Source organism: Pipistrellus kuhlii, unplaced genomic scaffold, assembly GCF_014108245.1.
Source record: "Pipistrellus kuhlii isolate mPipKuh1 unplaced genomic scaffold, mPipKuh1.p scaffold_m20_p_3, whole genome shotgun sequence".
Lineage (NCBI taxonomy): Eukaryota > Metazoa > Chordata > Mammalia > Chiroptera > Vespertilionidae > Pipistrellus > Pipistrellus kuhlii.
Genome location: NW_023425529.1, coordinates 46,415,970 through 46,488,058, shown reverse-complemented (window position 1 = coordinate 46,488,058; position 72,089 = coordinate 46,415,970). Strand labels below are relative to the sequence as shown.

General features: G+C 44.3%; 2 long non-coding RNA genes and 1 pseudogene across 2 annotated transcripts; 2 read left to right on the top strand and 1 right to left on the bottom strand.

The window, feature by feature from the left end:
• Window positions 1–948: 948 nt before the first annotated feature.
• LOC118729385 lies at window positions 949–5,709 on the top strand. The gene is made up of 3 exons (XR_004991213.2): window positions 949–1,064; window positions 1,343–1,406; window positions 5,564–5,709. It is a non-coding gene; the product is annotated as an uncharacterized LOC118729385 (long non-coding RNA).
• A 26,084-nt stretch (window positions 5,710–31,793) lies between these two features.
• On the top strand, window positions 31,794–47,833 carry LOC123653190. Its single transcript, XR_006742849.1, has 3 exons — window positions 31,794–32,433; window positions 46,275–46,285; window positions 47,823–47,833. It is a non-coding gene; the product is annotated as an uncharacterized LOC123653190 (long non-coding RNA).
• Window positions 47,834–54,869: 7,036 nt separating this feature from the next.
• LOC118729481 lies at window positions 54,870–55,502 on the bottom strand (annotated as a pseudogene).
• Between the last annotated feature and the right edge of the window lie 16,587 nt (window positions 55,503–72,089).

Genomic DNA, 72,089 nt, shown 5'->3' with positions numbered 1-72,089 from the left:
CTAGCAGATATTTAGCCATATGTGACCTACAAAAGTGGCGATGTCATATGGCCCATTGATTTTTATAGCTCCTACTATGTGGCAGGAGCAAATAAGTAGTAAATTTCCAAATAACAAATATGCACATAGGTTTCCAAATCATTATCCTGTGAGGGACGGTGGGTGCAGGATAGAAGGGCAGGTCTGAGAAGTCAGAGAGATCCTCACTCCTGGAGGGGAAAAGTGGTGGCTGGATTAGCAGGAGGATTTCCTCTGCTCTGGGAAGTGGAGCAACACTAGGAAGGGGAGGGAGACCACCTGGTTCCTAAGCCCTCAGGAATTGGGGTGGTCAACGGAGGGCTGGTTGCTTCGCAACAGCCTTCCAGGTTTCTCCAGCAACTGAGACACTGCTGCCCCCACCCCCAGAGTCTGTGACAGCTGTGAGGGGGAGGGACCGTCCCAGCAGCCATCTCCACAGCCCCCAAAGGGGAAAGGGGAAGTTAGAAAAAGCTCAGGGAGCAGCTGGCATTCTGGTCACCAGTGTCCCCATCAAGGTCTGGGGAGAGAGCAAGGTCTCAGGGAATGTCACAGGGAGCTTGACAGGGGAGTGGAAGAGAAGTGGGCATGCTTATCAGCTAGCCGGGAATTCAGGATGCGAGTCTCTCCTTGCCTCCAACCAGTGAGAATGATTGCACCTTCCTGGCCCCTGCGCGGGATCCATTTGCTGTTCTTTTTCCAATGTTCCCTCATATGCAGCAAAGGGACCACAAATCCCGGCACCTCCGGGTCTGATGCAAGGATGCAGACACAGATAAACCCATAGGGTCAAGGACGGGATTAGATGCAGGGGTAAAGCCAGCCAGCAGAGCAGGAGGAAGCTGGGAGGAAAAGGCCTGGGCAGCCGCCAGGGCTAACTGCCTGGGGGCAGATGTGAGGCACACATCAGGAAGGAGGTGATTGCAGAGGCTCTTCCCCCTGGAAGTCAGCTCGTGGGGTCCCTCTGAGTCTCCCATCCTCATCACTATCTCCTTTCTCTGTTTCCCTAAGAGATAGATGAAGACCGGATCCCCAATCCCCTTCTCAAGGTGAGCTGGCCCCACCCACTCAGCCCAGCCCTGGGAATTCACAGACTCACTAAGAACACTCCATCTACAGAACCTTTGAGTTCCTCTGCCCTGCACCCCCCAATTGTACATGTACACACACTTCCCCAGCATGTCCCCCACGCCCTCCTGGCTCACCATTGTGGGGGCTGGAGAAGCTTTCTGAAGTCCACCCCCACCCCCAATTGCAAACCAAAAGCATGAGAAGGCAGAGGATGCAGGTAAGAGGGCCGGCACCCACTGTGTTCTGTCGTTCACAGTCCACTTTGTCCATGTCTCCACGGCAACGGAAGAAGGTGACGAGGACCACACCTACAATGAAAGGTTTGGAAGATCCTTCCCAACCCTTTCCCCCCCCATCACCATTTATCCCCCATATATCCTCTTTCACCTCTGCCCACCCCCAATTCCTCTCATCTCTTTCTTCCCCTCTGAACCAGAGATTGTGCAATTGACCTAATGCCCCTTTGGAAAGAATCCTTGAGAAGTCATGAAGTCTGTCATTATAATTGTGGGGTTGTTACTAGAGAAACTGAAGTTGACTTACAGCTCTATTTCCCAACTAGCTGAGTGGCCTTCTTAACCTACTGAGCCCCAAATACAATCTCTCTATAGCAGTTAAGCTAAAGAAAATATGTGAACTCACCCTGCTAAGGGTGTAATGCTCAAATTTTTTTCAATTAGAGTTGACATTCAGTATTATTTTATACTAGAGGCCCGGTGCATGAAATTTGTGCATGGTGGGGGAGAGGGTCCCTCAGCCTGCAATGATGCCAGAATCCTGCGCCCCATCCAGCCTCTGGCCAGAGGCCCACCTGCCCACCTCCCTCTCTCCGAAGGCCAGAGCACGCAGGACACTAGGGCTCTTGGCCAGGGCAGCATCGCCAGCATCCAGCGCCCTAGCCACTATGGGCGCCGCCATCTTTATGAACGAGTGGTGGTTAATTTACATATCACTCTTCTATTAGATAGGATTGGTTTCAGGTATAGCATAGTGATTAAACATGTATATAATTTACAATGTGATCCCCCTAATAATTTCAATACCTACTTGGCACCATGCATAGTTATTACAATATTATTAACTATTTCCTATGTTGTATTTTACATCTCCGTGACTATATTGTAACTGCCAATTTGTACTTCCTTATCACTTCACCTTTTTCACCTGGCACCCCAATTCCTTCCCATTTGGCAACCATCACTTTATTCTCTGTATCTAAGAGTCTGTTTCTGTTTTCTTTGTCCAGTTATTTCTTTAAATTCCACATGTAAGTGGAATTCATATGATATTTGTCTTTATCTTGCTTATTTCATTTAGTATAATATCTTTAAGGTCCATCCATGTTGTCACAAATGATAAAATTTCATTCTTTTTTATGGCCAACTAATGTTCCATTGTGTATTTGTACTACATCTTTATGTAATCATCTATTGCTGGGCACTTAAATTGCTTCCATATCTTGGCTATCATATATATAGATAGATAGATAGTTAGATAGATAGATAGATAGATAGATAGATAGATAGATAGATAGATAGGTAATATTCAAAATAGACAGGATGCTGAACGTCACGATCGCTCAGGAGGAGGTTGCACGTGCAGGTGGGAGGGGACTGCATACATGGTGAGGCCAGCCACGGGTGGCGCAGGCCCACAGAGGACGGGGCCTGCCAGCCACAGTGTGCCGGCTGTCCCGCCTCCGCACGTGAGCTGCAGAGGAAACACCTTTTCTGACAACTCACTCGCTAAACTCCCGTACACGACTCGCAGTGTTCTTGGTAACTTAGGTAATGAGAATCCAAGAAGGTAATCTAGGGTTTTTTCCACCTCATTCCTGGAAGAAAAAACAAAGGCCCACTGCTGTAGGGGCTTAGAAATGTCATATCCTGCCCTAGCTGGTTTGGCTCATTGGACAAAGCCTCAGCCTGCTGACCACAGGGTCCGGGTTCGATTCTGGTCAAGGGCATATACTTAGGTTGCAGGCTCCTGACCAAGGCCTAGGTCAGGGCTCATGCAGGAGGCAACCAATTGAAGTGTCCCTCTCACATTGATGTTTCTCTCTGTCTTTCCCTCTTTCTTCTATGCTCTCTAAAAATCAATGGAAAAATATACTCAGGTGAGGAGAGAGAAAGAAAGAGGGAGAGAGGGAGGGAGGGGGAGAGAGAGAGAGAGAGAGAGAGAGAGAGAGAGAGAGAGAGAGAGAAATGTCATATCCTATGAAACAGACATCTTGAAAATGCCTAAAGAAAGTTGTCATTTTTTTGTGGTGAAGGGACTGGAGTCCATGATGATGAAAACACCTTGGCAGCTGTGGCAGCTGGCATTGGCAGCAGCAGTGGGGTGATGGGGGTGGCACCTTCCCCTGATCAGCCCAGTTGCCTCCTGCAGAGGGAGGCCATACTGTGGACATCCCCTGAGGGCTCCCAAATTGGAGAGGATTCAGGTAGGGCTCAGAGACCCTCCCCATGGTGCACAAATTTTGTGCACCAGGCTTCTAGTATATAATAAAAGAGTAATGTGCAAATTGAGCCTAGTGGTGGAGCTACCAGGAATGACCAGTCACTATAACACACAATAACCACCAGGGGGCAGACGAACAACACAGGAGCTGCCCCCTGGTGGTCAGTGCACTTCCACAGTGGGAGCATCGCTCAGCCAGAAGCTAGCTCACAGGAGCCTCTCCTGCCTCCACAGCAGCACTAAGGATGTCCCACTGATGTCCAATCCTCTGGGGAGCAGGCCTAAGCTGGCAGGTGGACATCTCCCAAAGGGTCCCGGCTGCCAGAGGGATGTCCGACTACCAGCTTAGGCCCAACCCCCCAGGCCTGTGCCTGCAAGTGGACATCCCCCGAGGGGTCCCAGACTGAAAAAGGGCACAGGCCGGACTGAGGGACCCCCCACCGCCACCCCAGAGTGCACAAATTTTTGTGCACCAGGCCTCTAGTTGTAAATAATGCTGCAATGAACAAAGGGGTGCATATATCTTTCAAATTAGTGTTTTGGATTTCTTCAGGTAAGTACCCAGAAATAAAATCTCTGGGTTATAGGCAGTTTCACATTTAATTTTTTGAGGATCCTCCATACTGTTTTCCACAACAGATGCACTATTTTGCATTCCCACCAACAGTGCAAGAAAGTTCTCTTTTCTCCACATCCTCAACAATACTCATTGTTGGTTGGTTTATTGGTGATAGCCATTCTGACAGATGTGAGGTGATATTTCATTGTGGTTTTAATTGGCATTTTTCTGATTATTAGTGACATTGAGCATCTTCTCATGTATCTATTGGCCATCTGCGTGTCCTCTTTAAAAAAATGTCTCTTCAAGTCCTCTGCCCATTTTTTAATTGAGTTGTTTGGAGGTTGTTTTTGGTGTTTAGTTGTATGAGTTCTTTGTAAATTTTGGATATTAACCCCCTATAGGATATATCATTGGCAAATATCTTCTCCCATTCAGTGGGTTGTCTTTTCATTTTGTTGGTGGTTTCCTTCGCGGTGCCAAAATTTTTTTACTTTATAGTCCCATTTGTTTGTTTTTGCTTTTGTTTCTCTTGCCTAAGTAGATATATCAGGGGGGGGAATATTACTAAGAGTAATGTTAGAGAGTTTATGCCTGTGTTTTCTTCTAGTTATATGGTTTTGGATCTTACATTTAAGTCTTTGATCTATTTTGAGTTTATTATTTTATATGGTGTAAGAAAGTGATCAAGTTTTGTATTGGGGTGGGGGTTGGGTGTATCTGTCCAGTTTCCCAGCACCATTTATTGAATATACTAATTTTACCCCGCTATCTGTTCTTGCCCCCGTTGTCATATATTTATGACCATATAGGTTTATTTCAGGCCTCTATTCTGTTCCATTGGTCTGTGTGTCTCTTTTTATGCCAGCACTATGTTGTTCTGATTTCTAATATTTTTTTCTCTAACTTGAGTCTTTTCTCTGGCCCCCACGGGAGACCCAAGTATCCCAACAAGTTAGAGCTTTTTGTTCTTAAAGGCTCTTCCCTACACCTTACTTGCTATTATATATATATATATATATATATATATATATATATATATATATATATATATATAATTGTTTTTAGAAAGAGAGGAAGGGCTAGGGAGAATGGGAGAGTGAGAGGAACATCAATGTAAGAAAGAAACATCAATCGGTTGCCTCCCATACGCACCCCTACTGGAAATCAAGCTTACAACCAGGGTATGGGCACTGACCGACCTGGAATTGAACCAGCAGCCTTTCAGGACAACACTCAACCAACTGAACCACGCCGGACACGGCACCTTTGTAGGAAATATGACTTATTGTCTAGCTTCAGTCCCTCCTAATTGCCTAGTGAATGTCCCTCCATGTTCAGATCTCAGGGGATGGCAGTGTGTGGTAGCTGCTCAGTGTGGTTGTTGAAGCTGAATGTTCACAGAGGAGGCTCTGAGCAGTCATGTCCAATGTTCCCTCCTTTTCTCTGCACCCCCAGAGCTTCAGATGATGGTTGAACATCACCTGGGACAACAGCAACAGGGAGAGGAACCTGAGGGAGCCGCTGAGAGCACAGGGACCCAGGAGACCTGCCCACCTGAGACCGCAGACACACCAGCGGGGTCAAGGCTGGGGGCCTCTGGGGCATCCCTCGTAGCCCCAGCTTCATCTGGAAAGTCGTCCAGAAGGATATCTGGCCTAGTTAGCATATTATGCTTTTATTATTATAGATGTTATTACTTTTGTTATCACCATCTTTCCAGCCCAAAATTCTCTCCTGGATTCCATATTTAGGTATTGAACTTGCCTAAAACCCAGCATGTATGAAGCCACCCATTGTCTTCACTATAGGAGAAGTGTAAACAAGGATCCCAGAAAGCTGGTGATCCTTGAGCCCCTGGCAAGAGCCAGAGCTATACACCGATTGTTTAATCCAGACAATGGTGGCTCAAGCAATTTCCTGACCAAATAGACTCAGAGTAAATCTTTCTAATATTTACTGACCTTTAAGATAATCTGTTTCCACAATTGCGTGTCTGACTAAGGGCTAGATGTGTACCCAAAATTGGATAAAAGATTGGCAAAGCCTGAGTACCAGTGGAAGTCCTTCTCCTTTCTTTGGGCTTCCTGCCTGGCCCCCAATATTTCCAAATTGTTATTTCTTGTCTGGTCTCTTTCATTTGCACGCGGCCCTTCTCCGGATCTTGAACCCTGGATCATGCAGGATGTGGGTCACACACCAGCCAGATCACTGTAACACTTTGGAAAACAAATTCATTATTTCAATCCACCCTCCAGCCTGTGCTTCCTCCAGTGTTCAAAAATGTTCTTAAAGATGGGTTTTCTCTTTATTTTGTTTATTATATCTTTGTATATCTTTAAATATTTTAAATCAACATGGGTAATGAAAAGTGAGTAATTTTACTTATAAAAAGTAAACTTGTCAGAAAAATTCAATACATAAAAGAAATCCTACATAATAAAAGCCTAACATGCAAATTGTCCCCTTGACTGAGAGTTCAGCCAGGAGTTTGAGCCCTCACTACAATGTGCGCTGACCACCAGGGGGGGAGGGCGGGGAACGTGTCAGCGATGCAGCACTGGTGGTGGGTGGCAGTGAAAGCACCCGGATGAGCGCCAACAAGAGTGGGACCACAACAGGATGGTGGAACAGGTGAAAGAATGGGAATCGTGTTACACCCCGCTGATTGCCCCACTGGTTGCCCTGCAGACAGCGGCCAGCATCCATTACAGAGAAAGGGCAAATTGTAATATTAAAATATTTCTTGTAATTATTTTCCTTTCGATGTGCATAAATCGTGCACAGAGCCACTAGTATCAAATAAAGAGTAAAGGATTGTTTTTCCTGAAGAAGTGTTAGATCAGAATCCAGAAAAATTAATGTAGGAGTAAATGGAGAGATGAGGGAGAAAAATAAAAGTATGTAGAAGTTTGGGTAAAAGGTTAAAAGGTGACAGAGGTGGTAGAAGAGAGCACAGGATTAAAAGAGATTTCTCTATAAGAAAAAAATGAAATAAAGTTCTATGGGCTAAGGGGAAACTGCTAGGAGAGGAATAAGTTCAAAATGTTGCAGGAAATTATGGGACTAGGCTCTTTTACCACTGGTGCCTCATCAGTCTGTCTCTCCCAGGAATGTGAGGAGGCCTGATAATCTTGTTTCAAACGGTTCCAGGTGCAAGTGGCACAGGCAGGTAAGGTACTCAGACACAGGTACATATTACATATACAGTAAGCACTGATCGTTGTCCACTGTCCCCAAGAACCACTAGAGAAAAGGAAAAAATATCACAGGATAACTTTGTAAGTGCCACCACCATCACCGCAAGAAGGTGCCATCATCACCCCCTTCAACCATCAGGGTCTGTATTTCCCTGTCATCAAAACAAGGAAGTATATCCCTTAAGCTCACACTTTCCTCCTGGGAATTGGGAAGCAAGACCTCACCCTAAGTGGAATGATTCACCCATCTCCGACCCCATCTTCTCTCTTCCAGCCACTACTAGAGCCTTGAATGGGATCTCTTCCATCCTCCAATTCTGTCCTAATTTCCATAGATTGTGCGAAGCCTGTGAGAGCTGAAATCCTTAGGGAAATTACCACAGTCCCCATCACCAAGGCAAACCTGAAGTGGTGGGTGTTTCTCCGGATCTTCCATTTATTCCTCTCCATACTGAATCTCTACCTCTGAGATCCCATTTGTTTCCATCCCCATGTCTCTTCCACTCACTTTGTTCATTTGCCTCTCTTTCTCTCTCTCTCTCTCTCTCTCTCTCTCTCTCTCTCTCTCTCTCTCTCTCTCTCTCTCTCTCTCTCTCTCTCTCTCTCTGTCCCTGTCTTTCTGCATGTTTCTGCCCATCCTCACTTCCTAACAATCACCCTGACCCCAAACTTTGTTTATGTTTTCTCTCCTGGTTCCTTCAAACATTTCCTGCTATGAGCACAGTCATTGCCAACTATTCCTCAAAAGCCTGAGAGACTCTATCCCAGGAACTGTGTCCTGAACCAGGAAGGACACCATCCATCTGATGCAATTAGCCCCCCCATCTCAACCACCCCCACTCCCAAAATAATCCTTTAATTCTCCTCTGGCTTTCTGAGTGCACTTATTTCACTCTTTGTCAACTGTCTTCCAGGCCCCAAGGCCAACCTGGTATTTATCTTGGCGTTCCCACAGGCCTGTGGTTGACTGTGGCCAGTTCAGAGCAGCACTGGGCTGGGAGGCTGGGAAGTGGTAGATACATTGACTGGGGAGTAATAAATTTTTCTTTCAAGTCACCTGAATCCCTGGGACCAGGCCTCCCTCCAACAAAATGCCCCTCTGGAAATGGAGGAGGCAGGAAATGGTAAATAGCTTACCACCATCTGTCAAGCTGTTATCATGAGTTCTTTTGTCTTTCTTTACCATTAGACTGTCTTTTAAGGTCAAGAAATCAGTCCTTTTTTTAATCTCTGAAGCCCCAGAATACAAACAACATCTAACCTATAGTAGGAGCTCAATAATTTTACACCATTTGTGAAAGAAAAGGAGAAATAAAGGGAGTCTACACCATGTATCTCTTGATCTCAAGTAGATCTTTAACAGCCCATACCACCTCACCATGTGGGTAATACCCTTCTCAGTGAACCTTCTGATATGTAATGACACATACGCAACACGCGTGTGCACGCACACACAAACACACACACTGGCTTGTGTATCCAGTAAGAAAGCCCCAGCAAGGCTCATGATAGACATGAACAAACATGCACGTGTCTTTCAGGCCCAGTGGAGCATCCTTTCAGGAAGCCCTGAGACAGAGTATATTCTAGGCTCATGTCACATAATACAAAGGTTCTCTTCCTGGGTTACTCAGATCACTGATGTCCATGAGGGTGGTAATGTAAGACCACTAACTATTTTCAGCCTTTCAACAATTCTAATAATAATTTATACATATGTAACTAATGAGAATATATAGAAAACAAAATATAAAATACCCCACTCATTTTATTTTACGTTGTATAAAGTCGATGTGGCAGCCCTAATTAGCATATACCAGTCAAGTAAAGTCTTAGAGCAAATATTGGAATTGCTTATTACCTAAGTAGTGTAATGCTTAAGGTTTCATCAGCCTCTTCTATGTCTAAAGAGAAGAGGGTCACCTCTGGGCAGATTGTCATCATTACAGTAGAAAACATTAAATAGTTATTTTAATTGAGTTGCCTGGTGCATAGGTTTCCACTCTCCTGGGGAAAGGGTATCATCAGACCTTTGATATGTGGATGGACAGGCTAGTTTACTTAAGATCCTCAATAGCTAAAGCAGATCTCTGGGGGGAAAGTGAATATGCAGAGCTCAACAAGGCTTCTAAGAGGAAAGGGATCAAGACAATGACTCCAGCCCAGGATTAAATAGTACTACAGTCCCCTTGAATTGATTGAGGTTATTCCAATGAGGTCCATTGATGGAAAAGAATACCAAGGGCCCCCAAAGGGCAATTCACTCTACAAGACCCAGGGTAGGATATGAGGGAAATCTATTCCAGCCCAACATGTGGTTGTAATCAAAAACCCTTATAACCAAAACCTCTAGCCTAGGTTTTGGGAACAAGGACAGGGTAAGAGGTCAACAAAAAGAAACATGACCTTGTATCTACGGAGCCTGTTGCTACTGTTGTGCTGACTCTTCTAATTCACTAGATTGGCTGCCTCTTTAATGCAAGAACTTCAAACCAGGTACTACCTTCTCTTGGATTTATTAGCCTTCCCAACAGCTAAATGAGTGGGCTAAAAACTGAAAAAGAGGCCAAATTACATATGGCGTGACCTTACCTAAAGTTAAGATTGGGAAGATTAAAACTTCCCAGGTTGCCCAGGGAAGGAGAGCAATGCCAAAGACCATAAACTCATAAGGAAATCAGTAGTGAGAATATAGTCCTAAGTTCCAAAGCCAGGGGGTAAAAGGAGATGTGGGTCTCCAAGAATTAAGCAGGTAATGAAAGACCCCTACCAAACCCAGAAGACTTATCACCTAAGAGGTGGTAATGGCTGATTTCTGAATCAATTTGGATGATGAAAGAAGAACAGTCTATTACAGTACCAGATAAGAATCAGCTAGCCAGGGGTTCAGTGCTAACTCTGCAATTTATTAGCTGAGTGACCTGGGAGAGTTATTCTAGGCAAAGCTATGGAGGAGCCAAGAGCCCTGGCCTTTCAGAGGCAGGAGTTCTCAGAAAGAAGAAATCAAATGGTGCAAGGTGATTGGATATGAAAAGAAGAACTTTCTAGAAAAGAACTAAACTTATTTGAAACTTTTTATTGTAAAATAAAATACAGATGCAGAAAACCGCTCAAAATGAATGCATAGCTTACTGAGTTATTTTTACAACACCATTTACCCCACCACACCCACCATAGAGCTTTGATGGCTGCAGTAGCAGCCTTTCCAGGTCTCTCATCCCAATCACAGCTGCCTTCTTCCAAACAAAAGTGGCCACTTTCTTGATATTGACAATATTTTCCTTATGTTTGCTTATGACTTTATCATCCATGTGTGCATCCACAGTTTAAAATTTCTTTTTTTATTTTATAACTAGAGGCCCAGGGCAAGAACTCGTGCACATTGAAAGTAAATTAATTAGAAAGTAGCTGTCAGAGCAGGACTGGACCAGACAGGCTGGATACACCCAGGAGCCAACCTCCAGCAGTTCCTCCCTGGCAGGCCACACCTGGAGTGGCACTTGAGCTCAAGGGCATCTGTGGTGTGAGCAGGGTTCCTCCAGCAGGTGGTGTCCATTTGGCCTGGCTTGCAGGGATCAGGCCAAAACCAGCAGTCCAAAATCCCCCGAGGGGTCTGGAGTGTGAGGGGGCACTCTGCAGAGTTGATATCTGGAAAGACTAACACTGCCTGATCCCATGGTCTCCAACCACTTGGAAGCAACAGGCCTTAGAGTGAGGCCTCAGTATGCCAATAAGGCTAGAGAGGCACATATGAACAACTGGGGTCAGGGCATCTATCCTTTGTCCACAGAAAGTAGGAACCAAGAAAAGATTTCTCTTTCTCCCCATTATTCTTTTTTTTTTTTTTTTTTTTTTTACAAACAGACATCAAATATCTTCTATGTACAAGTGAACTGTGAATGACAGTAATTTTTTAAAAATAAATCTTTATTGTTCATATTATTACAAATGTTCCTCTTCCCCCCACCCTCCATTGCTCTCCTGCAACAGGTTCCCACCCCACCCTCTGCCCTTTCCCCACTCCCCATTGTCCTCATCCATAGGTGCAAATTTTATATTCAGTCTCTTCCCCTTCTCCTCTTTTCCCCCAGAATCGTCAGTTCAATCCCCTTCCATACCTCTGATTCTATTATATTCAACAGTTAATATTGTTCATGAGATTTTTTTTTAATTTCCTTGGTTTTTAGATTCACTTGTTGATTGTTACGTATTTGTTGTTCATAGTTTTTATGTTTATTTACTTTCTCTTCCAAAAGAACCCCCTTCAGTAATTCATATAATTCTGGTTTGGCAGTGATAAACTCCTTTAGCTTTTTTTTTATTTGTGAAGCTCTTTATTTGGCCTTTGATTCTGAGTGATAGCTTTGCTGGGTAGAGTATTTTTGGCTGTAGGTTCTTACTATTCATCACCTTGAATATTTCTTGCCATTCCCATCTGGCATGCATGGTTTCTGTTGATAAATCAGCTGACAATTGTATAGGTGCTCCTTTATAGGTAACTACCTGCTTTGCTCTTGCTGCTTTTAATATTCTCTCTCTGTCTTTTGCTCTTGTGATTTTAATTATGATGTGTCTTGGAGTGGTCCTTTTTGGATTCCTTTTGTTTGGGGTTTTGTGCACTTCCTGGACTTGTAAGTCTAATTCTTTCACCAGGTGGGGGAAGTTTTCTGTCACTATTCCTTTCAGTATGTTTTCGGTATTTTGCTCTCTCTCTTCTGGGACCCCCATAATTCTGATGTTGGTTCGCTTGAAGTTGTCCCAGAGGTTTCTTACATTACTTTCAACTTTCTGGATTCTCTTGCTTTCTTGCTTCTGCAGAGGAGTGTCTTCTGGCTCTTTATGTTCCAAATCTTTGATTTGATTCTTGCGATCTTCCATTCTGTTTTTAGGTCTCTGAATAATATTTTTTTTCTTTCAGACAATATATTCTTTATTTCTTGTTGATCCCTTATTATTTCTTATTGATTCCTTATTATTTCTAGTTGATCCCTTTTCATATCCTCATAGGTCTTATCGATCTTTTCTAGGAAATTCTTGAAAAACTTTATAAATGTGGTTTTGAACTCTATATCCAGTCGCTTTTTGTCCTCCATTTCTTTCGTTTGTGATCTATTTTCTTGTCTCAGCATTTTCGCAGCTTCCCTGAGTTGGTAGCTTTAAAAGTCTCTGTGTTCACCTTGGATGGGGCACAGTTTCAGAGTGGAGCCTACAGCCTTGGCTTCTGTCAGCCCACCCTATGTGGCTCCTGAGTCTCAGTATTCCTCAGGGTCCTTCAGTTCTCACTGCAAGCACCTCTGAGAGTGAGGCGCCCTCGAGTTTCGCCTGCTAGCAGTCTAGACTCTCCCCCAATGAGCCCGAAACTGGGGTTGAGTTCAGTTGGAAGTGGAGTTGGAGGTGGCATTCACAGCAGTCTGGAGCTTTTGTCTCCTTCCCTACAGGGCAATCCTGTGGCACAGTCAACCACCAGTTCTCTGCACAAAATGTGTGCGCCTCCAGGACCTCCTTTCACCTCTCCCCCGGGTTTACGCCTTACAGCCCAGCTCCCTCTGTATGAGCCTGGGTCCCCAGGGTCTGGCCTAGAACTGGGGTTCAGAGCAGTCAGAACTGGGGCTCAGCACAGTCCGGAGCTTTTGTCTCCTTCCCGCTAGGGCAATCTAGCAGCAGAGTCAACAGTCCGTTCTGTGCACATAATGTGTTTGCCTCCGGGACCTCCTTTCGCTGCTACCCCGGGATTCCGCCTTACAGCCCAGCTCCCTCTGTATGAGCCTGGGTCCCCAGGTCTGGCCTAGAACTGGGGTTCAGCACAGTCCAGAGCTTTTATCTCTTTCCCGCTAGGGAATGCCAGCCAGGCACTCAGCCTGCCCCTCCTCTCCAGCTCCGTCCTCTCCACACGCAACATGTCTCCGTACCTTAGGCTTTTACAGCTCCTCTGATTTTCCTTTTGGTTTTCTCTTTCCTTCTCGTTGTAGAATTTCCAGTCAGTTGACTTTCCTGTAGTTCTGGATAATGTCCATTTTGTATTTTCTTTGTATTTTATGGAAATTGTTGTGTGCGGCTGCAGCTAGGTGTTTACCTCTGCAGCCATCTTGGATTCTCCCCCTGTTCGACAGTAATTTTTCAAAGGCAGAGGCTGGAATGGGCGGGATGCGGTAGAGTCTGGTTTGAAGTCAGGGGTGGCCTGAGATGACTTCTGAAGGAAAAAAAAAGCCTTGGGACGCTTCTCCCACAGCACCCGCTGCTGTCCCAGACTTCCCAGTGCTGCCAATATGGAGTTCCTCATCCAGCTGGGAGGTGCCTTCCCCAAAAGACTTGGATTCTCATTCACACAGAGGGCAGGCTCCACATTTTCTGAATGGGTCTTGGAACCTGAGAGAAGCAAAAATCTACACAAAGATGGTAGAAAACTGTTCTTATACCAGTGTTTCTCTCAGGCAAAAGTGTCCTGAGGCTGGGGGACAAAAGGGTGATAGTAGGTGTCAGTCCAAAGGGAACTTTCCACCCAGGCAGGGCTCCAGGCCCGAGTCGCAGGCAGTGTTTTATCAGCCAGAGAGCCCTGGGAGATCTGGGACAGGGCCAGCCCACACACTGGGTGGTGGAACTGGTAAGGGCTTAAGAGGAATCTAATGAAGCCCACTTGTTGGACAAAGGAGGGCACAGAGATCAAGGGAGGGTAGTAACTTTTCAAGTTGACCTAGTGAGTGAGCCATGGCAAAGCTATGAGAATTCCAGATTCTCCCAGCCACTTAAAGGTGATGTTCCCAGGGAGTGACCTCCACAGACCAAAGGCAAACCAGACACATGGAAAGATGTTTCCCATGGGTGCGATATAACCAGGGACTGAAAATGCACAGCCCATAAGCATTTAGCTATGGCAAAAGTGGAAAACACTCTAAGACAAAGGGAAGGGAAGGAATGCCAGGTAATTCTGCTTAATGGGTAGGGGAATCCAGGCTGGGGACCTAGAGAAGCCCCCATCCAGACCCAAAATATGTCCACAAATGCTCTACTCAAACAAAGCTAAGTTTTCTTGCTCTTCTCCACATCTCTGACCTTCTTTGAAAACTCACCTTCAAACAAGTCCTGGACAGAAAAACTGTCTTCCTTTCTTAACTCTAAACACAGAAACACTGTATACAAGTTTTATGCTGGAGGAGAGAAGAGAGAGAGCTAGGCAAGGCAGCCAGAATCTGCCCCCATCACTTGTTCTGGAGAATGACAGTGCCACCCCACCGCATTCTGGACCCTGAAATCCTCCCTGGCTCATGCATGGAAAAATACACGTTCTTTAATTCATTTAGTCCAGCACAAGTATCCTGGAAGGTTTGGCATGATTTTAGGTAAGGAGAATAAACAGGGAACTTGAAACAGTTTAACTAACAGAATCCTGTCCCTACCAGGAGCACTCACTGCCAGGGCTGTCCCTGCTCCCCGCTGCATCACAAGACTGCTCCTGAAACAACTGGCAGCAGTCTGGGTTCTGAACCTCCATGGTGCCTAGAGAACTCCAGAGAACCGTGTACATTCCAAAGAACACTTTCCACACCATGATCCAGGAAATTATCAATGACAAAACTAAGTGCTGCCTCTCACAAACCCATGATATCTAAGATCAGCTAGTCAGTTCTAGTTTCTATGACAGGCAACTAGACAGCTGCGGAGGGGTGGTGGGCCCCAGGGCTGGCATAGAGAAGAGGCAGAGAGTGTGCCAGACCCTGAGACTCAAAGCAGAACCAGTAGGGCCCTGGGGATCAACCACTGCCCAGGGAATTGCCTCAGCCTGTTCTCTCCCAAGGCCCTCCTCATATATACAAACAAAATTACACCATTCTTATGATAGAATAATTCATGACAAAAACAACTGGCTCTAGACCTCCTGCCCTCCAAAGGAATGACCTGATTTATCCAGGTATACATGGTTTTGTGCTGAAGACAATAGTTCAGTGAGTTTCAGGTAATAGCAAAAGAAAGAACATTTGGGTGATATCAAAAGAAAACTCAGAGGCAAATTGAAACATTTAAAACAAAGTATTTTTATTTCCAGTGTCTGCAGGGAATTCCTTTAGAAGAACTGGGCTCTCTGAATAAGACGCACGGAAAGATAGAGGAAAATAGCAAAATCATAGTTGGTTTGTTCCTAATTTATTGGTAGAAAAAAGAGCAGTTCCTCACATGACTATCATATCAGCAAGGGTCATTATATCATCTGCAGCCATTGGTATTGTAATGTCAAAGGTAAGTTTCTTTTCACTGAGGAGTCAACAACTCACAGTACAAAGGCTCAGGATAAAGGGATGATGATTGACCGAGTTATGTTTTTTCACAGGAGACTAGGTTCTCTGGTTAAGGTGGTATGTGATGTGCACTCTTGGTCAAAAATGGTTGCCAGGCCCTGGCAGGTGTGATCAATTGAGCACCATCCCATACACCAAAAGATTGCCAGTTTGATTCCCAGTAAGGTCACATGCCCAGGTTGCAGGTTTACTCCCTGGCCCAGGTTCTTGCAGGAGGCAACTATTCAATGTTTCTTTCTCACCTCTCACATTGGTGTTTCTCTTGCACATGTTCTCCCTCTCAATTCCTCTCTCTCTCTAAAATTAAAATATTGTTTAATAGTTGTTAGATTTTTTTTTCTCAGTAGAGATAGCTAAGTTTCCCTGGGTGATAGGAGTCAAAGAGAACTAAACTATTTAAACTAATCAGTGAGAGAAATGACTGTCACATGGTATGCACTCAATAAGCATTTATTGAGAACAGAGGAAGAATAAGATTAGAAAAAATGAATAAAGGATTCCAAGGTAAAGAGAATGGCGGAGGAGAGGTAAGGCCTAAGGAGCCAGAGATGGTGCAACTTTCCCTGTGATAGTGAAGGCCGATGATATTTGGGACATGAAAGATTAGTATTCATATTAACTTGTTTTTGTTCTGGAATTTCATTCCAAATTTTCAGCAAAGACAAAAATTTTATGTTGGTGGTACTCAGAGAAATTCAGAGAAAGGGGCTGTGTCACACATTGGGGGAGATTCAGGACACAGAGGAGAGCTCAAAGAATCAAAACATCAATTGATACTGACCGTTTTAGCAGACAGAGGAAATCACGGGGGGGGGGGGGGGGGGGGGGAATGATCAAATGCTAAGAAGCATCTGGGAATCCATACCCATGAGGGAGTTGGAGTTCTCCCAGTAGTAGGGGTGTCAAGTCAGTTTATTGAGTATTAAAAATAAGTATTTGAGGAAGCATATAGAGCTAGAAACTTCCTTCCCTGTGTCCACATTGAGAAAGTTGAGTTACAAGTGTGTGAAACAGAGAACACATGATACAGCAAGAATTACACATTTGCATTATATGGCAGAGTCTAAGGGAAGGAATTACTCTCGCCCTCTCCTTTACATCCTCAACCTGGTTCATGCGCTTCCCTTCTCTCTGCCCGTCTGATGGATATACTATTGATAGTAGATGGAATGACTTCTCCCTAAGACTCTCCCCTTTTTGTGGCTCTAGGTCTCTAAGGAGGTTAAATGTTCCCACTTACCCAACAGGTTCTTTCCTTGTCATTAACTCAGAACTGGAAGCAGGGAAGAGGTTGAAATTCTACCCAAGAGAGAACCAGAGCGAGCCAGGATATGTGCCCAATTCGAGGTATTTTAGGACAGTGGCCTTCCAGATTTCTTAGAATCTCACAAAGAACAGGACCAGTTGCCTCCTGCAACCCTCACTGGCAACTCCATGCCTCAACCTCCAGATTCGCATGAATCTGCAAGAACATAAAATTCTTTCTTGTCCAAATACTCTCCATGAAGAAATTGGCTCTCCATGCACTCAGGCCAATCCCCAGCACCTCTGGAAATTAAGGGGTTGTTACAAGAGTTGGAGGTCAACTAGGACCCCTTCAGTACTTTAGAAATGGCTCTGATTATCCAGAATCAGGGACTGCCTGGCAACCAAGAAGACTTCTCTTTCCTGCTGTTTAAAATGTCATTGTAACTTATCTTAGCTTTCTACCAATTGCTCCACTCATCTCTCTCTCTTTCTTTTTTTAATATACTTTATTGATTGTTTTACAGAGAGCTTGTTTGTTTGTATTTTTTAAAATATATTTTATTGATTTCTTACAGAGAGGAAGAGAGAGGGATAGAGAGTTAGAAATATTGATTACAGAGAATCATCAATCAGCTGCCTCTTGCACACCCCCCACCGGGGATGTGCCCGCTACCAAGGTACATGCCCTAGACTGGAATCAAACCTGGGACCTTTCAGTCCGCAGATCGACGCTCTATCCACTGAGCCAAACCGGTTTCGGTTCCACTCATCTCTTTTGTTTCTTTATTTTAAGGCTCCCCAAATTCTACTCGATTCATATGCCCCAATTCTGAATTCAAACTTACACTAACAAGTCCCCAACATTGAAAGCCATCTCCTCACCACAGGGCACTTGCTCTAAGAAGTCTCCCCAGATTAATTTTCTCCCCTGCAACTTCCTGAGGTCTGAAGCTCCTCAACTCTCCAGCCCATCAGGATAAAGGAATTTAGAATGTACAGTACTAAGTGCTCCAAAGATCTGGCTAACACCCAGCTTGATGGTAATAAAGAGAGAACACATTTGTCCTGAATAAACTAGAATTTCTCCATCGGAACAAGCACCACATTCTTCAAATTAGTCACCATGTGAAGCCATAAATCATCCCAAATTGACGTCCAATGCTTCAAATTGTCTCCCCTTTCAAATTGATTTTTAGAACCGGAAAAAGTGACAACGTCAGCTTTTCAGCCCAAGCCTCTCTCTGCCTTATTCCTCCCCCTTGGTTCTTAATGATAATTGACCACTTTCACCTTTCAGAGGCACATGGTGTCACTTTGAGGTTATTTCAAGCCTGGGTCATTGACTCTGAGGACAGTTTGCTGGCAGACACAGCTGGTTTACCTTCTGGCCATATCTAGTGCACTTGACCAAACTTCTACAGGCTCAGGGAAACAATTCATTACTGCTGTGCCCATGGGTGCTTGCAGAAGACCAGTGATGTCATACAGCACATACACCCCATACACACACATGCCATGCACCACTACACCACACACTTCTCCACCACACACCACATACATGCACACAGACACAAACACACACACCATGCATCACTACACCACACACCACATACACTCCCATGTATACACACATCACATAACACGTGCATCACACACGGAGAAACCACTACATCACACAGTACATAACCAATACACCCACATACACACATCATACCACACACACACACACACAACATACACAAATTACAACTCCCATGTGCACACACACACACAGATGCAAACTATTACCACTACACCATACACCACATACACCCCCTATGCACACAGCCCACACAACACACAGCACACATATTATACACAGAGAGACACACACTACATACCACTCATCACATACCACTACACCACACATCACATACACACACACACCATACAAACACATAACACACACGCGCCCGCGCACTCACACACACACACACACACACACACACACACTGTAGTCCAGAGAAAGCCTTCGCCCAGTTCAGCCGTCCTCATATCAGACCCTCTCTCTCCCTTGGTTTCCCATCTTCAGGAACATAGGTAACACTTCCTCTCTCTATTCTGCTGATCATCACACCTGACTATCTCATCTAACATTTCCCCTCTCCTCCCCTCCCAATATCCCAGTGTTTCTTCAAACCTTCATTTTCTTCTTTTGTAGGTACTCCCCACTAAAGGCCATATTTCTATCAAATTCTTCTCTTTAATTTTATTACCAGCCTCGACTGTGTGCTCCAAGAGGGCAGACATGCCATTACACTTCTCTCTGATGCCCAGTATCTGCAGGACGGGTGCCCCAGCTTACCTTCCTCAAAGCCCTCTGCTTGTCCTACCAAAGGCCTTTGCACCCACCTTTGATATGCAATTAATTCACTCCCTGACTCTCAACTCTTAGCCACTTTCTCTCATCCTGAACACTGGGAACTTCCTTACCTTCCTTCTGAAGACCCTCTAGGAAGCTATCAGTTAAAAAGAGCAGCACCAAAATCTCGCAAGCCAAACATTCCCCAGATCTTAACCTGTCCTCAAGGCCCTTCCTGTCATGGACTACTAAGGAATTTAAGGTCCAGTGCCAGGTGCCAGCCCTCTTCACCTTGGAACCCCAAAGAGATTTCCATGCCTTTAAGAACATGCAAGCTCTTTTCTGACTCAAGGAATCACCAGGAAGGCATTAAAGGACAACATGTGGAGGAAAATACGTGATGAGGCAAAGGCAAGAAAAAAAAAAAAAAAAGTCTATGCAAGAAACGTGATGTGACCAAGGCAGAGTCCGGACGAGGGAGTGAGGAGGGGTGGAAATGAAAGGGACACAGAGGAGCTGCTCCTGAAAAAAGCATGTCAGCTCTGGCTCAGAGTTTGTATATTAGAAACCACTTGGATAGTGGGTGGATGGAAGCTGAGGCACTCAGAGGGAAAGTCAGTTATGAGGTTGTTCTTTCCTACTGTTGACCATATTTCAGATGTTCCTAATTTTTTCCTTTGCCCCGCTCCACCCAGTGCCCACACAACCCCAGGCCTCTGCCACACTGTTGAGGCTTTAGTGGAGATAAGACATGGCCAGGCCCAGTGCTGAGGCAGAAGCCCTGGAAATGACAAAGGGGCATGTCAAAAGGGAGAACTGACAGACCCCATGTCCTTGTAACGCAGGTAATCAGGGAGGAGAAATATAAAATTACTTTCCCATCTCTTTGTAGATTACTGGGTGAATGTTGGTGTTGTTAAAACAGAACGCAGTGGAGGAGGATAAGCAGGTGATGAGAGTGGTGTGGAAGCTGCATGAGACCAGTTTTCCACCTGTAGGGTTTGATATATTTAGTACATCCTATGATTGCCCAGCAGCTGGTGGATATTAATGTTCAGGAGAGGGGCTGGAATGAAGATGTGGGAGCCATAAGCATAACTCCAAGAATGAGTCACACAGTGGAGTAAGTAAGTGGAGAGGAGAAAAGAGCTAAGAATAGAACACTGGAGAATAGTAAAGGGGCAGGGGAAGGTGAGTCAAAGGGGGGAGGAGATGGAGATAAAGAGAGGGAGGGAGGGAAATGGAAGGGAGAAAGAGGGAATGCACCCAACCTTTCAAAAGATGAGTGGTTAGCCATGTCATAAACCTACAGGCTGAAAAGTAGAGATTGTATTTGGGTGTCTTGATTGTTTCTGTCCTAGAGATAGAAGTGGAAGGTTATAGGATGGTAAGAACCTAAAGCAAAATGAAGATGTTGAAGGAAAATAAGCTTCGTTTTGTTTTTGTTTTTGTTTAAAAAAAAAAAAAAGCTTAGTATAAAAGGATTAGAAAGAAGCTAGACAGGTAACAGAAGAAACATTCTGTCTGTTTTGAAGATGCCTTGAGTTGAAGGGAGGAGCCAAGAGAGGCTCGTTATTAACCAAGCAGAAGGTGAGGGGGCACATCCAGAGCAAGGAGAAGCCTCGCTCTGCCCACCCATCTGAGCTTTTCCCACCAGAGTCTCCCAAGGTCCCTGGATTACACTGCACATGGCAAAATGGAGCATCAGAGATCGTGTAACAGCTACTAAGTGGCCCAAACCCTGTGAACTAGGAGGGACACACTTTTTCTTCCAAGACGGGATGTATCCTGCTAACACTGCATGCCAATTGTCTTTCCATCTGCAGGGGCCCTTGCCCACTGTGTGCCCCTCAAGACCATGCCAGACCCTACTCTTCTTTATCTGAGCCCACACAGTGCCTGGCACAGAGAGAACACCACAGCCCCAGGAAATGGGTGAGGACAGAATCTACTTCATGCAGAGAAGATGCCTCAGGGAAGAAACAGGCTTCGTCAGGACCAGAAACCAAGTTCAGGTTATCCTCAGCTCCCCAGCTTGGGTCTGGTAAGGGAGGTTCCCTTACCAAAGCAACTCCTTTGCCCTGAATCGGGATTCATTCTAGAAAAATTACCAGAGGAAACAGAAGGAACTATTAAGGGAATTACAGAAGCAGAACATACAGGTGATGCTCTAAAAGAGAAGGATGAAGATGAGTAAGGCCTCATGAACCTCAGTTTAAGCATCCCCACGCCTCCCTCAGAGCCATATCTCCTACTCCATCCTACCTCAGCCCTTCCCCATTGAAGCTTCCCACATTTTGTGTCTTCATATGGCTCCAACTTGTCATCTGCATTCAAACTGCATGGTTATCTAATACCAGATCCTCCTGTGCTCCTACCATGGGCCTTCCCAATGCAGAACCTGCTTGTTTCTCTTATTCTCGCCCTGTCCAGGTGGGGGGAAAGGGCAGGTTGTTCAGCCTCTAGTGAATCTAACCTCCCTCCCTCTGACTTCAGTAAGATGCAGTGAGGTTGGAAAGAAGATGGAGTTGAGGAGAATGGATGCCTGGGGATCTTCAAGCCTTATTCATATACTTTTCCCTCCCCCCACCAATCCACTATCCTCTTCAACTCTTTCTCCCTTTCCCTTTGCCTCACTCTTCCCACATTCTTTCCTCATTCTTCCTATGGCTATCCTAAATGTCCTCCAGGTTCTTAAGAAAATAACCAACTTGGGCTAAACTATAATGAGAAGCTGAGAAATGATGTCCAGGAGCACCATGTTTTAAGTCTGCAGCCTAAAAAATAAAAAGAAAATAGCTATTAAACTGAAAGCATCAAACTTTTGAAGTGTGTGTGTGTGTGTGTGTGTGTGTGTGTGTTTTCCTTAAAGTGAGGCAGGCTAAAAAGCCTGGCCAGGAGCCCACAGGATAAAGGAGCCTCCATGAGACTTCAACAGGCACCCCGCCCCTTCACTCTGAACCACAGCCTCCAGACTCAGCCTGCTTAGATAACACAGGCCCCAGCAAGTTCAATGATTCACAGTTCAATCCCTTCACCCAGGTCAACAGGGCTGAGTATCAGTTCCCAAATTGGTAACTTCCTTATTTCTCACTTCCCTTGCCCAACAACATTTTACTGTGCATCACTGTTTGTTGAGTGAGACTTTTTCCATGGCCCAGGCACTAGCAGTAAGGCTCACAGCCAGTTACCACAGGCCATATGCAAGTACCCCACATTCCACGGAGAACTTTGATATCTGGAACCTTATACCGCCCTGTCTTCCACCTTGAAATTGACAAGGAGTTTAAAAAGCCAGTCCTTCCTCCAATAAGTCTCAGGACTACCATTCCCTGCCCTCTGGAGAAGGGGACTGACTATGTGGGAATGTACTTTCCTATCAAAGAGGATTTTCTTGACCAACCCCATGGAAAAAGAGGGGAGTGAGGGGTTTTCAGAATCACTCATAGATTGGAGGTTCCAAGAAGAGACTAGAGGGATGTTTGCTCTACCGGGAGCTGCCCAGACTAAAGCCAATCTATGTCCACAGGCATCAGCAATCTGTTAGTTAGGAAAGGCTAAACCACTATAAACAATAACCCAAAGTATAATGGTTCTAACACAGTAAAATTTTCGATATCTCTTATGTATCAGACTTGGGATAAGGGAGCAGTAGCCATCTTCTCCATGTAGTCATTTAGGGATTTAGGCTGGAAATTGTTCTACATCTTCAATACCTGGCATCAAAGTCATTGTGTCATCGTCACCACCATTCCAACTGTAAATGTGGGGAAGAAGCATGCAAAAGATTGGAGGTTTGTCTGGATACACTAGCAGGTGATGCATGCTGTTGGCAAGAACTCGGTCTCATAACCACACTTAACTCTGAGGGCTGTTTAAACCTCTGTCAGACAGATGATCGAAATAAATGTTGGTGACATGGGGCAGAATAAATAAAAAATAGTGTGTGTTTGTCATCTGAATTTTCTGGAGGGAGGTTCTGTTTTCCATGATAGTCCATGGAAGAGAAACAAGAAGACCCACCTCAATCACCTGAGGCCTTTGGAGGGAAAGGAAGAGAACTCGGGATTTCCTATTGCTTCCATGAATGCATGTGGAAGAGGGGTCAAAGGGCCAGAGGCTGCATGGGGTCTCCAGGCCAAATCAGGGGAGGCAGCAATTGGTGAGAAAGTTGAAGTGTGGGTCCCTGACAGGGCTTAAGGGAACTTCGACCTTTGAGGGGTTCCACAGCAATGGCTGGAGCTCAAGTAAAACTGAACACCAGCCACCTGAAGATCAGCATACCATGCATCAGTGGAGGCCCTCAGAGGAGCAGATGAATGGAGACCACGACAGAAAAAGATCAGGGCTTCTCCCCCCATTGGCAGTAACCTGTACCTCAGAATCTCTGCCTGCCCTGTCTCACCTCCCCTTTAAAGGTTTTAAACCAGATGCCTTCTTAATAACCAAAAAGAACTTTAAAAGTGTGGAATCTGTTCAATGTGTCGTCAAAAATTGGAAATGGAGATTAGACTGTGCATATTTGGAAGCCCTATCTGAAAAAAAAAAAAATCCACCAAGTCCTGACTAGACAATAAACCATTGTTTCCAAAGATAACATTAACCCATAAGGTCCAGGATTTGCCATCATGCATACAGTCAAGAACTGCACATTCATTTCCAAAGGGATCTTCTGTCATGTCTACTAAAAATTCAGCTCCTATTCTCAAAATATTTCAGGAAAAATAGAGAAAAGGACAAGGACAAAGATAGAGAATGATAAAACAAGCAAGAGTAAATGTTAACATATGGAATGCTAGTCTCCAGTGTACCTAGAAAGTGGGGGGTTTTTGTAAATTCTCTGTAAGTCTGAAGTTATTTAACAATTAAAATATTACATAAAATGTATAAAAAAGAATAAGAAAGAAAATCAGGATATTTCACCAGAAAATCCAGTTATCTAATTTCCCTTGAAGAACTGGAATGTCTGGCAATAGAGAGGGAATCTGTCATTTATCATTGCACCTACATTGTTGATACCCTTACACCTGGCCTGCCTGGGTCACTTTGTTACTTGCCTGACTCCTATAGACATTGAAATTTGCATCCCCAAACCCTGGCCTCTGCCTCCATGTCCCTATCTGGACATGGCCAAGTGAAGTGGCAGAACCGCATGAGGTCCATGAGAATTGCTAAGACCACAGGCAGGAGGAGGGCTGGCTCTGTTCTTTTAGGACTTATTCTGTGACTTCCTGGAGTTTACCTCTCCACCTGTGAACCAGGAAGAGAAAATAAGAGTTTTGCATGTTAAGTTCTGGAAAAGGTTTTCTGAAGTTGCACATAACATATATTTTTCTCTCTCGGCCCTACTTGATGTTCTCTAGTCTTCCAAAATTAAAATATTAAAGGGTACTGTGATGGTTTGGGGCGGGGGTTGTTTTATTTTGTTTTGTTAACCCTCACCCAAGGATATTTTTCCCATTGATTTTTAGAGTGGAAGGGAGGGAAGAAGAGGGAGAGAGGGAAAAAAGAAAGAAACTTCAATGTGAGAAAGATGCATGATTTGGTTGCTTCTGACATGTGCCCGGATCAGGCCAGGGAATCAAACCTGCAACCCAGGTGCATGCCTTTGACTGGGAATCCAATTCAAAACCCTTTGGTGTGGGGGCAAACACTCTAACCATTGAGTAACACTGGCCAGGGCTGTGATGGTTTATTTTAGGTCTCAACTTGGCTAGGCCACAGTGCCCAGATATGTGGTCAAACATTATTTTGGATATTTCTTTACGGGTGGTTTTGGCTGAGATTAATAGTTAAATCAGTGGGCTTTGAGTAAAGCAGATTGCCCTCCATTATATGAGTGGGTCTCATCCAATCAGTTGAAGGACTGAATAGAGCAAAGGACTGACCACCCTGGAGCAAGGGGGAATTCTGCCTGCAGATGGCCTTTCAACTTGAACCACAACATCATCTCTTTCCTGGGTCTTCAGCATGACAGCTTTCAAACTGGAACTACAGGTTTTGGACTAGCCAGCCGCCATAAGCACATAAACCAATTCCTTCAAAAATACAACAGGGGAGTGTGGTAGAGCTTGGGCAAGCCCACAGAGCTCTGCAGAAACCAACCATGCTGAACCATAGCAGTCAGGGTAAGATGTTCCTGTAGACACAATTTATGGCTGTGTCTTGGATGTGTGAACTATCTACCCCCAAGAACTCCGGGTCACTTCTCTTTTTAATCCCTGCTATCCCTCCTCAAAAAGCGTCAGTGTAACAGGGTCTTCAGTCTCTGGTTCAATAATAGCAGTTACAGTGGCATTGAGAATGGGGTAAACCACTCTAACCAGGACAGGGTTTCACACAAGGGAAACAGGAAAAAGACATTCAGCACAGGTCAGATGAGGTGGGGTACATCAGTCAGAGTCCTAGAAGAAAAGGAATGGCACATTCAGAAGAACTTAGTTAAGAGGTTCTTTAATGAAAAGAAAAAAAATACATATAAATACAAACACACACACACACACAGGTTCAAGTGAGGACTAACAACAGCAAAGCCATTACCATCTCTAAAACTGAAGTGGCACAGGGAAGAAATTGTTTTCCCTGAGATCAGTTAGGAGAAGGAGCTGCGGAACCAGGGCCACTAGATAGAAACTGTAGTCATAAAGGAATACCGACATTACCAAACCATGCAATGGTGGTGTTCCTTTAAATGGTTGTGGCTAAATAACCAATATTCCAAAGCCTAGTGCTATTCAAACAGAATCATTTCTTATCTCTCAGTTGCTGTGGGCCAGGAGTCCAGGCGCAGCTTAGCTGGGATCTCTATTCAGAATCTCTGACAAGCCTGCAATGAAGTTATCATCCAAGTTAAGTTACTAAAGAATCCACTTCCAAGTTCACTCACAATTGTTGGCAGGATTCACTTCCTCAAAGATGGCTGGACTGGGGAGCCTCCATCCTTCCCTGGCTTCAGGTTAAGGTTGCCATCAGTTCTTTACTACATGGACATCTCCATAGGGCAGCTCACACCTCAGCATGTCACTTCATTATGGTAAGCAAGCTGAGAGGAGAGGAAAAAAGAAAGGGAGAAGGAGAGGAAGAGAGAGAGGAAGAGAGAGAGAGAGAGAGAGAGAGAGAGAGAGAGAGAGAGAGAGAGAGAGATATTAAGAGAGAGAGAGGAAGAAAGAGAGAGAGAGAGAGAGAGAGAGAGAGAGAGAGAGAGAGAGAGAGAGAGAGAGAGAGAGAGAATAAGCAAGATAACAGTCATAGTTCTTTTTAAATTTTTTAATTGAATTTGTTGGGGTTATGTTGGTTAATGAAATTATATGTTTCAAGAGTACAATTCTTTAATACATCATCTATATATTGTATTGTCCTGTCACCATTTATTCCCCCTTTTCCCTCTTCTATCTGCCTTACCCCCCTTTTCCTCTGGTAATTGTCATACAATTGTTGCTTAGTTTCTTCTCCTTTTTCACCCTGCCTCCCAAAACTCCTCCCCTCTGACACCTGTCAGTCTGTTGTCTTTATCTGTGAGTCTGTTTCTATAATAGTTTGTTTTGTCCATTTATTAGATTCAACATATAAGTGAAATCATGGTAGTTGTTTTTCTCTGACTGGGTTATTTCACTTAATATAATGCTCTCCAGTTCCATCCAACAGTCTTTTATAACCTAGTCTCAAAAATGACAGATATCCCATCATTTTTTCCACTTTCTTTTTATTAGAAGCAAATCACTAGATCCAGCCCAAGCTTAAACAATAGGGATTACTCAGAGTATGTTCGAAGTCTACCTACCACACATAACAAAGCAGGGAGGTACCCGGAGGAACAAAGGCCTTAACCAATCTCTTTTCCCATCCTCTGATCGCCCACCATTGTCTGCTATGACCAAATTCAACCAGATGCTAGAGTGCAAGGAAGCCCAGGTGACACAGCCCACAAAGGTCATCCTTCCAGACCAGGGCAGAGAACGTCAAAGAATGAATCTGAGACAGAAAAAGGGAGGGAAGTAGGATGGACAGAGAATTACCAGCACATGATAAAAGACAGATGGGCAAACTGACAGTCGTCATGGAGGTCAAACACCCTAGAAGACAAGACCTTCACCCAGACACACGGGATGCATCTCCTTTATTTAATATACTAATCCAATTCTTTCCCAGACCCTACAATTTCAGGTAATATTGGACTGGCCCTGTTTAAAAGTTATGAAATTTTTCTGTAGAACAAGTGTCCCTATCTTCCACATCCTCCCTCCCCCCCCCCCCCCCCCCCCCCCCCCCCACGTCACCTCCACACCCATTTATGTCAATACCTGCCTTTTGAATTCCTGGAGCAAAGAGCGGGATTAGGAAAGGACAGGGAATGAGCAGTGACATTTGGAAAGACCTTGCTCTGTGACAGCTCTAATGTTGATGGCAGAGTTCTAATTTCCTCTTAGAAAAAAGTTGTGCAAATATCATAGTTTGCTTCTGTTGGTTTTTTTAATGTGCTCAGGTAGACTGTTTGGGCTCTTGAGTCAGAGCTTCTCCTTGTGGAGTGTATACATGGACACACACGCACATGCACACATACCCTAAAGCACTTTCTCCTGTCCCTCAGCCCTCCCCATCACCTTCAAGCCTCCTCAGTTAGGCAGTCAATTGCCAAGACCTGTCCCTATGTTAATTTAATGCATTCCTCTTCTTCACCTACTGACTACCATTAGATATTGATAAATTTCAAAAAATAAAACCACACAATTACTTTAGCCCAGGTCCCACACCCCATGTGTGGAGCAGATCAACTGACTGAATGTGATGGTTATCTTACTGGAGGTTAAGGATGGGTGAAATGGCCTGCAAGAGCTCACTCCTCATGCCAGTAATGTCCCACCTCTTTATCTTCTGAGGAGATTAATGCTCTGAACCCAGCCACCCAAACACCCTCATACCCCCTTTCCACACCAGTATGTGGAACAGCTGAGAGGCAGGGAAGCCTGCAGGACCACGCAGGGCCTGGTGAGAACTAGCACCCGACTAATGGAAAATCACAAATTGGTATCCAGTACCCTATTCTCCACCTATCAGTTCCTCAAGTGGCTCTTGTTTCTCCTCAGCCCCGTTCAATTTAGCATTTAGCACCAGCCTGAATCAAACCTACCCAGAAAGATGAACCCTCTCAAAGTTCAAGAATCCCACACATCTCCACAGAAATGTATTGTCTATAAAATGCTTTGCCATATGTTATCTCAACACTCTCCTGTACAGGAGCCATAAATCCTCAATGACAAGTGAAAATCCTATAGTTGTTTTTTTTTTAGCATATGACAGTACACTGTCTTATGTATATGACAAAGTCATAACTCAAAATCCTGGCTTCTTGATTACCAACTCAGGGCAAGAAGAATTCCCAAGTCAAAGAGAACTATCTGCTTTTCTGACCGTGAATCAGCTCCCTACTGGAAGGGAGAGCCAAAGTCCAACTTCAGTGAACGACAGGCTTCCTTTAACCAGAAGATCCTCTCAGAAATGTGGGATCTCATTGCTTGGACCTGAGCATAGAGGCTGATAGGGGCGCATGTGGGTCTGGGGCAGTTCTTCCTATGGAAAATTTAAGTGTAAAAGCAGAAGACAACTCCAGAGAAGGCACCATGAACTCAAGAAGGTAAAGGAGCCATGAACTCAGTCCCCAAGTGTGTTCTGAGTGTGGCCTCTCCAGGGAATGGGGCCCACTTAGCCTGGAGAAACCTTCAAGCCCCTGCACTGAGTCCAGTGGAGATCTAGACAAGAGGTAGGTAATGTGAGCTCCCAAACCCCAATCTCCTTCAGGAGAGATGCCAAGACTATGAGTCCTCCCAGTACCCTCAGCAGGCACATTTTTAAAATATATTTTATTGATTTTTTTACAGAGAGGAAGAGAGGGATAGAGAGGTAGAAACATCTATGAGAGAGAATCATCGGTCAGCTGCCTCTTGCACACCCCCTACTACTGGGGATGTGCCCGCAACCAAGGTACATACCCTTGACCGGAATCAAACCTGGTACCTTCCAGTCTGCAGGCCGACACTCTATCTACTGAGCCAAACAGGTTTCGGCCCTCAGCAGACACATTTTAAAATCTCCCAAACCAAATCTGAGATCCCAGAGATGTGAACCCAGAGGGCAGGTGGGGTGGAGAAGGAAAAATAAGGTTGGTGCCAGGTATCTGCCAGCCCCAGCTCATCCTTGTTAATTTAGCAGGTGACAATCTGGGAAAGAAGGGGAGGGGGAGGAGGAAGTCACACTAGTTTCTTTCCCATTGGCCCTTGGTGTCCTTAAAAGGGCCCAGCAGTCTCAGCACTGTACTTGCGATCCTCTGAGGATTCTGCTTTGATACTCACTCCTGAGCATCAACCATGAGATTCACATCTCTTCTCCTCCTGGCAGCTCTGGCTGGGACCCTGGTCTGTGCCCGTGAGTATGGCCCTCCCACTGCAGAAGCCCTCACAGTCCAGGGAAGCCTTCCTTCCTGACTTTAGACCTCTCTTTCTCTCCTAATGCTGTGCTGGCTTCTCTTCCTTCTGCAAGTGACTCCTGACCCCTCCTACCTGGCCCCCCTGCCAGCCCCCAATTCTCTACATGTGGCCTATTTACCCCATTGCTGTGTGGAGGGGTGATGGGGTAGGAAACCTCTGGCCATCTCCTCACACATCCTCCTTTGCTCTTATTGCAGGGCCTCTGGGTCACTGTATATAGCTGGGCAGGTTGTTCCCTACACAGGGGTACCAGGCAGAGAAGCTGAAGGGGCTGAAATCTAGCCCCTGTTCCACTTGCCAAGCAGCGAACCCTGCCCATGCCTCTCTCTCAGGATGCCTTTTCCAATTGCACAAAGGCACTATTTGGGCCAGGATAACCATGTCATTCCTCAAACACTGGGACCTTCCTTCTTGCTCTTCCTTCTGCCTGTCCCCTTCCCCAGCCAACTCTGAATATCACCTAACCAGTGCTTTCTCATCTGTGAAATTTCACTTTAGGTATGAATTTCTCAAGAAAGTCTTCCTTAAAAATAAAGTACATAAAGAACCAATGAGACCTCTTTTGCCCATATTGCACCATCTAAATAATAAGGTTGTTAGCTCTGAAGGGATGGGATCTTGTCCACCTTCTTCATCATAGAACTCCCTTCACTTAGCAGACTTTGTATAAACATTGTGTTGAAAGAATAAGGGGAGTTAGAGCTATAACCCAATCCCATAAATGACCTGAGCATGACCCAGTGGCCTCTGCACTGCCAACTTCTACCACCACAGGCCATGACTGGCTCCCTGACACTAGCTTAGGGCACCCTCACAGTGAAAGGCACAGGAAGAGGGAAATTTTCAGAGGAATATCCCACTTTTCTGCTTCAAAAAAGAAACTGCAGGAGGAGTTAAACATCAGAAAGAATGCTCTGATGGACCCATTGGTGTGGCAGAAGGACCTGCTCAGCCAACAGTGAAATTTGTACCCCAGTGTCCACAAACATTTCTGAGAGTTCAGAATTGGGAGTGGGAGGGAGGATGGCTCTGGTGTGGATCAGGTTCAGTCCTCATAGTTGTCTCTCTTCTTGTTTACAGAAAAAGAAGATACCAACAGTGATCCCACAACAACTGCTGATGACTCTGAGACCAGTGAGTTTTCTCCCTCTGGTTTCTGCCCTTGGGAAGGGTTGAACAGCTGAGATGTCAGGGAGGCTGTGGGGAGGAATTCAGGGAGAGGGGACTGGGTCCTGATCTTGGTGGTAATAGAAGAGCATGGCTTAGGGTGGGACAGGTGTAGGGAAGAAGCAGGAGAACTCATACAGGCAAGGTTAATGGGGAGAGTGGAGAAAGGCTTTTATGAATAAAAGGGAGAAAATGATAAGGTCAAATAATAAGGGCAATGTCCCATGCAGTATTCAGACCTTTACCTGTAAACAGCTTTCGTGACTCCCAGCTGCTTTGCAAGCTGCCCACTATCTGGCCTCACACCCCATTTCCAACCCTCTTTCCCATGCCTCTCCTTCATGTACTACCCACATCTGCTAAATTTAACTTCCTCATATTCTACCCACCTGTCCCACACATGCCTTCCCCAAAGCTTTTGCTGACTCACTTCCTGCCCCAAACGAATCCCCTTTAGAACAGCCTCCCTGCCAAAATCCTGCATTCAAGACCCGCTTCTCTCTACCATGCTCCCTAACTGCTCCCCACATTCCTCTCTCCATTCCTCCCCAACCCTGCCCATCTCCCAAGAGGTGCTGTCTCAGTCCATTCGGGCGGGCTGTTACAAGTAACCATACACTGGCTTACACAACAGAAAGGTATTTCCCATGGTCCTGGAGGCTACACATCTAAGACCATGGTGTCTGCATGGTCAGGTTCTGGTGAGGACCCTCTTTCAGGTTGAAGACTGCCAACTTTTCATTGTATCCTCACATGGTGGAAAGAAGAGGAGAGAGCTCTCTGTGGTCCTTTCTACAAGGGAACTAATGTCATTCATGAGGGCTTCACCTCCCTAAGGCCACACCTCCTAATACCATTCTGTTAGAAGTTAAGATTTCATCAGATGCATTGGGGTGAGGGGAAGTGGCTGGGAGGTGGGAGGGGGGAGTGCGGGGAGCGAGTGGGGGAGGGAAGAGGGTGGGAGAAACAAACACTCATCTATAATGAGCACATGGTGTGTAGAAATCCCATTTGTCTTAAGAGGGAGAGTTTATGCCATATCATTTCTGTATCCTGGCACCCAGCACATATTAGGTATCTTAGGCCTGCCACCCATTCTTAAGGGGGAAAAATACACTTGACTTTGCTAAAATCAACAAATCTGTGTGTTTGTAACTCCAGTGCAATCTGATGCGCTCCAAGAGACAACCAAAGCAGACCAGGAGTCAACCGCGAAGCTAAAAGACATTTTAATAGGTAAGTCTCTGTCTCTATAACAGATACAGCCCAGAGAAATTTCTGGCATCAGGTCTACATGATGCCTCTGTGCACAAAGACAAGCCCAGAAGAAGCAGACATTCATTTGTTCACCTGAACACAACGCATAAATGAGGTGAACACTGCACGCTAACACAGAGTCTGTGCAATAGTAGATTTTGCTGCCTCACTATACATGGCTTCCTTCCTGGCCCACCCACTTTCCTATGAGAAGCTGAGCCCCTCAGCAAAACTTCCGCACTTTAGGAATTATACAAGGGTAATGGGGGAAGAGAGGAAGAGGTGGGAACTTTTTTAATGACATGGCTTTTCTGCTGATGTGATTCTCCTGCTCCAAAATTAGGTCTGATAAAGGAGGATATCAAGAACATAAAAGAACGCATTGAACTCGCAAAACAAGTCCTGCCGTCAATCATTGGACAATTAAAAATGCAACTTAAATGTGAGTGCATCCTAAGGCAAAGCCTTGTGGGAACGGGAATACTCACCAGCCACCAGCCATACCCCCACCATCACCCTGCACAGGATATCTCAGGAAGGGGATGCAAGACTACCGCAGCCCCTCTCCATTGAAATTTCCTTCATTTGTGCCTTAAATGGCTCAAATTTCTCGTCCACATTCAAAATGCATGGTTGTCTAATACCAGATCCCCCTGGGGTCCGACCCCCAACCTTCCCACTGCAGAGTCTGCTTGCTCATTTCTCTTTCTCTCACTCCTGCCCAGGCTGGGGATAGGGCTCATCCTTTGGCCTCTTGTGAATCTAACCTCCCTCCCTCTGACTTCTGTGTCAGGCCCTCAGGGGCACAGGGAGGTTGGAAAGAAGATTGAGTTGAGGATGGAATGGGTGGGTGGTGGTTGGGGCCCATCAAGCCTCCTTTTCATCTCTGCTTTCTTCCAGGGAGCTATGAGATTCTGAAGATTGGCCTTTATAATAGAATTCTGTACAATGCGTACGAAATGAAATCTAAAAACCAAATGCCTTAAACATGTGTAGAGCTCAGAGCAATTAAATTGAAAGCATATAACTTGTTGTGTGCCTGTGTTCTGTTGGGTGGGCCTGAGGGAGAGGGAGAAAATTCCTGCCTGGAGCCCATACCCTGAGCCAGTCACAGCCCACTTTCAGGACACGGCCTCTAACAAGCCCTTTTAGTCACACTGAGCCACAGCCACATGTGGTGGGCCTCTTGCTCCAAATGCCACTCGATTCGTCTGCCTCCTCCTTCTTCACAACGGCTCCTAGTGAAATTTGAGCACTTCCAAAAATTAATCAACCTCCAAAGATCCAGGATTTATGATCCTGAAAATAGTCAAATCCTGAGTTATTGCTACAAAGGTCAGTTTCTTGTGGCATTAGTAAAAATGCATCCCTCCTGCCTTCCACTCATACTTTCCACACTGGGCCAGTTAATTTGCTGGGCCTGGTTGGTGTGGCTCAGTTGGTTGGGCATCGTCCTGTGCACTGATGCAGGTGTGCAGGAGGCAGCCAATTGATATGTCACTTTCACATCGATGTTTCTCCTTCTCTCTCTCTCTTTTTTTTAAATTAAATCTTTATTGTTCAGATTATTAAAGTTGTTCTTCTTTTTCCCCCCATAGATCCCCTCCACCCAGTTCCCATATTATCCCATACCCTTACCCCCACTCCCACTGTCCTCATCCATAGGTGTATGATTTTTGTCCTGTCTCTTCCCACAATTCCCACACCCCTTTCCCCCCTGCCCCAGGATTGTCATTCCACTCCCTTTCAATGCCCCTGATTCACCAGTTTATTCTGTTCATCAGATTTTTTTATTCACTTGATTTTTAGATTCACTTGTTGATAGATATTTGTTGTTCATAATTTTTTTAAAAAATATACATTTTATTGATTTTTTTACACAGAGGAATAGAGAGGAATAGAGAGCCAGAAACATCGATGAGAGAGAATCATCATCAGCCACTTCCTGCATACCCCATATTGGATGTGCCCGCAACCAAAGTACATGCCCTTGACCGGAATCGAACCTGGGACCTTTCAGTCCACAGGCTGACGCTCTATCCACTGAGCCAAACCGGTTTTGGCTTGTTCATAATTTTTATCTTTACGTTTTTCTTCTTCCTCCTCTTCTTAAAGAATACCTTTCAGCATTTTATCTCTGTATATTATTCTTTATTTCTTTTTGGATTCTTTTGCTTTTTGCATTTTCAGTTGGGTGTTTTTTGCTTCTTTATATTTCAAATCTTTGACTTAATTCTTGCAATCCTCTAGTCTACTGTTGGATCTCTATATATTATTCTTTACTTGTTTGGTGTTGATGGACTCCTTTAGCTTTTTATTATCTGTCAAACTCTTTATCTGAACAGGAGGTCACAGTTTGAACATCTGGATGATAGTTTTGCTGGGTAGAGTAATTTTGGTTGTAGGTTCTTGCTGTTCATCACTTTGAATATTTCTTTCCACTTCCATCTGGCCTGCATAGTTTCTGTTGAGAGATCAGCTGAGAATTGTATGGTTGCTCCCTTGTAAGTAATTAACTTTACCTTAATTAATCTTAAAAAAATTTTTGCTGCTATTAAGCTCCTCTCTTTGTGTTTTGCTCTTGGCATTTTAATTATGATGTGTCTTGGTGTGGTCCTATTTGGATTCCTTTTCTTTGGGGTTCTCTGTCCTTCCTGGACTTGTACGTCTATTTCTTCCACCAGGTTGGGGAAGTTTTCTGTCATTATTTCTTCAAATTGGGTTTCAGTATCTTGCTCTCTCTCTTCTTTCGGCACCCCCATAATTTGGATGTTGGTACACTTGAGGTTGTCCCAGAGGCTCCGTACACTATCTTCAACTTTTTGGATTCTTTTGCTTTTTGCATTTTCAGTTGGGTGTTTTTGGCTTCTTTGTATTTCAAATCTTTGACTTAATTCTTACAATCCTCTAGTCTACTGTTGGATCTCTGTATATTATTCTTTATTTCAGTCAGTGTATGCTTAATTTATAGTTGTCCTTTTCATATTCTTGAGGGTCTCACTAAATTTATGGGCCTTTTTTAGGAAATTCTTGAAAAACCTTATAACCGTGGTTTTGAATTCTATGTCCAGTAGTTTGCTTTCCTTAATTCCTTTCATTTGTGACCTTTTTCTTTGTCTCCACATTTTTGCTGCTTCCCTGTGTTCATAGAGTGGCTTTGTGTACTAGGTGTCCTATAGGGCCCATGGCTCAGCCTCCCCAGTTACCTCAAGTTGACACTTTTGGTGCACCCCTTTGTGAGTTGGGTGATCAGTCTTATAGTTAAGCCTCCTTAACTATAGGAGACTTATTGGTATCACTGGGAGGAATTGACATCACTTGATTGTTGTTGTTATCACTGGGAGGAATTGACCTCCAAGCCAATGGGCTATGAGGATCGGCTGTGTCTATGATGGGAGAACTCCTGTGCTGGAGACACCCTTATGAGGCAAGACTTGCTTCAATGGGGTTTTAGTGCTCACTGAATATGCTCCCTGAGTGTGTCCCTTATGAATCTGAGGAGTTGTACTCTAGATGGTCCTACTCTGACCACTGGGTACACTGGCTCTTGGATCTCCAAGGAGGTGCTAATTCAGCCTCTGCCTGAGGCCACCAAGTGGGAGCTAGGGAGATATCTGCAGATTCCTCTTCTTTGTTTGGGTTTAGGAGATGCCCACATGAGGCCCAGCTGTGAAGCAATGCAAGTTGCTATGGGGCCTTGGGCCTTCTTTTGGATGTTCTTGGTCTCTCTGACTCAGATGCAGTTTGTTAGGTAAATTTAGATTTCAAAGGAATAAGCCATTCATATGCAAAAGCCTCTTCACACAACTTGGATGGGGCAGAGTCTCAGGGCAGAGCAATAAGCTATGGCTGGTCATCAGCCCTGCTCTAAGAGGCCCCTGGATCTCAGTGTCTCTCAGTAATCACTGTAAGCACGTCTGAGAGAAAGCCACCCCTCTATTTCCGTCTGCTGCCAGACAGTCCAGTTTCTCCCCATATGAGTCTGGGTCCCCAGAGTCTTGCCCAGAACTGGAGTTCAGAACAGTTGGGAGCTTGTGTCTCCCTCCCGATTGAAAACGTCAGCCACATCCTCAGTTGCCAGCCCCTTTCCGCATACCTCCAAACCTCTGCACTTTACTTCTGCAACTCCTCTGAGTCTCAGTGTGCTTTTCTCTTCCCTTCTAGTTGCAGAATTTCTACTCATCCAGCCTTCTTGTGATTCTGGATAATGACTGTTTTGCCTTTTAGCTGTAGTTTTCAAGTGGTTGTTCAAGACAGCAAGTTCCAGTGTTTACCTATGTCAACATCTTGGTTTCTCCTCCCTTCCTCTCTCTTTATAAATCAATTTTAAAAATCTTGAGAGAGAGAAAGAGAGAGAGAGAGAGAGAGAGAGAGAGAGAGGAAGAAATTGGGACACAGACACACACAGAGGGAAGATTCTGTAAAGACATGCAAGGATAGATGGTCATGTAACTAAGAAGGCAGGAACTGGTGTGATGCCAACACCATGAACAAGAAGAGGTAGTGAAGGGTTCTTCCCTACAGGTTTCTTTTCTTTTTTAAAATAAATAAATAAATCTTTATTGTTCGTATTATTACAAATGTTCCTCATTTTCCCCCCCTCCATTTCTCCCCTCCACCAGGTTCCCATCCCACCCTCTGCCCTTTCCCCATTCCCCATGGTCCTCATCCATAGGTGCACAGTTTATGTTCAGATCCTTCCTGCACCCCCCACTCCCCTTTTCCCCTAGAATTGTCAGATCACTCAACTTTCATACCTCTGATTCTATTGTATTCACCAGTTAATATTGTTCATCAGATTTTTTAATTCCCTTGGTTTTTAGCTTCACTTGTTGAGCGTTATGTATTTGTTGTTCATAATTTTTATCTTTATTTTCTTTCTCTTCCGAAAGAACACCCTTCAGCAATTCATATAATTCTGGTTTGGTGGTAATGAACTCCTTTAGCTTTCTTTTTATTTGTGAAGCTCTTTATCTGGCCTTTGATTCTGAGTGATAGCTTTGCTGGGTAGAGTATTTTTGGCTGTAGGTTCTTGCTTTTCGTCACCTTGAATATTTCTTGCCATTCCCATCTGGCATGCGTGGTTTCTGTTGAGAAATCAGCTGACAACCGTATGGGTACTCCTTTATAGGAAACTACCTGCTTTTCTCTTGCTGCTTTTAATATTCTCTCTTTGTCTTTTGCTCTTGGCATTTTAATTATGATGTGTCTTGGTGTGGTCCTCTTTGGATTCCTTTTGTATGGGGTTCTGTGCACTTCCTGGATTTGTAAATCTAATTCTTTCACAAGGTGGGAAAAGTTTTCTGTCACTATTCCTTTCAGTATGTTTTCGGTATCTTGCTCTCTCTCTTCTTCTGGGACCCCCATAATTCTGATGTTGGTTCGCTTGAAGTTGTCCCAAAAGTTTCTTACATTATCTTCAACTTTCTCGATTCTCTTGTCTTCTTGCTTCTGTGGAGGTGTGTGTTCTGGCTCTTTGTGTTCCAAATCTTTGACTTGATTCTTGAGATCTTCCATTATGTTTTTAGGACTCTGTATAATACTTTTTATTTCAAATAATGTATTCTTTATTTCTATTTGATCTCTTTTCATATCGTCATAGGTCTTGTTTATTTTATCGGCCTTTTCTAGGAAATTCTTGGAAAACCTCATAAACGAGGTTTTGAACTCTATATCCAGTTGCTTTTTGTCCTCCATTTCTTTCATTTGTGATCTGTTTTCTTGTCTTGGCATTTTCACTGCTTCCCTTTGTTGGTAGGGTGGCTTTGTGTGCTAAGGTGTCCTATATGGTTCAGTGGGTCAGCTTCCCAGTTACCTGAGATAGACACTCTCAGTGCACCCCTTTGTGGGCTGTGAGCACAGCCTTGTTGTAGTTAAGTCTTGATTTTTGTTGGGATGACTGGGAGGAACTGACCTCAAGGACAATTGGATGTGAGGATCAGCTGTGTCTATGCCAGGAGACAGCCTTATTTGACTAGACTTGGAAAATTGCAAAAGCCTCTGTGCTCAGTTTTGATGGGGCAGAGTTTCAGGGTGAAGCCTACAGCCTTGGCTTCCCATCAGCCCCACCCTATGAGGTTCCTGAATCTCAATGTTCCTCAGTGTCCTTTGGTACTCGCTGCAAGCACCTCTGAGAGAAAGGTACCCTTGAGTTTTGCCTGCTTCCAGACAGTCCAGTCTCTCCCCCATTGAGCCCTGAACTGGGGTTCAGTGAAATTAGAAGTGGGGTTGGAAGTGTGGTTAAGAGTAGTCTGTATCTTTTGTCTCCTTCCCGCTAGGGCAATCCAGTGGCATAGTCAACAGTCCGTCCTCTGCACGTATTCACGTGCACGCCTCCGGAGCTCTGCCTTTCTCCGCTCCCCTGAGTTCCCACCTTAGAGCCCAGATTTCCTCCATATGAGCCTGGGTCCCCAGAGCCTGGCCGAGAACTGGGGATCAGTGCAGTTAGAACTGGGGCTCAGCACAGTCCGGAGCTTTTATCTCCTTCCCACTGGGGAACGCCAGCCAAGCACTCAGCAGCCCCCTTCTCTCCAGCTCTGTCCTCTCCCCACGTGTGCACTGTCTCTGTACCTTAGGCTTTTACAGCTCCTCTCATTTTCCTTCTGGCTTTCTCTTTCCTTCTAGTTGTAGAATTTCCAGTCAGTCAACTTTCCTGTAGTTCTGGATAACATCCATTTTGTATTTTAGTTGTATTTTTTTTTGAAATTGTTGTGCGAGGCTGCAGTTAGGCATTTACCTATGCCATCATCTTGGTTTCTCCCTTCCCTACAGGTTTCTGAAAGAGGATGGCCCTGTTGACACCTTGATTTTGAACTTTTAGCTTCCAAAACTAAGTGACAATAAATTTTTGTTGTTTTAAATCATCCAGTTTATGGTAGGAAAATAACACACACCCCTATTCACATATTCAACATCTCAGCAGGCTACTGGCTTCTTCTTTTTTTTTTTTTTTTTTTTTTTTTTTTTTTTTTTAATATATTTTATTGATTTTGTACAGAGAGGAAGGGAGAGAGATAGAAAGCTAGAAACATCGATGAGAGAGAGAGTCATCGATCAGCTGCCTCTTGCACACCCCCTACTGGGGATATGCCCGCAACCAAGGTTCATGCCCTTGACCGGAATCGAACCCGGGTCCCTTCAGTCCCCAAGCCGACGCTCTATCCATTGAGCCAAACCGGTCTCGGCCCTGGCTTCTTCTTATAACTGGAAAATCACAGCCTTTGACCACCATCACCCATATCCTCCCCCCCTCCTAAGACGTGGCAACCACCAATCTACTTTGTTTCCATTCGTTTGGTTTTTTAGATTTCACATATAAATTAGATCATAAAGTACTTGTCTTTCTCTCACTTAATTTCTCTTAGCATAATATCCTCCGGCTCTACCCATGTTGTTTCAAATGGCAGGATTTCCCTTTTTCTCGTGGCTGAATAATAGTCCATTATATTGATATATATGTCTTTCAGTTTTTACTGCACAGATATTTTATCTCTTGGTTAAATTTATTTCTCAGTATTTAATTCTTTTACTTCAGTGTGGTTTTTTTAAATTCATCTTTATTATTGAAAGTATTGCAAATGTCTGCTTTTTTGTTATTGTTATTTCATTTTGTTTTTATTGATTTATAGACAGAGGAAGGGAGAGGGAGAAGTAGAGAGAAACATCAATGGAACATAGATAGGCTCTCTCCTGCACACACCCCCACTGGGGATTGAGCCCAAAACCTAGGCATCTGCCCTGACTGGAAATCAGACTGTCAACCTCCTGGTGCATGGAACAAAGCCCAAACAACTGAGCTACACAGGCCAGGGCTTAACAAGTTTTAAGTACACAATGTTGTACAGACATTATGTTGTAGAGCAGATCTCTGGATCTTATCTTATAGCATTTCTCACTACCCAATATACTATGTAATTTACTTATTTATCAATTTTCTTAACTAGAACGTAAACACCAGGAGAGCAGAGATTTCTGGGGTTTTTTTTGCTGGTATAGCTTCAATTCCTAAAACAGTGCCTGGAATGAATGTTGAATGAATTCACCCCTCCCACTCACCTCTCCATTCTCATCCTGTGAAATTAATGTATCCACTGTGCTATCTCTTTACCTATTTGAAGGTATATAACTCTTCAGAACCAAGTCTATGTGTAATCCATTTCACTGTCCTGATGGGCCCCTAATACTCAATGGATAACAGATGCTTATTTCACAAACGGCCTGTGTATTGAATGATGGAGATTCATGTAGGCACTGTCCATTCAGGCCCATCCCTGCACACAACACTTCTCCCATCCTCCCCACTGACAGTACCCACCCAGGCTCTGGTGTTATCTGCCTTCCAGCACTCCAATACACCCCACGTTCCCCCTATCCCTCAAAGGGCAGAAAACTTTAACCATCTCTGTGCTTTGGATGGTACAGTGGCCATGACAAAGCCTGATGAAGGGGAAGGTTTCCCAGACACTGTTCCAGAGGAGACCCCAGGCCCAGTGAAATGGTTCATCCCCGTGGACAATGGCAGCAGTCCAAAATCCCTGGGCAGATCAACAAGGAAAAAGGCATCGGCAGCTTCCCCTTGTTGTATGTTACCTTAACATATTACTTTTGTTGGGGGTGTGGGGAGCAGAAGGTGGTCTCTCTGACAAAAACCACTCAAGACACATACAAACGCATCTGTGTCCAGCTAAAAGAAACATCAATGATGATAGAGAATCCATCCCCTTCCCACACCCAGTTTCATGGAATGACAAGAAATAATAAACAAATTTAAAAATATACTTAAAAAGGTAAGTGTTATTTGGGGTTGTAAGTTCTTTCCATTGGCAATTGTTTTCCTAATTCTGGGGTTGTGGAATTGGATGTTCAGCTATGGGTGATATTCTAAATCATTGATTTTCATCTGGTATGCCACAAGACTTTCTAAAACATGACTATTTAGTCAGGGGCATTAACTTCTTTTCCCTTAAATTGTCAAATAAAAAAATAAAAAAAACAATGGCCAACACAACAATAGCCATCCAGTGTGAATGAATCAAAATTATATCTTTTTTTGGTCAAATCAACAAAAAGTTTAATTTTTGGCATGATGCAGAATTTAAGTAATTATTTTATATGTTCCATGAGCTGAAAATCACTGTTCCAATAAATTATATAGAAATTAATAAGAGAAACACTCAACGCAATTCCAAATATAATGAGAAGGAATAAAGATACATCTACCAATGTCTTATCTTTGAAACCAATTAAATTGATTTACCACAAGGAAAATAAATACAGTTATATAAATTTCATTTTGGATGAAAACAACCCCAAATAATACTTTCCTTTTTAAAAAATATTTTTTATTGATTTCAGATAGGAAGAAAGAGGGAGAGAGAAAGAAACATCAGTGATGATAGAGAATCATTGATCAGCCACCTCCTGCACACCCCACAGTGGGGATGGAGCCTGCAACCTTGGCATGTGCCCTGACTGAGAATTGTACCATGACCTCCTGGTTCCTAGGTCAATGCTCAACCACTGACCCACACCAGCTGGGCTCAAATAACACTTTTTATGAAGAACTTCTGCCAAGTCCAGTGAAACTGGAACCAAATTGAGGGAGGAAGCTGACACAGTTTCCATGATGACAGCTCATGGGCAGAGCAGACAAAGTGCATAATATACTCAGAGGAATAAAATCAAAGACACCTTGTTTATAACTAGATCCACCATATGTATGAGGACTGCTCCTGAAAAAAAGAACTGATCACCTAGAAAAGAAAAGCAGAATTAAAGACATAATTAAAGTGTTCCTTAAAAATAAAATTTGAATCTGACTCGGGTGAGGGAGAAATGGGGAGTTGTTTGATAGATGAAGAGTTTCAGTTTTGCAACTTGAAAAAAGTTTTGGAGATCGGTTGCACAAAAACATAAATGTACTTAACACCATTGAACTGTATACTTATACATGGTTTAGATGGTAAGTTCTATGTTCTATGTATTTTACCACAAATAAAAACTAACATTAATAATAAAATGTGAGCCCTAGCCGGTGTGACTCAGTGGATAGAGCCTTGGTCTACGAGCTGAAGGGTCCCAGGTTTGATTCAGGTCAAGGGCACATGCCCGGGTTGGAGGCTCAATCCCCAATAGGGAACGTGCAGGAGGCAACCAATCAATGATTCTCTCTCATCATTGATGTTTCTATCTCTCTCTCCCTCTCCCTGCCTCTGAAATAAAAATATTTTAAATAAAGAAAGAAATATAAAATAAAATTTAAAAATGGCAATCTACAGATTGAACGGAAAACAGATTTAAAAAGACAAATGCTGAGAACTGTCTAAATAAAATTTCTTATATTCAAAGATTTTTTTAAAAAGAATCATTATAAAAAGGGAAGGAGATTAAGTACAAACTTCCAGTTGTAAAATAGGTGATAAGATGTAAAGTACAGCCTAGGGAATATAACTAGGTATTTGATAGGTGAATACTAGACTTATTGTGGTGATCACTTTGTAAGGTATAAAAATGTTTAATCACTATGTTGTACACCTAAACTAATATCAAATTGCATTTCAACTATAATAAAAATTTAAAAATTTAAAAAGAATCATTGGGCATTCAGGCAAAACTATCAGCATAGCTACTGAAGAACTGAGGGGGAAGAGTCTTATATAATAAAAGCCCAATATGCTAAGTGTCCAATTGACCAGTAGGCCATTTGAACAATCAAAGCATAATATGTTAATGATATGCTAAAGCCCCTCAACCACTCACTATGACATTCACTGACCACCAGGGGCAGATGCTCCAACCAGTAGGTTAGCTTGCTGCTGGGGTCCAGCCAATCAGGACAGAGCAAGATGGGCCTAACACATCCTGGAACCCTCCCACAGTCCCTCCCCATCTGGCCAACCTCCGGGGTCCCTCCACGCCACTGTGCACCCATGGGGTCCCTCTGCCTGGTCTGCAGCCTCTCACAAACAGAACCCCTTGGACGGTGTTGGAGAGTTTTGGCCCAATCCCACAGACCCACACAAATTTGTGCACCAGGCCTCTAATTATATATATGATTAGAGGTTGGCTTCAAACTAACACCAAAAGGGTAGAGGAGTCTTTACAAATTCCTCTAGAAGAAGAAAAATGAGACCCAAGCACTTTGTACTTCCTCAAATTATTTTTCCAGTCTAAAGGTGACAGACAAGTATTTTCAGAATGCAAGAATTCAAGACATTCCATTCCTATGACCCTTAAAGAAAAAAACCTATTAGATTATAAACTCTAGTCAGCCAAGAGATGAATGGATAAAATTAGGTAAAAAAAGATTAGCTGCAAATGCTAAATTCATTTTCATGCAAGATAAAAGCTAAATTGCTGAGGAGTTATGGCTACAGAGCAGAGTTAAATGTTATAAACTATGAGAATGTAACAAAAAAAATCAGAATGGGAATGCTGGGGATAGAGGAGAGAACGGGAATTAATAAAAATAGGCTAACTTACACAACTTTTATAGGATATCAAAAACTATTTTCATCTGCTAATGCAATAATAAAGCTATAAAGGAAACCATGAAAATAATTCATACTATAATTCATGAAAAACATGATAAAGAACTGAGTGCATTATTTGAAGTTATGGTTAAACAAGAATCAGTAGGACTATTAAAACTACACATATTTAAATTATTTAAAAAAAACTACACAAAAAATGAAATACAAACCATATATCAAAAAATAAATAATAATAATGAATTGTTAAGATGAAAGGATAACATTGAAAAGATAAAACTAGCACCAAACACACATTTCATATGAATAAATAAAAATAGCACTAATTCATGTATTAAAAGCAAAATATTCCCAGATTGGGTCACAAAGCAAAACTAAACTATAAACAGTAGATTCCTCCCTCCTTCCCTTAATGATTCAGTGCAAAATCCAATAGATAGAGTCACCAAATAGGTCTCTGCATGGGCGGGGTCGGGGTGGGGGGCATGCTGAAAAGCTGGAGCTGAGTGTTGGAAGTGGAGAAAGATGATGAGGGTGTCTGCCCAAGGGTACTGGGAACGGAGGAGAGGGAGTGTGCAAGTACTGATCTGGTGGGGGGGTATCAGCAAACAAGCAGGATGAGAAGGAGGTCTACATGGTGTAGGGTAACTGAGCTGGAATTCTGTGGTACCAGACTAGAATTAGAGGCAACAGTGAGAACTTATTGGGAGAGATATATATGATTTATTTGTGTGAATGTACATACATTCACACAAATATATATTCCCTGTCTTTGACCAATGGAAGGGCCTAGAAGCACTGACATTCCAAGAAGCTGCTATATCTTCATTTCTAAATACCACTAAAAGAATAGAGATTCTTGGAGAAATGGCTGATACCAGGAGTAGCACAGAGAAAGTACATGATGAGCCTGGAATGCCTAGCTGTACTAGAAAGTTAAAAAGTGCTCAAAAAATAATGAAGACATGTCAAAAGAATACATAAGCTAACCAGAAAGTTAGCTTAATTCTATCACTGTCAAATTGTCTCAGACTAGCCAAGTTCAATGGGAAAGGAAAATATAATAATAATAATTAATTATAATTATAATTATAATTATAATTATAATTATGGTAACAGGATTATAATTTACTTACTAAAATAAAAGTCGTATATAAATGTGCATGTATTATTTATTTGTATTAGTGTATATACATGGGGAAGTGAAAAAGGTTTTTCCTGACAGTAGAATAGCAGCTAATGAATGCAGAAGTAATGAATGAACTAGAAAATCACTATTTGACAACAATTTCAGGAATAAATAATTCAGCCCCCCAAAAAATCAATGAGTGCTAAAACTAATTGGCAAAAATTTGATGAGTAACAGGACATTTACATAACTTCAAAGTACCTTCCAACAATATATTTATTAATTACAAAGAGAAAAAAAAAGTAACTTTACAGTGGAGAAATCTGCCAGGCATTGTGTTAAACAGTGATCAAAGTTAACATCACAAAAACGGGACAAATAGAACTTATGCAACACCTAATAAAATGTAATATGAAGAATACAGTGTCACTTCTTGCTATTCCTGCCAAAAATACAGAACCTGAATCTAATCATAAGAAGACATTAGATAAACCCAAATCAAGAGACATTCTATACAATTGGTCTGTAGTCTTCAAAACTGGAATTCACAAAAATCAAGGAAAGACTGAAGTACTGTGAAAACTAAACATTAATCCTTGATTGGATCCTTTTGTTATATGGGACATTATTAGTACAACTGGCAACATTCACATGGGGACTGTAGTTTACATGGTAATAAGGTATCAATAGTATACCAAATGTTAATTTTCTGATTTTAATGGTGGTATTGTGGTTATGATGAAAATAGTCTTGTTTGCAGGAATTATACAAAATTCAATAGAAAAGTAAGTCAGGTCCTAGTCAATTTGGCTCAGTATTAAGAACGTCAGCAGGTGGACTGAGGGTCACAGGTTTTAATCCAGTCAGTTGCAGGCTCAATCCTCAACACCAATAGGGGCACAGTAGAAGGCAACCAATTAATGTGTATCTTTCAAATGATGTTTCTCTCTCTGTTTCTCCCCCTCCCTTCCACTCTCTCTAAAAATGAATGGAAAATCTATCCTTGGGTGAATAAAAAAAAAGCAACCAAGAAGAAGAAGAAAGAAAGAAAGAAAGAAAGAAAGAAAGAAAGAAAGAAAGAAAGAAAGAAAGAAAGAAAGAAAGAAAGAAGAAAGAAGAAAGGAAGGAAGGAAGGAAGGAAGGAAGGAAGGAAGGAAGGAAGAAAGGAAGAAAGAAGGAAGGAAGGAGAAGGAAGGAAGGAAGGAAGGAAGGAAGGAAGGAGGAAGGAAGGAAGGAAGGAGAAAGAAAGAAAGAAAGAAAGAAGAAAGAAAGAAAGAAAGAAAGAAAGAAGGAAGGAAGAAAGAAAGAAAGAGAAAGAAAGGAAGGAAAGTAACTCAAAAAGATTGGAAGTCAAAAAAATAGCAAAAGCACATATGCAAATTTTAGAAAGCAGAATATTGATCTTAATATCAGATGACATTTATTTTAATACAAACACATTAAGTGAGACAAGGAAAAGTATATTAATAAAGTCTGCAATTCACAATAAACATTTTAACAGACACAAATAGTTCTGTTTATTATAAAAGAGCACCAAAATTTTAAAGAAATGCAAGATCAGAGGAGAAACCAAGATAGTGGCATAGGTAAATACTTAACTGCTGCCTCACACAACAATTTCAAAACTAAACTAAAAGACAAAATGAACATCATCCAGAACCACAGGAAAGCGGGCTGAGTGGAAATTCTACCACTAGAAGGAAGAGGAAAGCACACAGAGACTCAGAGGAGCTACAAAAGGCTGAGGGAAGTTCTCCTGGTGTAGACACAGCTGATCCTAAGAGCCAGTTGGCCTGGAGCTCAATCCCTCCTCGTGATACCAACAACAATCAAGACTTAACTACAACAAGGCTGTACACACAGTCCACAAAGGGGTGCACCAAGAGTGTCCACATCAGGTAACTGGAGAGGCCGAGATACGGGGCCTATAGGACACCTAGCACACAAAGCTACTCTACCAACTCAGGGAAGCAGTGAAAATGCAGAGACAAAGAAACAGATCACAAAAGAAAGAAATGAAGGAAAACAAATGACTGGATATAGAGTTCAAAACCATGGTTATAAGGTTTTTGAGAATTTCCTAGAAAAGGCCGATAAACTTAGAGAGACCCTGGAGGACATGAAAAAGGACCAACTAGAAATTAAACATACACTGACTAACCAATGGAGGAGTGATAGTGAAAACGTTGGATTCACTCCAGAGAAGAGGCAACATCTGATGTGGAATACACCAGGCAGGCGGAGAGGGACGCTCACTGCTGACAGAGAAATAGCATGAATACAGATATAACACCACAGCAAGCAGGGAATAATTCACAGAGGCAAGAGATGAGATCTGAAAGATGAAGGGCCTTGGACACATAGCCAAGGAATTTGCACTCTATCCTATGGATAATGGGTGGTCATTAAAGACTTTTGAGTAGAGATGTGGCATGAACTTCAGGAGATTCCTTAGGCATTAGCCCAGAACATGGACTACAGTGGAGACAGACTGGAGGCCAGAGAGCCCTGAGAAACTCTAAGGTAGCTTGGTCTGGAAATAAGGAAAGCCTAAACTTGTGGACTATTAATGGTCTTAGGAAATAAGCCTGGAGGCCTGAGTACATGCTGTGGATGCCCTCCTCTGTCCCTGTCCTATTCCTACATGCCCTGGGCTATGGGAGGGGAGGGTGCTTCAGAGAGGGGAAGTCAGGGAGGAAGGGGAGGTGAGAGGTAGCCCAATCTTCACCTCATGGCTGGCCTACAGAAAAAGAAGCACTGGAGCAATTGGAGGGTGGCTTCCAGCCCCTCCCTCCTTCCCTCCCTCTTGCCTGAGGGAGGAGAGGATCTCACCTTTGAGTAACCCAGAGCTCTCTGTGGATTAATAAATTATACAAGATTTTGTTAAGTGGAAATAATATAACAATGCTCGTTTGTGGAAGAGAAGGACTTGAAGTATGAATATATTTCCTTTGACTTATGCCAGATTCTGTTTTATCTTATAATGAAAACAAAATGTAATGTTTTTCAGTGTCTGGGTTCTGTGAGGCTAAGTTTCCCATTAAAGGGAAATGCTTTGAAGAGGCACTGTAAATGCCATTTTTAAGTTAATCATGTTTATATTGGGGGCAGGAGGAGAGAGGCAACATTGAAGACTAAAATAAAGGTGATTTTCATTAATTGTCATTTTATTTCTTATATTGCAATAGATATTGGAACAAAGTTTGTAGTTAATTTGTCAATTGTTCTCTTGTCATTTTACACCTATTTACATGACCACTTGATTCTCAAAAATTGTTCCAAACAAAATGACAAACTTGGGTTTTGAACAGGTGCACTTCACCTGAAGTAATTCATTTCAGTTCAAACTTGATGCTTTGAAATTAGGATTTTTCTACTGAACTCGAGTTCCATTCACTTCTGTTAGAAACAAACCAGCAGAAGAAACCAAGATGGTGGCATAGGTAAACTCTGGAACTTGCTGCCTCGCACAACCACTTGAAAACTACAGCTAAAAGACAAAACGTACATTATCCAGAACCACAGGAAGGCTGGATGAGTGGAAATTCTACAACTAGAAGGGAAGAGAAAAGCACACTAAGACTCGGAGCAGGTGCAGAAGTAAAGTGCAGCGGTACAGAGGCCCATTAATAAAAGGGCTGGCAACTGAGAACACAGCTGTCTTTCTCAATTGGGAGGGAGACACAAGCTCCCAATTGCTATGAAATCCAGTTCTGAGCAAGACACTGGAGAATCAGACTCATATGGGGAGAAACTGGACTGTCTGGCAGTGGGAAGAACTAGAGGGCAGCTTTTTTCAGAGGTGCTTGCAGTAATTACCAAGGGACACTGAGACCCAGGGGCCTCGTAGGGTAGGGCTGAGAATCATCCATAGCTGTTTGCTCTGCCCTGTTGAACCCCTGAGAACCCACCCCACCCAACCTGTGCACAGAGGCTTTGCATATGAATGGTCTGTTCCTTTGAAATCTAAAACTACCTAACAAACTTCCACTGGGTCAGAGAGACCCATAACATCCAAAAGAAGGCCCAGGGCCACAGAGCACCTTGCATTCATTCACAGCTGGGCTTTAACTGGGCATCTCCAAACCCCAAACAAAGAAGAGAAATCTGTAGATATCTCCCTAGCTCCTGCTGGGTGGCCTCAGGCAGAGGCTAAATTTCAAGGAGAACCAAGAGCCTGTGTACCCAGTGGTCAGAGTGGGACCATCCAGAGTACAACTACTCAAATCCATAAGGGAAACACTCAAGGGGCAGACTCAGTGAGCACTAAAGCCCCACTGAAGCAAGTCTTGCCCCATAAGGGTGTCTCCAGCACAGAAGTTCTCCCATAGTAGACACAGTTGATCCTCACAACCACTTGGCCTGGACATCAGATCCTCCCAGTAATACCAACAACAATCAAGGCTTAACTACAACAAGACTATGCACACAGCCCACAAAGGGGTGCACCAAGAGTGTCCACCTCAGGTAACTGGGGAGGCTGAGCCACTGGGCCCTATAGGACACCTAGTACACAAAGTCACTCTATGAACACAGGGAAGCAGCAAAAATGTGGAGACAAAGAAAAAGGTCACAAATGAAAGGCATTAAGGAAAGCAAACTACTAGATATACAGCTCAAAACCACGGTTATAAAGTTTTCAAGAATCTTCTAGAAACTGCCAATAAATTTAGTGAGACCCTTGAGAATATAAAAAAGGACCAACTATAAATTAAGCATACACTGACTGAAATAAAGAGTAATATTCAGAGATCCAAGAGCAGACTAGAAGATCGCAAGAATCAAGTCAAGATTTGAAATACAAAGAAGCAAAAAAACACCCACCGGAAAAGCAAAAAAGAAAAAGAATCCAAAAAGTTGAAGATAGTGTAAGGAGCCTCTGGGACAACTTCAAGCATACCAAAATCCAAATTATGGGGGTGCCAGAAGAAGAGAAAGAGCGAGATACTGAAACCCTATTTGAAGAAATAATGACAGAAAACTTCCCCCACCTGCTGAAAGAAATAGACTTATAAGTCCAGGAAGCACAAAGAAGCCCAAATAAAAAGAATCCAAAGTGGACCACACCAAGACACATCATAATTAAAATGCCAAGAGCAAAAGACAAAGAGAGAATATTAAAAGCAGCAAGAGAAAAACCATTAGTTACCTACAAGGGAGTACCTATATGATTGTCAGCTGATCTCTCAACAGAAACTATGCAGGCCAGAGGGAGTATCAAGAAATATTCAAAGTGATGAATAGCAAGAACCTACAACCAAGATTACTCTACCCAGCAAAGCTATCATTCATAATCAAAGGGCAGATAAAGAGCTTCACAAAAAAGAACAAGCTAAAGGAGTTTATCAACACCAAACCAGTATTATAGGAAATGCTGAAAGGTATTCTTTAAGAAGAGGAAAAATAAAAAGGTAAAGATAAAAATTATGAAAAAGAAATACATATCTATCACCAAGTAAAACTAAAAATTAAATAAATAAAAAATCTAATGAACAAAATAATCTGGTGAATATAATAGAATCAAGGGCATAGAAAGGGAGTGGACTGACAATTCTTGGGGGGAAAGAGGTGTGATGGTTGTGGCAAGAGATTGGACAAAAATTGTACACCTATAGATGAGGACATTGGGGGGAGGGGCACGTGTAAGGGCAGAGGGTGGGGTGGGAACCAGGTGGAAGGAGCTATGGGGGTGAAAAGGAAGAACAATTTTAATAATCTGAACAATAAATATTTATTTCATAAAAACACAAACAAAATGTACAGGTAATCTGTGCACATTGTAGAAAAGCAAATAAATTCAAAGGAAAACATTCATTGTGTTAGACTTTCACAGTACTCACTTACGTTTACAAAAACTTGTTCTTTCTGATTACACTCCTTGGTAGCCTCCATTTAAAAATTTTAATGGTGAACATCTTTCCATCAGATATTTCAGCAACATTAATGAGTGTATAGTATTTCATTAAATCGATATACCATTGTAATTTATTTAGCCTATTCTTATTATTGGTCACAGTAGTCTAACTAAATCTTTATACATTTTTATTTTTCTTAGTAGAAATTCAGAAAGATGTAAAGTCAAAAGATATAGTTCTCAAGTTGCCAACAATATGACTATCAGCAGTTTTTCATATTTTGCATACTTACCACCACTGGCTATGTTCGTTCTTCTCATCTTTGTCATTGTGACTGACAAACCTGGTATATTTAAATGTTATTAACAGCACTGTGCAGTTTAATTAGCCATTCAAGATCAGTAGCATCTGGTAATATCAGGTCAGAATTGGGATTTAAAAATGAACAGAACCTAGTTGCCAGAAGCTAATTCCAGCAGGTCATAAATGCAAGAAGTTCATCAAAAGGTTGGTGGACCTTGAGCCTTCAGCAAGGGCTGGAAAATACATATTATTGCGTGTTGGAAATGGCTAAGGGCATTTTCCCAAACCTGAAAATGATGCATAAATGATTGCTTGCTGCCAGACACCTGAGGGCATTTCAATCTACATGTTATTGCTTCCTACTGGCCAAACACCTAAACAGCCATAGGCAGTTCCCCAATCTGACAATGGATTCTGTATACTAAACCTTGTCTTTGATATGTATATCTACTTTGCTTTAGAACAATTTGTGTTGATAAAAAGTAAGGGATCCAGAGAGAGGAGAACTTGGTCTCTATAGCCAAGCTCCTCTGGCTCCCCAAAATGCCTTCCAAAATTATGTTTCATCTCTAGACTTCTTAATAATTTACATGCAGCCCTTCTCCAGATTCTAGAACCCTACTAGATGCTGGACAAGACCCCTGGCATCTGGCCAGTGTGGTTCAGTGGTTGAGTGTTGACCTATGAACTAGGAGGTCACAGTTTGTGCTTGAAGCCAAAGCATAACAGTATTGACATGAAAATGCAACAAAGAACCTGGAAGGCCATAAAACTTGGGTGGTCAGCAGGGATGTCACCAGCACAGCATTGCTCCTGCTGTGATTACAATGGCTCAAGGCAATTTCCTGACCTGATAATCTTTACATTGTTTACCAAACTTTACCTTTGATTTGCCTATATGCATTGCTAAAGAGTAAATGTGTATTCAAAGTGAATAAAAGTGGGCAGGACCAGTATACCTCTTCACAAAAGAGGTTTCCATCTGGCCCCCCAATGCCTTCAAAATTCAAATTTCTTATATAGTGTACTTATTGTATCATCGGCTCTGCTGCAACTCATCCTGAACTTGCCATAAAGGTTGTGGAAGGTTTGCCTGGGTTTTGGCTTGATCCCCATTAGGAGGTGTGTAGGAGGCAGCTGATCAATGATTCTCTCTCCCTCTCTCTTCCTCTCTGAAATCAATAAAGAAATATTTTTTAAGTGAACTGATATTCAGCATCTTAACAATTCAAAAGAAGCTACTGCATACTTTTTTCACAAACATGTACACAGAGCCAATACAGTACTAGCTATTGACCCAGCACACCAAGTGTACTGAAGTAGAAAAGATCAAGAAAAATGCTACATTAGAAAGACCTCAACACTTTAGAAAACGAATAGGACACTTTCTGTGTCTCCCCTTAATCCCCTAAAACAACATCATCTGGATCTACCTGTGGTCCTACATCAGCTTCTAGGCCAGGGGTGTCGAACTCAATCAGAGAAGGGGCCAAAATCTAAAATCTAGCCTAAATCGTGGGCCGAATGGTTTACTGAACAGTCATAAACTGACAGTGTTAACCAGAAATGTGAATTTAAAATGAGTGGAACAATCTTTTCCTTAACAGTGCTGTTAACCAACTCACATGCTATCAAGCAAAACAGTAATATTGGTATCAAGCAAAACAGTAATATTGGAATGTACCTAAAATGCTCATTGTTTTGTTTTCTGGCTAGATGTCTGACACCGTTTTCCCCGGATCAATGGGTCAATGTTCGGTTTTATTTCTTGGGCTGTAGCAACCCGCAAAACAGCATGGAGGTTGTCATCGGTAATGCATGATCTGTGCTTGTTTTTGTTCAGATTCATTATTGAAAACATCTGTTCACAAAGATAGGTGCTCCCGAACATGGATAGAATATGGGCAGCATGAAGTCGGAGCTCTGGCATTGAGTCAGGGGGCAGTAGAGGGTAGAAGTCCTCAATTTCAACATCCTGAAACCTTGATTTCAGGCCACTATCAGACTGGAGCTCGATTATCTCCATCTGAAGGTGATGGGGCACATTGTTGACATCAACTGTAAAAGGATTGGCAAAGATGTCAAAGCCTGAGTGCTGTGTTCTAAAGTCAGAGAAGCGCCGCTCAAATTCACTTAGTAAACGGCTAACTTTGGTAGCCAGCCGACTGCAAGAAAAAGTACCAGAAATAGTGGTTGAGATACTCAAACAAACGGGAAAGTGGGCAAGATTGTCCTGTTCCAGTTGGGACTTCCATAGTTGAAGTTTACGCTGGAATGCTGTGATCATGTCAGACATCTTCGTGATGACTTGTTTGCGTCCCTGCAGCTTCAGATTCAGTTGGGCGAGATGCTCGCATATGTCACACATCATAGCAAAATCACATAGCCAGGCGGGATCTGACAGTTCAGGCAAGGGCTTTCCTTTGCTTTCCATGAAAAGAGCAATTTGTTCTCTGAGCTCAAAAAATCTTTTGAGGACTGTGCTCTTGCTCAGCCATCTTACTTCTGTGTGGTATGGCACATCTCCATGCTCTGCACCCACCTCCTGTAAAAACTGCTGGAACTGGCGATGATTCAGGCCACGTGCCCGTATAAAGTTAATAGTTTTAATGACTGTGGTCATTATGTCATTCATGTCCAGAACTTTTCCACACATAGCCTCTTGGTGGATAATGCAATGATAAGTAATCAAGGGTGTGTGGCAGTGACTTTTTTGCATTCTTTCCTTCATTAGTTCAACCAAGCCTTTCTTTTCTCCGCACATTGAAGGTGCGCCATCGGTAGTTAGCCCCACCAACTCTTCCCAGGGTAATTTAAAATTATTTATAGATTTCTCCACAGCCTCAAATATATCTCTACCAGTCGTCGTCCCATGCATGGCAGCTACATCCAAAAGTTCCTCAGTGACAGAGAGGTCGGTCTTCGTAGCACGTATAAAGATGGACAGCTGCGCTGTATCAGTGTTGTCTGTGCTTTCATCGATAGCAAGTGAAAAAGCGAGATAACTGCATGCCTGTTCGGCCAGCTGTGATGATAGATTTCCTGAGAGTTCTTGAACTCTATCTGCAATGGTGTTTCTTGACAAACTGACATTTTGAAAACTCTGTATCTGGTCTGGGCATACTTGCTCACACACTTTTAGCATGCATTGCTTCAAAAAGGCACCCTCTGAAAAACACCTTGAAGTACGGGCAATTTCTTCAGCCACTATAAAGCTTGCTTTCACTGCAGCATCATTTTTCGCTGTAGCCTTTGTAAACATTTGCTGCTGTGATTGTAGTTTGCCTTTTAGTTCTTTAACAATTTTATGCTTTTCTTCCAAAGTATATTTGCCATACTTAACATTATGTTTGGTGTCAAAATGACGACGTATATTGTACTCTTTCATCACCGACACTGTCTCATAACACAATATACACACTGGTTTGCCCTCTCTAAGCACAAACATGTATTCATTTTCCCATTTGTCATTAAATTGTCTGCCTTCATCGTCAACTTTTCCTTTCTTGGACATTTTGGGATCAATATTGGCAGTAAAAGATATAGTTTATTGGAAATCTGCGTTAGAAGGAAAAAGTTGAAAACTGCACAGGGATAGCTTGATTTGGCAGATGGAGTGGAGAAAAAAAAAGTCAGTCAATAAATGCCTGGCTGGGTACAGATAGCAGACTCTGTTGCGATTTTTATGCCTGCACTTTATGCCAGGAACTGGCAGCTTCTGCTGTGTATTTTTTATGTCTGCACACTCACTCTCTCCTCTGCTCTGCCACCCGCACAACCACATCGGATGCCGGACTATAGGTCACGCCTCCTGAATCTTGCGTGACTTGTTATCTATGCGCATGCGTAATAGATAGCAAGGGCCGCCTCCTATGTCACCGCGCGTCACTGTGATGGAACGCAGCAGAGTGCAGTGATGACAGCGCGGTGCGGGCCACATTGCAAGGCCTGGCAGGCCGGATTTGGCCCGCTGGCCTTGTGTTTGACACATGTGTGTTCTAGGCTATTTGTCAGGAGGAGGACAAAAATACAATGACACTCGCCAGTGCAATCCTTGGATATTTAGAAAGAGGAGGGGGAGAAAGTCGGTTCTCAGAACAAATGAGTGAGCTTCAGTCTCATCAGCAGGATCTTTGAATTCTTTCTTCTTCTGAACTTCTTCAATGTGCTGTCCTCTCGCCATCCCTCCATTTCAGCAGTGTTTGTGCCTCTTTGTTGGCTTCCGTTTTGTGGGTCAATTTCTCTTCTGCCATTTGAGTAGTTTGTTCTCTTCTTTGCTTTCTGAAGCATTTTTGTATCGTGTTCTCATTGCTCAGCAAACTGCTTTAAGGCCTCAGCTTGATAGGACTCGCATCTTTCTTCTGCAGCTTCTAATTTCTTCTGAATTTCCTCCCAGGAAAGATCCTCCTTCCTCGAAGGGGAAGTTCTGGGGTGGATTCTTCTGAAAGCCTGGCCTGAGGCACACTTTTCCCGGTCCTCTAACCTGGATATCAGAGGAAGCCAGGTGAATAGAAGACAAGAGCCTGGCAATATATTCTACAAAATCCACTGCCCAGTTCAAGCTGCCTGGCCACACTCTCAAATTTTCTATATTAATTTTGTGCTTTGTGAATTGCTTCTGTGAGGCTTTTGCCATCAAGATGCTTGTCCTATTTCTTACGAATTTGTAAGAATTCTTAGTAGGTTACTCTCAGTCATATATTTTACAGGTAAATTTCAGTTTATAGTTTGCCATTCAGGGGTGCTTTTTTTTACATAAATTTAAAAATATTTTTATGTAAAAAAAAGAAAAAGAAAGAAAGACTCACAGGTGGAAAACTGAGTTTGTCCAACCCAGGAGCTACCTCTGATCTATATTTTCCTACTCCAAGGACATATAAAAATGTGTGTGCAGCCTAGCTGGAGCATTAGTCTATGTGTAGAAGTGTTGCCAGTTTGATTTCCAGTCAGGACACATATCTGGGTTTCAGGTTCAATTTCTGGTTGAAGGCAACCAATCAATGTTTCTCTCTAACATTGATGTTCCTCTCTCTCTCTCTCTGCTCCCTCTCTCTCTCTCTCTCTCTCTCTCTCTCTCTCTCTCTCTCTCTCTCTCAGCATGTCCTCAGTGAGGATTTAAAAAAATGAAAAATGTGTGCTCAGAAGATCAACAGAGTGACTGTCCTACTGGAAATGTGTTCAGAGCTGGAAACAGGTGTGGGGCGGGGGAGGGGGAGGGAGGTTGGAAGTTAATGTCATTCAGGAAACAATTTGAGGGGGAGTTTCTGAGATTAGATTAGGGAAATTTCAATTTTTATCCTTTTGATTATCCAGTTCAGATCAATATAAGAAATGACATGATACTCATTACCTAATGGAGATGAAAGCAAAATATCTACCTTACTAATGGATGGACACATGTGCGATAAACCCAAAGGCAGGGATCTCTGTTAAAGCTGGATAGAAAACCTCGGGACAAAGGTGTCCTGTACTCTTGCCCTCTGCCCCACCCCAACCTGCCTGAGCCAGGGACTGAACAAGGACAGGGCTGGGGAAGCCACAGTCAGGCTGTCACAGGTAAGATCATCTACTCTTCCTCCAAAGGAGAGTAAGCATGGAAAGAAAAAGTAAGCTGAAAAATATTCCTTCCAACCTCTGTGGAGAGGGGACATCTAAGAAGAAGAGCTCCCAAACAGAGGGGACTCGACCCTTTGGATTAAAGGGTTGGCTTCTGATCTGTGATCAACCACAGGTGCAGCTGAAGGGATGGCTGAGAGGAGACCAGCCATGCAACAGAGATATCTCCCACCTAGCAGATATTTAGCCATATGTGACCTACAAAAGTGGCCATGTCATATGGCCCATTGATTTTTATAGCTCCTACTATGTGGCAAGAGCAAACAAGAAGTAAATTTCCAAATAACAAATATGCACATAGGTTTCCAAATGATTTACACATATTTCGCCGAGACCAGTTTGGCTCAGTGGATAGAGCGTCAGCCTGCGGACTAAAAGGTCCTGGGTTCAATTCCGGTCAAGGGCATGTACCTTGGTTGTGGGCACATCCCCAGTAGTAGGTGTGCAAGAGGCAGCTAATCGATGATTCTCTCTCATCAATGTTTCTAACTCCCTCTCTCTTCCTCTCTGTAAAATATCAATAAAATATATTTTTTAAATGATTTACACATATTTACTCATTTGATCCTTAGAAAAGACCCCCCAAAAAATCAATTCTTATTTTCAGATAAAGAAAATTAAGTAAAAAGAAACCAAGATGGCAGCATAGGTAAACACCTAAAGTGCTGCCTCGCACAATAATTTCAAAACTACGACTAAAAGACAAAACATCTATCACCCAGAACCATGGGAAAGCTGGCTGAGTGGAAGTTCTACAACGAGAAGGAAAGAGAAAAGAGCACTGAGATGTACAGAAGCGCTGAAAAGCTGGTGTGGAGGCACGCGAATCGGACTGGCAGCAGGTGCCTGGATGCACTGCTTCTTTCAACCCAAAGGGAGACAAGCTCCCAATTACTCTGAGCTCCAGTCTGGGGAGATGCCGGGGACCCAAACTCTTATGGGAGAAGATGGACTGTCTGCCATGGGGTCAGAAAGTGAGGGCAGCTTTCTTGCAGAGGTGTGCCCAGCAGTCATTTACTGCACTAGGATGGGGAACATGGGGACTTGGAAAAGCGGAGGCACGGAGAAGGCTGACTGGCAGCAATCATTGTTTGTCATGCCCTAGCCTAGTGACTCCCTGAGACCCCACCCCGCACAATCTACAAACCACCCACACTCCAGGCAGCGGCTTTTGCATATAAATGGCCTGCCCTATCGCAACTTAACCTAACAAACTGGAGCTCCGGTCAGACAGCTCCAAAACATCCTAACCCTAAGCAAAGAGGAGAAAACTGTAGTTCTCACTGTAGTTCCTGTTGAGTGTCCTCAGGAACTACACCTGGTCTGCAACCTATTGGAGATCCAGAAGCTAGTATATCTAGTGGTCAGTGTGAGATGACACCAGATTTCAACTCCTCACATCCATAAGTGACCATTTCAAGAGGCAGACTCAGTGAGCACCAAAGCCCCACTGAAGCAAGTCCTACCCCATAAGCATGCCTCCAGCGAAGCAGTTCTTTCATTATAGACACAGTGGGTCCTCTCAGCCAATTGGCCTGGAGGTCAATTCCTCCCAATGACACCAACAACAATCAAGACTTAACTACAACAAGGCTGTACACACAGTCCACAAAGGGGCACAGCAAGAGTGTCCACCTCAGGTAACTGGGAGGCTGACCCACTGGTCCACCTAGGACACCTAGTACACAAAGCCACCCTACCAACTCAGGGAAGCAGCAAAAATGTGGAGGCAAAGAAAAAGATCACAAACGAAAGAAATGGGGGAAAAGAAACTACTGGATATAGAGTTCAAAATCACATTCATAGGGTTTTTCAAGAATTTCCTAGAAAACGCTGATAATTTCAATGAGACCCTCAAGTGTATGAAAAAGAACCAACTAAAAATTAAACATACACTGACTGAAATAAAAAATATTATACAGTCAAAACCGGTTTGGCTCAGTGGATAGAGTAGGGGTGTCGAACTCAATCAGAGAAGGGGCCAAAATCTAAAATCCAGCCTAAATTGAGGGCCGAATGGTTTACTGAACAGTCATAAACTGTCATTGTGATGGAAACGCAGCAGAGTGCAGTGATGACAGCGCGGTGCGGGCCACATTGCAAGGCCTGGCGGGACGGATTTGGCCCGCGGGCCTTGTGTTTGACACGTGTGGGATAGAGCATCAGCCTGCAGACTGAAAGGTCTGGGTTCAATTCTGGCCAAAGGCATGTACCTTGGTTGTGGGCATGTACCCAGTGTTGGGTGTGCAAGAGGCAGCTCATCTATGATTCTCCCTCATCGGTGTTTCTAACTTTCTATCCCTCTCTCTTCCTTTCTGTAAAAAAATCAATAAAATATATTTTTTAAATAAAAATAAATAAAAAAATATTATACAGAAACCCAACAATAGACTAGAGGATCATAAGAATCAATTCAAAGATTTGAAATACAAAGAAGCAAAAACACTCAACTGGGAAAGAAAAAAAAAGAAAAAAGAATACAAAAATTTGAAGATAGTATAAGGAGCCTCTGGGATAACTTCAAGCATACCAACATCCAAATTATGGGGGTGCCAGAAGAAGAGAGAGAGCAAGATACTGAAACCCTATTTGAAGAAATAATGACTGAAAACTTCCCCCAACTGGTGAAAGAAATAGACTTACAAGTCCAGGAAGCACAGAGAACCAAACAAAAGGAATCCAAAGAGGACCACATCAAGACACATCATAATTAAAATACCAAGGGCAAAAGACAAAGAGAGAATATTAAAACCAGTAAGGGAAAAACAGTTAATTACCTACAAGGGAGCACCCATACAATTGTCAGCTGATTTCACAACAGAAACTATACAGGCTAGATGAGAATGACAAGAAATATTCAAAGTGATGAATAGCAAGAACCTACAACCAAGATTACTCTACCTAGCAAAGCTATCATTTAGAATTGAAGGTCAGATAAAGAGCTTCACAGACAAGAACAAGCTAAAGGAGTTCATCACCACCAAACCAGTATTATATGAAATGCTGAAATATATTCTTTAAGAAGCGGAAGAAGAAGAAGAAAAAAGTCAATATAAATTTTATGAACAAGTGAATATCTATCAACAGGTGATTCTAAAAATCAAGTGAATTAAAAATCTGATGAATAGAATAAACTGGTGGATATAATAGAATCAGGGGCATAGAATGGGAGTGGATTGATAATTCTCAGGGGGAAATGGGGTGTCCGGGAAAAGATTGGACAAAAATCTTACACCTATGGATAAGGACAGTGGCAAAGGGGGGTTGGGGGGATAAGGGCAGAGGGTGGGGTGGGAATCGGGTGGAGAGGAGTTATGGGGAGTGGGGGGGGGAGATAAAGAATTTTAATAATCTGAACAATAAAGACTTACTAAATTAAAAAGAAAGAAAGAAAGAAAGAAAGAAAGAAAGAAAGAAAGAAAGAAAGAAAGAAAGAAAATGAAATAACAACTCCTCACTACTAGTCTTTGTATATTCTCCTGGAATTAGTGGGATGGTCAGTTTACTGTCACCCCCCAAGAGCTCTGAATTGGATACAAATAGGATAAAAATTAGATCCAACACTGAAACTCTAAAACACTATTTCTCCTCTCCAATCAGCTCAGTTCAGCTCACCTGCAAGTTACAAAATAAGTACTACCTGGCAGCATAAAGTATTAAATAATTCATCACTAGCTGCCCAAAAATGCCCTAAATTTAAATATAAACCCCCTCTTAATGTCAAAAGTAATAAAGAGCTTTAGCCAGTTTTGCTCAGTGGATAGAGCATCGGCCTTTCAAACTAAAGATCCTGGGTTTGATTCTGGTCAAGGGCACATGCCTCTGTTGCAGGCTCCTAGCCAGTCCCAGCCCTGGTCAGGGCGTGTGCAGGAGGCAATCAATTGATGTGTTTCTCTCATATTGATATTTCTTGTTGTCTTTTGCTCTCTCTTCCTCTCTTTAAGAAGAGGAAGAAGGAGAAGAAAGTAAAGATAAAAATGAATGGAAAAATATCCTCAGGTGAGGATTTTTAAAAAGTAACAAAATTTCAAAACACTTTCCTTTAAATTAGAATGCAATAAAATGAAAACACAAAATTATTCCCTTCCCCAGAGATGTAAACTAAAGCATAGGGAATACAGTCAATAATCCTATATAATAACAGGGTTTTATGCAAATTAACCATCATTCCACCACAAAGATGGCGGCACCCAGTCCTCTCAGCCCCACCAGAGTCTCCCAGTCCCAGGGTGGGGGTGAACACTGAGAGCAGGCAGCATGAGCAACCTGGCAGAATGCTTACCTTGTTGTTATGGAGACAAGGCAAGTGTTCCACCCCAGCTGTAGAGGGCCTCTGTGCAGCAGGCACAAGCAGCCAGGGGTGGAGGGGAGCAATTGTGTCGTCGCCCCAGAGAAGAGGCAAGCATTCCACACCCAGCTACATATGGGCCACTGGGCCATGGAGAGCCTCTGGGCAGCAGGCACGGAGTGGCCAGTCCCCGCAGAGAGCTACTGGCACAAGAATTCATGTGCAGGGCTACTAGTTTATATATAAAGCCGAAGCAACCAGCCAACTGGTAGCTATGATGTGCACTGACCATCAGAGAGTAGACACTCAATGCAGGAGCAGAAACCACAAGCATGGAAACATGGAACAAACCGTTGAATGTCAGAGTGAAGGGAGAAAGGGAGGACCAGAAGAGATTAACCAAAGATCTTACATGCATACTAGAGACCCTGTGCACAGATTCGTGCACTGGTGGGGTCCCTTGGTCTGGCCTACAGGATTGAGCCAAAACCGGCAGTCTGACATTCCCAGAGGGGCCCCAGATTGCAAGAGGGCAAAGGCCAGGCCGAGGGAGCCCACTGGTGCACGAATCTGTGCACCAGGCCTCTAGTATTGTCATAATTAGATATTTTATTAAATGGGTACTAGACTTACTGGGATGATCACTTTCTAAGTTACATGAATGTCTAATCACTATGTTATACACCTGAAACTAATACAATATTCTATGTCAACTATAATTGAAAAAAATAATTGTAATTCTTCCCCAATTTAGTATTCTGCTCATTCTTAACCAGGAGGTTTCACTCCCAAAAACCCTAGCTATGTCCATTTGCCTGGGCATCGCTCTCCCTAAAGAGCATCCATTCCCACAAGGCCAGTTCTCTACATCCCCCAACTGGCTGCCAGGGCCCTGCTGGCCTCCCCACCTGAGAAAACACTGACCGCTCAGGGGGGCTGACAGAGTGTTCTTTCTGTTGACCCAGCTGGTTGGTAGAACCAGGTCTGGATGGGAAGGCAAAGGGAAGGTACACACTCTCTCCCTATCACTTCAGCTTCCCAAGTGTGGGTAGGGGCTAGGTCCCTGGGCCCCCATCCTCTCTCTGGCCTGGGGGAGCCACATCTCCGGGTCTCTGAGGTGGCACAGGAGAGGGAGGGACTGTGGGAGACCTCCAAGCTCCTGGCGATGAAGCGGGTGGAGAGCCAGGGGCATGGGCAGTGTTCGCTGGGGTCAGGAGAAAGGCTCTGGTGCCTGCAGACAGGGGACTGGCCCAGATAACCTCAGAGCCAGGAAGAAAGGTTCAGAGAGTGTGGAATGTGGGGGTTAGGGAGTTGGGGGTGAGGTTTCAAGCAGATATGCCTTCCATGGGCACAAACAGGTAACACTACCTGACACCTGCCTCCGTGTGGTGTTAGAGGCAGGTGCAGTGTGTAGGAGAGTGGGGTGTGAGGTAGGGAAGTGAAGCCAGCTGTTTCAGAGGTATAGGGGCGGGGGAGATGGATAAGGCAGTGAGCCTTGAGCCTGCTTTTCTCTAATCTTCAGAAAGCTGTCTGCCAAGCCTGAACTATTACCTGCAGTGTATCCCCAACCCCAAAGGCTATATCCTGGTCTTTCCACTCTGAAAGGTGAGCTGTTCCTCCAGCCCCTCCAAAGGGGACTTAATCCACACTTCAGTAGCCTGTGGGCCCCTCTTTATCAAAGTCAGGGTCACTAGGACACAGAATACCACACCAGCAAAACTTAGAAACACAAACATCTTCTCAAGAATGTGCCCGGAACCTAGTGCATGGGGTTTTGTTTTGTTTGTTTGTTTTTGTTTTGTTTTGTTTTGGGTTTTTTTTTTTGTGGGGATTTGGGGGAAGAAATGAGGGCAAAGAAATCTTTGATGAGGATTTAAGGGGCAGGGAAAAGATGCTGTGGAGACTGGCACTGAGCCACAGCCACCTCGTGTGCACCTTCTCCACGGAGGTCCTCAGAGCTGATGGGCTGCAGGGTGAGCCCATCCCATCTGTGCTCCTCCGGAGAGTCCCTGCAGTGGGCAGCTGGGAGAGTCCTCCCCAGTGGGCAGCTGGGGCAGCACAGGGGCTGGAATTCGGCTTGCTTAGCCAGGGCCCAGTGCAGTTAAAACAAAAGACATAATGACAAGGCATCTCAATGACAGTCTCCTCCTGACACCCGGGGCCTTTGAGCTCAGCCAGAATCAAGTTACTGAGTTTGATTATGTAAGCCAGCAAGGAAACATGGCGAAACTTGGTGGCATCTGAAAGAATAGAGAAAACCGCCAAAACCAGTTTGGCTCAGTGGATAGAGCGTCAGCCTGCAGACTGAAAGAATAGAGAAAACCTTGACTGTCTTCTCAGGAGCGTTTTCTCAATCCGTTGAGATCTTGCTCCCAGGCATATCCTCAAAATTTAGGCCCAGATAAACTCATAAAATTCTTCTCTAAGTGTGGGTGTTCTTTCATCGACATTCCCCATGGAGGGGTTCTCTTGGGCTTCCCATTAGAGGTGGGGGCACGCCTACTGTCTCTGCTCTCAGCGGGGGGCACTGAAGACATCCTGTCATCTTGTGATATTTAGAAATTTAAAATAATACTCCCAGTCATCCCAATTTAACTCAGATGTGACCACATCTGTTTCTCTCCTGCATGACTTCCCATTCGTGTGTTTCACCTTCTCAGTAACTACGTGGAGGATCCTGACGACAGATTCTCGGCTTGTCCCCTCATCGCATAGAAGATACCTCCCCGCCCCCGTCCTCCCCACCCCCTCACCCCCCAGATGAGTGTCCCTTCCAGACTTACTTAACCATACTTGCAGTGTTTACCACTAAACCTCCTGGTCTTCGCTCAAGCCAAGCAAGCCACTGTCAACACTAGTTTCCTGGCTCCATGCTCCCTCTAGCGGCTGCACTCCGCTTTGCAGCGTTCTGAAATCTCTAGACCCCACTCATCCTCCCTGATCCAGAAATGAGTAAATATTCTGCTCTTGTTCAGTTCCATCCTTAAAAGCACTTAGGTGCAGAAACATTTCCTTTCTCTCTTCCTACAGCTCAAGCATGGCCTCTAAGAACCCAGCGTTTCTCCCAGGAAAATTGCCTTTTCGCCCAGCTCAGTCAACAGAACTTCCTTTCTTTTTCTTTCCCTGTTGCTGGCTTTCCTCACTACAAAGCTAAGGCTCAATTCCCTGAATAATCCTGATTTCCTAGAGACAGAGTGTTCCAGGAACTCGATGTGCTCATGTCTCTTTTATCCTCCAAGTGTGTAATAATTCTACCGAGTGTTTCTCTGCCGAGGCTTTTCCTCCATATAAGGGATCCTGGTCCTTTGGATCTGTGGGTGCACCACCTCTCTGCACTTAATCCCCAGAGTGGGCATCAGAGATGAGGGCTTAATAGATGTACAACCCAGAGCCAACTTGAGACTGTGTGGTAGGAAATCATTCTCCAAGCCTGCGAACAGGCCATACATAACCTCCCTCCATCGCTCCTCCCACAGCCCTAATGCAGTTCAAAACAAAGTAGACAATCAGCATCCAGAATCTAGCATCGCTTACTAAAGATTAGCACAAGGAATCTGCATCCAAAATTGAATATTCCTTTGTTCTGCACCCACGTGGAACTGAGGTAATCCATTCCGGCTCCAACTACACCTAGAAAGCTGCAGGTGAGAATTGTTTTTTGCGAGCCTTTGCCTGCTTACGTTCACGGAACCGGAGTCCCCACCACGCCAGGCCTTGATTTTACCATCCTGGCTCCAGGGAAGCCCACCAGCTTGCCATCCCTTCACCCCGCTGAATCCGGCCAATGGAGAAGGCGCCCCGAACAGAGGGCAAAAGGAGACCCAAGTATCTGTTTTATTCATGATCAGACAAGTGCCAGACAACCCACCGCACTCTGGCCTCCCTGGCAAGCGGAGCTGGAGAATGCAATCAGGACACGCGTCCAAAGGGAGCCTCCTCTGCTTCCTCCAGGCCGGGGCCACTAAGCGGAGGGCAACAGCAGACATCCCCAGGGGAGCAGGGGCAGGAAGCCCGGTCCAAGTGTGTGCATTCGTCTCAGGAGAGCACAGCATTAAAAGAGACAATGCTAGTCTGTTAAATCCCTGCTGATGCCTTAACTCCACTCCTGCTGAAACATGTCAGATAAGTCCTGTCTCCCGCAGGAGGAAGCAGCCACGGGGGAAGAGCGGGTTCTTCCCTCTCGTATTCGTTTTCTAGTCACAATTTCCAATGACGAATTAGCCCAAATATAATAAATGAACCCAAATAGCTTAAAGGAACACAAACGTGTTTTTTTTAATAATCCTAGAGGTGAGAAGTCCAAGATGGGTCTCCCTAGGCTAAAATCAAGGTGTCAGCAGGGTCACGGTACTCTTGGCGCCTCTAGGGAGGATCCATTTCTGTGCTCTTTCCTGCGCCTAGGGGCTGCCCGCATTCCTTGGCTCAGGGCTCCATTCTCCCATTTTTAAAGCTAGCAGCATCAAGCCAAGTTCTTCTCCCTCTGCCATCAATCCTGTTCTCTCTTCTGAATCCCTCCTTCATATTTAAGGACCCTTGGGATTTTATTGGATCCACTCAGAAAATCTAAGATAATCTCCCTCTTTGAAGGCCAGTCCATTCGCAGCTATAATTTCTTCTGCAGCCTTATTCCCACTTGGCCAGGTAATCTAACACATTCACAGGTTCTAGACATTAGAACACGGACATCTTTAGGGCCCATCATTCTGCTACCACACACCTCCTGTTGCCACCACCCATGCCCCCTCAGTCCTTGATACCACAGGAATCAGTTGCCAAAGGCCCCAAACTAGGGACTGAGGTCTAGATATACCCTGTCCCGGTTGCAGTTAGAGGAATGTGGGCGACCCAATCGCTCTTGTCACTCCTGTTCTGTTTGCCCCAGTCATCACCAGGACCGAGTCAAAGCCTCCAGGACTCTGTTAACCAGACTCCCATCTTCATGTAGCTCTGTCCACTCCTCCCCCACAACCCAGTCCTCTGCCCAGCCTCGTTCTCCCAAGCTCTTTTCTTGGGCCCTTAAGAATTCCTGGACTGCGTCTTGTTTTGAATGTTCTCTCTATTGCCTATTCTTAAAAGTCATTTTAAGATATCCTAAGAATTTTACTGCCACTATAAGGCTCTCGAAGGGAAGCTGCTTTCTTTGCATAGCTGACTCCCTCTCCTTCAGGTCTCAGCTCAAATGTCTCTTCCCAGAGAGAGCTTCCTGGCCACCCCACCTGCCCTCCCACCAGTTACTTCGGTTACCTCACCTGTTTATTCCCTCATTGCGCTGACCATGCTTTGAGATTGTCTTGTTTAGTGGTGTATTTACTTTCTGCCTCACAAAAGGTAAGCTCCATGAAACCTGGGACCTCGCTGATCATTATTATTCACCATTCCTCTCTAATACCTTGAACAGTAATTATTTTGCAAACTGTTGGAGGTCAGTGAAAAGTCTGAATTGAATTCATGCATTAAATTGGATCAGTGAATGAATGAATGAATGAATGAATGAATGAATGAATGAAAAGTTGGTGAAGTTAGCTACTCCTTTCCTGGGAAGGAGCAAGTAAGGGACAGAGAGAAACTAGAGGGTTTCACACTGACACAATGGTGAAGAAGGAGCAGAGTCCTCTCCTCTAATGGAAAGGGCACAGGGAAGGAGTGGCAGAGGAGGGTCTCCCTCTCTCACAGTGCTTGGGAAGAAAAGATTCTGGAAAGGACTGGAAGCTCAAAGTCCCAGCCTCGTCAGATTTATGGCGGAGGCGAGGAGAAGACCACACACTCCAAGAACAAGGTGAAGCATCAGGGGCCCAGACCCTGCGGTGAGGAAGCCTGAGGCGATGTCTCCAGAGGGCTTCTCTGCCCACGTACGGATGGGAGGACCCTAGAACTGGGGACTTTCTCTGACTGGGTGTGAGGGAAGGGTCTTAAAGAAGAATGTCCCCAATCAATCCCAAAATTCCTACCCAGAATATGCAGTTATATCACTTGCAGGCAGGAGGAGGGGCCAGGACAACCCCCACAGAGCCTCCTGCATGGCCTTTTCTCACCCGAGGAGACCAAAGCCTCAGGCGGTTGGCCCTAGACCAGAAGAGACACTGATTCCTTCCACTGCCGGTTCCATCTCCCCTGCCCCAGCGGTCCTTGTTCTCCGAGGGAATCAGGACCATCCATTCATAGACTCTACTGCACAGCTTCAGAGCAATGCAAAGGATCCCAGTGAATCGAGTTCGAAAGGACCCTGAAAGGCCCAGCTTTGGGTCCAATGAAAGGATCCCCCAGACAGCTTCTTGGGTCCTTCCAGTGACAGGATCTCCTTACACACAGTGCAGCCTCTTCCAGGTGTGGGTGGCTCCCACTGTAAGAGCATTCTTCCTCCCAGCAGCCTGTCTCTGTCCCCCTTGCACTTGCACCATTCATTCAGCCTGATGGAGCAGAACAGATAAGTTGGTGGTTTCCATGTGACAATCTTTGAAACATCTGAAGGCAATTATCATTGTAACTAGGGGCCCAGTGCACGAATTTGTGCGCCTTGAAAGGAACTGTGGGCCACAAGGCTGCGGTGGGCACAGGGGCAGGTCTTGGCCATCCTCTGTGCCCCCACCCGACTGCTTCTGCCATAGCCCCCAGTCCCCAGTCTGTCGGCAGCCCAGCTCCCACCAGCTCCGCTCCTATTCGCTGATGGCGCAGAGGGATTGGGGCCGGTGCCAGCAGCAGATGCAAGGAGAGGCTCTGGCACTGGCTGCAGATGTGAGTGGCAGCTCCAGTGCTGCAGGAGCAGGGGGAGGTGGAAAAGCCCTGAGGGGCTATCAGGGCCAGCAGCCACCGCTCAAATTCACTGACGGCACCGAGCAATCCGGGGCCTGTGCCTGGCACCAGCAGGAGATTCGAGCACCAGGCAGGACGGTGGCACGTGGGAGCAAAGAATTTTTCAATAACTACCGGAGGCTCACCCCAATGACAGCCTTGGTCTGGCGTCCCCACTCACCTGCTCCCCCACCCTGCTGCAGGAGAAGCCCGCCATGTTTCGTGCTCTGCCGCCTGCTGCCAACACAAGCCATGTTCCATGCATACCCCCTGGTGGTCAGCGCATATCATAGCATATGGTTGTTCAGTTGTTTGGTTGTTCAGTTGTTCCACCGTTCGGTCTATTTGCATATTAGGGTTTTATATATCCTATCTAATAAAAGGGTAATACGCAGATTGACCATCACTCCAACACACAATATGGCTGCCCCCATGTGGTCAAATATAGCCACCCCCATGTGGACACAAGACAGCCAGCAGGGGAGGGCAGTTGGGAGGCACCAGGCCTGCAAAGGAGGGCAGTTAAGAGGGACCAGGCCTGCAAGGGAGGGCAGTTGAAGGCCATCAACCCTGCAGAGGATGGCAGTTAGGGGTGACCAGGCCGGCAGAGGAGGGAAGTTGGGGGCAAACAGGCTGGCAGGGGAACAGTTAGACATCAATCAGGCTAGCATGGGAGTGGTTAGGGGGTGATTAGGCTGGCAGGCAGAAGCAGTTAGGGGAAATCAGGAAGGCAGGCAGGCGAGCAGTTGGGAGCCAGCAGTCCTGGATTGTGAGAGGGATATCCCAGATTGAAGAGAATACAGGCTGGGCTGAGGGACAACCCCCTGCCCCTGCCCCCATGCATAAATTTTGTGCACCGGGCCTTTAGCATATAGATAATAAATGGTACCATTTTATGAATGCTTACCAGGCATTGTGCTAAGCATTTAGGGATGCAACATATCCAGCATGTCAAAATTATTATTCCCATTCTCTAGATTAGGAAATAAGCAGGAGAAGTAGAGCAATCAGCCCAGGCTCACTTAGGTATTGAAAGAATCAGGATTCATTCCAAGGCTATTTTGACTCCATGCCCTCACCGCCCCTGTTATGCCAAGATCTCCCCACCCCAGACTGAGTCTTGTTTAATCCTGGCTAAACATCAAAGCCTTCAAGCATTTCTTCCCTGAGAAGCACAGGGGCCTTTCCCCACTTTCTCAGAGAGCCTCTAAATTCAATAAAATCTTTGCAGTCATCTAGCCTGAGACCAACTTCCTGGAAACTGGGAAACTGAGAAGGAAGCTTTGCTTTTGCTAATAGCAGAAAACAGTCTCCCCAAAGTTCCCCTACTAGACCCCAGTCTCCCCTGTCAACCCACCACTTTCTGCTACCCTCCACCTTCCTTGTCATCTGGCAGCTCTCTTACCCCCCAGGATTCGTCAATCTACCCTCCCTTGTTCTCATGCCTCTTCTTCCCCCAAATCCTATTCATCCTTAGAAAACTAACTCCAATTCTCCATCCTCCATGAAGCCTTCTCCAACCCCTGCTCCTTCCTCAGTGCTCCCAAAGCTCTTATTTCTTTTTTTTTCAGCTTTATTAAGATATAATTAGTATATAACATTATATACATTTATAGTGTGCAACATAATGATTGGATATGTACATAGATTATGAAATAATTAACACAATTAGTTTAGTTAGCACATGCATCACCTCACATAGTTACAAATGTGTAACGAGAACATTTAAGATCAACTCTCTTAGAAACTTTCAAATGGCCCTATCGGATTTGGCTCAGTGGATAGAGCGTCGACCTGCGGACTGAAAGGTCCCAGGTTCGATTTCAGTCAAGGACATGTACCTTGGTTGCGGGCATATCCCCAGTGGGGGGTGTGCAGGAGACAGCTGATCGATGTTACTAGCTCTCTATCCCTCTCCCTTCCTCTCTGTAAAAAAAAAAAAAAATCAATAAAATATATTTTAAAAAATAAAAATAAATTTAACAAAAGAAACTTTCAAATGCACAAATAATATTGTTGACTGTAGTAGCCACGCTGCGCGTTATTATAACTGCCAGTCTGCACCTTCGGAACACCGTCCCCATTTCCCCACCGTCACCCTCGGCCCCTGGCAACCACTAGCCTCCTCTGTGTTTCTAGCACAAAGGGTTCGGTACACAGCCCTTAGTTCTGCCTCTACAACAGCTGTTGCTATCTTGCTCCCATTGTGTCTGTTCACAGGCCTCCCTCCCTGGCCGGGCTTGTCCAGGGCAGAAAGTGTAGATTTCATTTCCAGGCCCATTACAACGTAGGTGTTCAGTAAGTGGCTGTCACTGTCAATGCAGACTGACATTATTGATGCTGCACCTGGAAGAACAGTGGCTTGACTACAGAAAGTCAGAAAGCGCAGCCAACATGAGGGAGCCAGGGGCCCTCCTCATGGCCCAGCACCTGGACAACACAGGCTGCCTGGGAGTTGCATGAAATAATCTAGTTCTGATGAGTTCAAGGAAGGAAAAGAGTTTGAAGAAGGATCTGCTGCCCTCTGGTGGCCATTAGAGAAGTCGACCGTCTGGACTTAGAACCTGGTGCCCCTCTCCTGGCACAACCTTAACTGTCCCAGATATTTACATAGCGGAATCCTAAAATTAGAATTTAAACTAAGCACCGAGGCAGAATCGATGACATTTCAAAGTAAGGTGCCAAACCGCCCTATGAAGAATTTCAAACAAAAATTTTAAGACCTAGTTCCTGACCCCTACAGCCGGGTTGAAGATATAAAATGGTACCATAGTACGGAGAGAAGGGAAGATTTTGTGAAGAGGAAATGTATGGACAAAGCTGTGTAGTGAGCCCCATCCTCACTCTCCCAAGGATGGGAGAGGGGACTACCCCCTTATAGCCAATGTTCTGGATGCTTGACCCCGAGAGCTGAATATGTCATCCTTCGAGCTAGTGGCAGAGTGTCCTGGAGCCTGGCAGAGCTAGTGGAGCCTGAGTGCCACCCATATATTTAGACAGAGAGAGAAGGGCCGAGGAAGGGCTGTGTGGGCAGGGCAGGCCAGCAGAGCCGGTGGTCTGGAACGCCCTGGGCTGCCAAAGCTTGCCTGGCAACTGAAGAACCGCCTATGTGTTGGGGAGAGAAACAGCTGTATCCCCATGCATCTATCTTGGGTGCTGTCCAATAGGGCTACCTCAAGGGACTAAGGGACCCCAGCAGCTGAGGGAGGAGGCTCGAGTCTCTGGGATAAATAAATGCAGGTGAATGGGACTCTGAGGGGCCAGGAAAATGCCCAGGAGAGAACAGCCATCAGAGGACATCAGAGAGGAAGGGACGAGGACACGACCGGCTGATGGAGAGGAATCTGAGTCACAACTGATGTAAAAACTCACCTACCCTTTCCTCTCTGCTCTGCACCACCCAACCTCCTCCCCAACACACCTCACTCAGAAACAGCATCTAAGGAGCGTGAGAGTGGGCGAAGGGCAGGGCTAGGGGGAGGGAGGAAGGAGAACGTGACAGACAGAACAGAAGTCAGCCACTCACCCCTTTCCACGGCTCCAACTGCAGCAGGAGCCCACGGGCTGCAAAGGGTGACATTAAATACTAAGGTTTTGATTCATATATTGGCCTGGTCGTTCTAATTTCTGAACTGAGCCGGTCTCACCCGAGGGTGAGCTGAACAGGTAAAGGTTTTCCTGAGTATTCCCCCGGAAGCAAGGGAAATAATTACTTCCGCCCACTGGCCCAATAAAGGATAAAGGATCATCTCATGACACCACACTCGTTGTGTAATCCAAAATGCAGCTTTATTTTTTTTTTCTTCACTATATGGCAAGTCATGACTGTCATATAGCATGTAATATATACTATACAATGAATAACATGTAGGATAATATGTATGATATATAATATAAAGCAGGTTATACTTTCCCCTCCAACCGGTCTAAATTACAGGGACCAGGATTTTCCCTTCCGAGTTCTCTCGGCCTTCTTTTCCCCAACCGAGAACATCCCAACTCCTGTTACTTCATCTCTTTATCACCAGTGGCCTCCTTCTATCGGCCTCTTGAGACAGGGTCCAACCCCGCCCAGGGTCCTGAGCACTTCCTCCACTTTGGGGGGAGGAGGGGACACAGGCCTCTGGCCTCCAGTGCCAGCCCCAGCTTCCAACAAGCCTCACGGCCCCTCATGCACTCGCACCATCTCTGGGGGGTTCAGTAGTCTCTCCAAGAAATTCATGTCCACCCAGGACCTCAACACGTGGCCTTATTTGGAAAGAGGGTCTTTGACAATGGAATGAATTAAGGACCTTGAGCTGAAATTATCCTGGACTTAGGGTGGGCCCTAAATCCCAAGACTGATGTCTTCACAAGAGGAGAAGAGGATGCACAGAGGGACACACAGAGGAAAGACGGCCGAGTGGCGACAGAGGCAGAGACTGACGTTATCCTGCCACAAACCGAACAACACTTGGGGCCACCGGGGGCTGAGAGAGGCAAGGAAGATTTCGTCCCTGGAACCTTCAGAGGGAGCACCGCCCTGCTGAC